Genomic DNA, 72,089 nt, shown 5'->3' on the forward strand with positions numbered 1-72,089 from the left:
GTACGCCTTCACAAATTATAATTTTTTTAAAGATCTCTTTTACTTCCTAGAATTTGAATCCAAAACCTTTAGGTAATTAAAAGACTTTGTTGATCTTTACCGTTAAGCCATCGAGTACACAAGGACTTACACAAATAATAATTGCATTAATGTTGTTTAACACTATTTGATTTCAACAAATTATATATATATATTTAAAAAGCAAGTTGGGTTACTCTCACATAAAACACTGTAGCTAATTGTACAGACCATCAAGCACACTGTACGAGTATTTGATACGTCTTTAACATCCACGTTGCATCTAGGTTTTAACCCACGCGTTCATGTCGTGGCCTTCTTTTTTTCGTATTCGAAGCATCGAGAGATTGAGAGGCGTGTACTGTATTGTGTAGAGTTAGAGAGAAGGGAGATCTTTTCTTTCTCTGTCGCTCGAAATCAATAACTGAGTTGAAGAGAACGGCGGAAATCGGTTCTGGTCACGACTTCCTGTGATGGTGAACAATCGCCTGTCAATCGGACGCATGGACTGAGGCCACGACGTCTGTGATAGGAGATATGCAGCGGATTAGTGCCTAATTTGAAGGTGGAAACAACTATTCTCTGTAATTTATTTTGGTTTTCTTCATCTTTATCGCTCTTATAATTATGTTTCTTTGGTATCTTTTAGCCTAATTTTGGGTATAATTTGTTGCATGTCGTTTGAAACCAGAAATTAAATTAAGAATTAAGAATTTACTTGATTTGGTTTTCACCTAGGGATGAGTAAAGTCGGCCGGTACAGGTCCCTAATTTTACCTTCAATATACGAATATTTCGGTACCAGTACCAGTACCAAGAATTTGTTATTTTCGAGATCGGGATTTTCGGTACCGGTGTCGGTCGGTACCAAGAATTTGTGATTTTTAGAATCAGGATTTACGGTACCGATCTCAATTCACTCATCTGCGGTAGTTACAATTCTAATGCTTTTGCTGTATACTTGAAGTTAGTAATGAAGGTGCTCGATTTGTCTTAACTAATATATATGTTGTTTTTATTTGTTGAATTGCATTATATATTTGCTATATCTCGGAGGAGATTATATTAAGGTAACATGTTTATACACAATCATGCAGATTTCTTCACTTACTATCAGATGCATTAACATGTTTGGCTCTGCTTGAGTGATATATTTTTTGTTCTTTTTTGTCAGTTTGCAGTGGCTAGGAGTGACTTATACTAAGGTAAGGATACCTGTATCTTAGGAGGATACTATATCCTGGAGTTATCCTGAACATATCGTTTGCTTAGTGTAGGGGTATGGTACTAAAACCCGGTTCTACGACCCTAATATCCCATAATATCCCATCTGGCTACGCGCCAAACTGCAAGGTTGGGAATCCTTCTAATATCCCATATGGCTACGCGCCAAACTGCAAGGTTGGGAATCCTCCTAATATCCCATATGGCTACGCGCCAAGGTTGGGAATCCTAATATCCCATATGGCTACGCGCCAAGGTTGGGAATCCTCATAATATCCCATATGGCTACGCGCCAAGGATGGGAATCCTCATAATATCCCATATGGCTACGCGCCAAACTTCAAGGTTGGGAATCCACATAATATCCCATATGGCTACGCGCCAAGGATGGGAATCCTCATAATATCCCATATGGCTACGCGCCAACTTCAAGGTTGGGAATCCTCATAATATCCCATATGGCTACGCGCCAAGGTTGGGAATCCTCCTAATATCCCATATGGCTACGCGCCGAACTTCAAGGTTGGGAATCCCCATAATATCCCATATGGCTACGCGCCAAACTTAGGGGTTGGGAATCCTCATACCATATGTTCACGCATCACATATGCTCACGCATATTACACATGCCTACGCATCACATGCTTACGCATCACATGCTCGCACATGTCACAGTCTACACGCACGCGCACGCAACATCTGCGCGTGGCGCATAACACAAAACCAAAGTCTACGCGCACGTGCATGCAACATCTGCACGTGGCGCGTGACATAAAGTAGCTCGTAAGCCGCCTCACGCGCAAGCTCCACTATTATTACAGCTCATAAGACGCCTCGCGCGCAAGCTGTTATTATTCTTACAGCCCGTAAGCCGCCTCACGCGCAGGCTTTATTATTCACACTGCTCATAAGACGCCTCGCGCGCAAGCTGTTATTATTCTTACAGCCCGTAAGTCGCCTCACGCGCAGGCTTTTATTATTCACACAGCTCATAAGACGCCTCGCGCGCAAGCTGTTATTATTCTTACGGCCCGTAAGTCGCCTCACGCGCATGCCTTTATTATTCACAGCTCCTAAGACGCCTCGCGCGCAAGCTGTTATTATTCTTACAGCCCGTAAGTCGCCTCACGCGCTGGCTTTATTATTCACAGCTCATAAGACGCCTCGCGCGCAGGCATTATTATTCTCAAAGCTCGTAAGACGCCTCTCGCGCGCAGGCTTTTATTATTCTCAGCTCGTAAGACGCATCTCGCGCGCAGGCTTTATTATTCTTAGCTCGTAAGTCGCCACTCGCGCAGGCTCTATTATTATAGCTCGTAAGTCGCCTTGCGCGCCAGCTTCATTATTCTACAAGCTCGTAAGCCGCCTCACGCGCCAGCTTCATTATTGTACAAGCTCGTAAGTCGCCTTGCCCGCCAGCTTCATTATTCTACAAGCTCGTAAGTCGCCTCGCGCGCCAGCTTCTTTATTATTTTACAGCTTGTAAGCCGCCTCACGCGCCAGCTTCATTATTCTACAAGCTCGTAAGTCGCCTCGCGCGCCAGCTTCTTTATTATTACAGCTCGTAAGTCGCCTCGCGCGCCAGCTTCTTTATTATTACAGCTCGTAAGTCGCCATGCGCGCAGGCTCTCATTATTCTACAGGCTCGTAAGTCGCCGCACGCGCCAGTTTTATTACTTTCACAGCTCGTAAGTCGCCTCACGCGCCAGCTCAATTATTATTCTTATAGCTCATAAGACGCCTCTCGCGCGCAAGCTTTATTACTTTCACAGCTCGTAAGTCGCCTCACGCGCCAGCTCAATTATTATTTTCAAAGCTCATAAGACGCCTCTCGCACGCAAGCTTTATTACTTTCACAGCTCGTAAGTCGCCTCACGCGCCAGCTCAATTATTATTCTCAAAGCTCATAAGACGCCTCTCGCGCGCAGGCTTTTATTATTCTTAGCTCGTAAGACGCCTCACGCGCAGGCTTTATTATGCTACAGCTCGTAAGACGCCTCTCGCGCGCAGGCATTATTATTATTTTAGCTCGTAAGTCGCTTCTCGCGCCAGCTTCATTATTATTATAACTCGTAAGTCGCTTCTCGCGCCAGCTCCATTATTATTATAGCTCGTAAGTCGCCTCACGCGCGAGCTTCATTATTATTATAGCTCGTAAGTCGCCTCGCGCGCAGGCTTTTATTACAACATGTCACCATCATGAAGAAAGCCTCTCAAAACTCAGACAATAAAGACAAGGCCAAAGAAAAGGGGAAAAAACCGCCTCACACCTTATAAAGTCCAGCGCTCCACCTAGACGCTTGCGCGCCCAGGAGCAACACTGGACTTGGGGGGGGGGGGGCTTGTAGGGGTATGGTACTAAAACCCGGTTCTACGACCCTAAATCTATTATGTTTGGCCTATTTTATCGCATGGACTAATACAATGTTATTGGGCCGAGGGGGTTTTGTGGAGGTAACCCTAACTGGGCTAGGCCCATTAGGGTACCATGATGGTGGCCATGAGACTCTATATAAGGAGGTCTCCACCTCCTTATCATGGGTCATGCTCAATAAGAGCCACCACCACTTTTTGTGTCTGTGAACAAGAAATCCTCAGGATATCTTAGCAGTCGCCTCCACACCCCCGAAACCATTGCAGGTCACAGGCGCAGCCGCTGAAGAAGAAGATCAAGACGTGGTTCGTTCATCTCGAAAATCCGTGGAAACATCGTCATGGATCAGGTAAGATTCATTTCGTGCTTCGACACTTAGGATACTGAAAATCCGAGCCCCAACACATATAAATTGTGTTTGCTCTCAAGTATCCACACAATGTTGATGTTTTGTACTGTTTTTGAGAATGGATAAATATGTCCATAAAAACCACAAGTTGGATAAATACGTGCGTAAAGAACATAAGGCGCCTCAACAATATTGCTTCCTTACAATGCAAATAATGTTATGAACATGTCTGTCTAATAAACTCAGAACATGGCACCAACTCTGCCCGCCGGCGCGGGTATGATACTAGTTAACTTGATTATTCAAGTAGTAAAAGTTTGAAGTTATCCGCGGTTCATCAAGCTTCGTTGCTGCAAGTGGGGGCGACAAGGGGCCCATACCTCACGACTTCACAAAAGTTTTTAAAACACCTTTGGCATTTGCTTAGGGATAGAGGTGCACAAATTAGTTAACCGTTAACCTATAACCGGTTAATTTCCTAATTGTTTTTTTTTGTGGGAAATAACCGGTTAGACCGGTTAATCGGGTCGGGTACTAACCGGTTTTGATAAATTAATAAAAAAATCAGTTAACTGGTCGGGTAATAACTGGTTAAAAACCGGTTTTTAATAAAATGATGATAAAAAAACCGGTTAACCGGTTAGTAACTGGTTTTAAAATCAATAATATAAACCGGTTACTAACCGGCGGTTAGGATCGGTTAGCAACCGGTTAGAATTGGACCGGTTACTAACCGGTTAGCATTTCAGTTAGAAACCGGTTAACCGGTTTCTGTGTGCACCTCTACTTAGGGGTACATCTATATATCTATATACACGGGCTTGTCAACATTAAAATTAATAAAATAAATATTTTGAAAAAAAAATTAAAAGTATAAAATAAGAACACTATACTCAAATATATATGTTGAGATATTTTACTCTCTTACCTGTTATGCATATTTGCATTTAAACCAAATCAATTATTAATTTTCAAATATTATTTCTAGTTTTTCTTTTTTTAATATGGAAAGTTGGTTCTTTTCTTCTCAATCAATGGATGGATTATGATTAGAGGTGGCAAATGGGTTGGGTTGGATTGAACGGGTCATGGGTCGAAATCGGTTTGGGTCAGAATGGGTTTTGTCAGAACGGGCCAACTAAAAAAGAGTTGTTTTGGTTTGGATCAGAATAGGTTAGGGTCGGAACAAGTCGGAATGGGTTTCGGTTTTTTATCTTTTTTTTTTGGAACGAGAATAGCGGCAGAAACATTTTAGTATTTTTAGATTTTTTATTTTTTATTTATATTTTGAGTTATCATTTTTTTATTATTTTTTTTAATTTTTTTTAAAGGGTTTTCTATTAAGATCAAAAACCCCTCAAAAAATATTTAAAAATAATAATAATAAAATCATAACTCAAAATATAAATAAAAAACAAAAAAACTCAAAATATAAATAAAAAACAAAAAAAATTAAAAAAATTAAAATGCTTTCTCCGTTGTCCTCGTTCCATAAAAAAAAAACCATCGAGAAATCGAACCGAAACAAAAAAGTCAACGAAAATGAAACAAAAAGCAAAACGAACCAAATCAATCGAAATAAAAAATCGATCAAAACGAAACTAAAAGGTTGAAATCGAACAAAAACGAAACTAAAAAAACAGACAAAAGCGAAACAAAAAACCAAAAACGAGTCTGGAATTGACCAAAAAGAAACCAAAACCCAGCCCGTTCGGTGTGAAAACTCGTGTTGGCTTGAAATCTGAACCGAACCCGTTCCAATCTCAAACCCGTTTCGTGCCGACTGTCTCGCGCGAAAACCCGTTCTGATCCGAAACCTGCCACATTTCCTTAGGACACTAAAGCACATCGACCCATTTCTTTGAATATGTTGTTAGTGCACGGATTTGGTGTCCGCAGCTGTTCGAATAGGATAGGGGTTGTTTAGTCTTTATATTAATGTATAAAGGCACATTCGCTAAGGATGTTTAGCGAATGAGCCTCATTCGTTAAAAAAACTAGAAATATTCGTTAATGTAAGAGCTCATTCGTTACTACTGTGTAACGAATGGAGGCTCATTCGTTAAAGTAATGCTCATTCGCTACGGGAAGCCTCATTCATTAGTGATGTTAACTAATGAGGAGGACTGCCTATAAATAGGCCTTCCCTAGTGAATGTGCATAGAGATCTGTGCCATATTTATGTTTCTGTACCGTTACCATGCCGGATTCTCTCTAGACTCACAATGTATCTTCATCATGTAATGTAATCATCCTTTAACGTATTGAACACGAGTTAACGTATCGATTTGCGACTAGATTCCTGGCTCGTAAACATTCGTATAACGTTTCTACAATTGGTATCAGAGCCGGCGGTTGCTCATGATACGTGTTCTTCGTGTTCATCGGGTTTTGATCTTATTTCGGATGATTTCGTTGATGAATCATGAAATTGATGATATATTCATGTTTCTGGATCAAATCCGAAGCTTCGTTATCAATCTGGTGTTTAATTCTGATGAAATGTTGAATCTGCCATTGATGACCTCGGATGGAGCTTTGATGTTGCAGATCAAAATTAACATGGATTCCGTGCTTAATTGATGAATTAGATGCTATATTCGTGTTCCTAATAAAATTCCGAGCATATGGATGTAATTTGGTGGTTATTTATGAAGGTTTGATGATTCTGCCATTGTTAGGGCTTGAAGATTTGAATTTTCCGGCGACCAACTTCCTATTCGTTAATTTAAAAGTCATTTGTTACGGAAGTTTAACGAATGAGTTATTCGTTACAGTGTTTAACGAATGAAAATCTCATAACGAATGAAACCTCTTTCGTGTACTGTTCATACGAATGAGGGTGATTAACGTATGGAAGACATTCGTTAAGGGTTTAACGAATGTGAGCTTAACGTATGTGGCTATTCGTTAATTGGTTAACGAATGAGACCCATTCGTTCAAGGGTAACGAATGTGGATGGATGTTTAACGTATGTGACACTGTTCTAGCGAAAGAGGAGATAACGAATGAGGATTGTAAAAAAAAGAAAAAAAAAAGAGTATTTTCGGAAAATTTTCTTAAACGAAATTTTTCGGGGATATTTTAAATATGCGGGATACTCTTCTAGCAAATTTTGGTGACATATTTTTCGGCCGACTTTTCACGTATATCGAGGGGCCGAGGGGGAGTAACCGACTAAGTTAACGAGAATTTTCTTGAATATTTTCGAAGAATTGTTCAAGACCTTGCCTAATTTGTGTGACAATCGTCAATTTCAGGTTAACTCCGTTAACTCAACTCCGTCAATTCAAACTTAAGATCACTAAATCTATAACGCACACTTCATTACATTTAAACTAGGGTTTAAATGACGCTTAACACTTACTACATGTGTAGTCTTTCGGGATTTGCACCGAAACGCAAACGAGTTGACGCAAACGATTGATGAATAAACGAAAAACGTCAAAACAATAATTATGTGATAATTATGTGTTAACATATGTGTTACTTGATTATATTGTGTGTAATGCTAGACAAGAAATAAGAACTAAGTTAGTTAAGTTAGAAAAACAACACTTGAAAGTAGAGGGACTTGAGTGTAACTTGTATATCTATAAATATATCATTAACTTAACCCTAACTATTATTATTATTATAAACCCAACCCCGATCGGAACCCTCCCACCCCAAAACCTTGGCTGCCGTCCACTTTGCACACACATACATCAAGAAATCAAGCTTGTGATTGAAGAACTAGGTGCTAGGAAGGTATAATTGATCATCCTTTACATTCTTGTTGATTGATTTTGATGTTTAATGGGTTAATTGAAAACCCTAGATGAGCCGATTTCATGTATGTATGAAGTTAACATGATTGTTGTTGATTGATGATGATTTGATAACTAGATTGAATCTTGTTGCATGTAAATTGTTGTGTCTTTGATTTGAGTTCAAACACAAACCCTAATCAAGTATGTAATATGTAATTGATGTGCATGGATGGTGTTTATGGAGTCTAGAGGGTCATATGAATGCATGATAGTTCATAGGTTGTTAATATATTGAGTTTGGATGCAAACAGTTTCTGGACAGAATGTGTATATGATGTTTAAGTGACTGTAACGAAGTGTAAACGTGAAAATTGGTTGAGATTATTGGTACTGCAGTAAACTAGGTTGAGTCTAGTTTCTATAAAGTATAAGTTTGTAATTTTTGGACAAGTAGAAGTTAACTTTTATGATTTTACAAAAACGTTGTGCAAAGCTGAGCTGTTAGACCTGCTGTTAGGTTATGTTGTAAATGTTATATCTCATGAACTACGAGACCAAATGGGTTGGTTCCACTTCTGGAAGTTGACTCATTGAGTTAGAAACCAAACCCAAGTGGTCTTGCATTTATTGGATTTTTCGTTTAACGGGAATTGCTAATAAAATTCTGTTGTGCATGAATCTGACTGTTATGAGTTTGCTGTAATGATTTGATGATTGTGAGAAAACTATGAGGAATAAAAATGTAATAAAATATGTTCTGGAAACATAAGACGTATGTGCTTCTGTGATGATTTTTAGTAAATTAATTGAGATGCTATGATCGGTGAAGTAGTACAATCTTTCTAGTAGGATTTCTGTCTCGGTGAAACTAGCTGCTGAGTTTTGTGAAAATGCATGAAATATGATACTTGCTAATTTATTATCGTGTTTTGACCAAATTGCCCTTGAGGGGAATGATTGCAAGATAATTGTCGTGCTTTGACTAAAATGCCCTTGCGGGGAATAACTGCTAATTGATTGTCATAATTTGACCAAAATGCCCTTATGGGGAATAATGGCTAGTTGATTGTTAATTGTTGACCAAAATGCCCTTACGGGGAAGAATTGCTAGTAATGTACGTTATGAATACATGACACGTATATGGTTGCTTACACATGTGATGTGTCACAAAAACACTTGTTAAAGTCACACACGATTCACGAACGAAACACGAAACATGTTATGTGCATAGGTATTATGTGCCGGGTCTAGAGACTCGATAATATTCCGACACTTAGAAAAATCTCTTTGTTGTTTTAGAACGTTAGAGAGAGTTTTTCGGTGACGCGCATCTTGGTGATTTATTTTGGGAAATTCTTCGCAAACAGTGAGTTTCACTTTCCCCTCTTTAAACTGTTTTCAAACGTTTTTCAATTGGGGGAGATAACATACTCCACAACGCATTTAAGATTTTGTTATAAATTATATATCACTTGTAAAGGCTAAGTGGCAAACGAAACATTTGAAGTCCTACACATCGAACCGGTTAATATTTAGAATAGCGAGTCACTGTTGAGTAGTACTACTGGGTTTGACAAACCCCACCCAACGCTAAACTCGACTGGAGGTCGAGCGGGTGTAATTTTGGCTAACACGTACCATGGTCTGGAGGACCTGGTGACAAGGCACTTACTAAACGATTCAGCTTCGGTGTCGAACACTTAGTAATACTTGTTGTATAGACTAGCTACCTATCGATATATAATTTGACATAACACTATCTGGTAACGCAAAACGCTTAACGCAAAACGCCGTAACGTGGTTACGCAAAACGCTTAACGCAAAACGCCGTAACGTGGTTACGCAAAACGCTTAACGTAAAACGCTGAACGCAAACGCTAAACGATTTATTTTATATAACTTGTGAACTCACCAACCTTGTGTTGACACTTTTAGTATGTTATTCTCAGGTAGCCGAGGCGGGCGCGCGGTTTAGGAACATGCATTGATTGAAAACGCTTTTGTCCTGCAAACTTATTTTTAACGATTATCTTTGGTTTTAAGTCGTCATGCGTGACGCAACTTTTGATTAAAGGTTTTTACGCTTCCGCATTTAAATTACTCGTAAACGTTTTCATGGTTTTGAAACTTTATTTTATGGTTTGATTATAACTGTTGATTCCGATCCTGCCAGTTCACACCTTCTGACGGTAAAACTCCGTTAGTGGATTTTGAGGGTGTGACAGATTGGTATCAGAGCCATTGGTTATAGCGAACTATAAGCTGCATGCATACTAGACTATAACCGCGACGACCCATTAGTTATAATGATACGCACTGCATAGGTTTGTGTAGTCTTGTAATCTTATCTCTTTACCTCTTTCACTCATACGCGCGCGCATACACGGCTTACCTGTAGGAATGTCGACGCCACCCTCATCATCATCCGATTCGATGACGCATGCTCACGGGAAGGAACCGCAGTTACCTACCGCCTCGCCACCCTGAGTAGTCCCGGAACTCGAAGCTCCCGCGCCGAAGAGGTACCGCCTATTCGGAGGCATTTACGAAAACGACGTTAGCTGGGATTGGTACCCTAACATGATCAGACGTATGGTCTATCGCGAACAAGTTTCCCCGTTGCCTCACCCGAACCACCCTGCTTATCCCAACACCCTACCACCCATAACCGAACCTGTAGAGAGAGTTCTCGCAGCTGTTGTTTCATGCTTGGAGCGTGACGTGGGTTACATGCGCTATACGAGGGAGAACGTTTCCAGAATGTTAAAAGACGGAACCGAGACTAAGGAGGAGATTTCCCGCATGGCAGCAGCAATGAAAGAAATGCAAGAGACTAGCGATCAACAGATGAAGGTTATGATGAAGATGCAAGCTGAGATGATAGACTTGAAAGAGCAACTCCAAGAAGCAAGGACCCGAACCGAGATAGCTCTAGAGCGTTGCGATGTCTTACAAATGCAACTTGCTCAGAACGCAGCCGAACCTGAGGCAGAGCCCGAGGCCGAGCCTGGGGCAGAGCCTGAAGTGGAACCTGAAGAAGATCCCGAAAAGGAGCCTGAGGAGGATCCCGAGGAAGATCCCGAGGAGGAACCCGAAGAAGAACCGGAGGAAGAACCGGCTGAGGAGGAGGCACACTCAGAGGTGTCCTCAGATGACGACATCTAGTAATGATGACACTTAGATGGAGGGGTTGTCTCCATCCGAACTATTATTTTTCTATGATTTTTAAGGATTGATTGGAAATACTTTGTAGCGAATACAATGGTTTTAATCATGAACTTTTATTTAGACTAATATGTGGTTGTGATGTGATGTTGTTTCTTATTTCTTTCTTACCTATCTTTTTATTACATGTATGGTGTGTTATATATGAAAGAAAAATTCATGTCTAACATTTTATACTGTGATTCTAGGAAATGGCTGGAAGAAACGCTGGACGAGGACGTGGTAACATCAGCTTGACTGCAGCTGAACTCCAAACTCTGCTGAACGACCATGTTGCGGCCGCTTTAGCCGCACACGTTCAGAATCAAGCTGGAGGTCCGAGTGGAACGTGTACCTTCAAGAACTACCTTGACTGCAAGCCCAGTACGTTTAAGGGCACTGAGGGAGCTATAGGCTTCCTGTGTTGGGCTGAGAAGGCTGAGTCGGCCTTTGATATGTGTAATTGTCCCCCTGCCAGTAGGGTCAAATTCGCTGCTGGAACACTTGAGGATTCCGCCCTCACTTGGTGGAATTCGAACGTCCAGATCCTTGGATTGGAACTGGAAAATGCGATGAACTGGGAGGAGTTCAAGAATATGATGCGAGAGGAGTACTGTCCGAGAGAGGAGATTTCGAAGTTAGAGTCGGAATTTTGGTCACTGAAGATGGTGGGTTCGGAAATCGAAGCCTACACTACTCGTTCTCACGAGTTGGCTGTGATGTGTCCGCGGATGGTGGATCCGCCGAGCAAGAGGATAGAAATGTACATTGATGGATTAGCACCGCAGATTCAGGGCATGGTGACGTCTTCCAGACCAGCCACGATCCAACAAGCGATCCGTTTAGCTCACAAACTGACGGATCAGGCTGTGACCCAAGGTGCGTTACCACCTAGGGGTTCGACCGTTAAAGCCCGTGACAACCAGAGTAACGACAATAACAGCAACAGCAACCCGAACAGCGGGAAGAGGAAGTTTGACAACACCAGATCTTCATCCTCGAACCTCCCACCGCAACAACACTACCGTAAGCCCGAATTCACTCGGAGCTTTAACACTCAGAATCACAACAACAACAACGGTAGCGGGCAGGTTTCGAGCGGATATGCTGGGAAATATCCAAAGTGCAACAGGTGCAACTATCATCATGTTGGCCAGTGTGACCGTGCCAAGTGTCATAGATGCGGAAAGATGGGTCACCAAGCGAAAGAATGTAGAGGAGACCTTGCGGCAAAGGGTGCTCCTAAGCCACCTATGACGACGAAGGGATGCTTTGAATGTGGGCAGAAAGGTCATTTCAGAAAAGATTGCCCCAAGCTGAAGCAGAATGACAACAATGGGGGTAATGGAAGTGGCAGTAATGGTGGAAGCAATGGCAAGGGAAGAGCGTTTGTGATTGAGTCGGGTCAAGCCCGCAATGATCCGCACGTGGTGACTGGTAAGTTCCCTGTAAACGATTGTTTTGCTTCTGTATTGTTTGACACTGGAGCTGATAGGAGTTTTGTGTCGAACGCCTTTAGTCAACTCTTGGACGTAACTCCAATTCCGTTAGATGCTAAGTTTCCTGTTGAATTAGCTGACGGTAAGACCATAGTAACGACTCATGTACTTGCGGGATGTAAGTTAAAACTGTCAGGTCATATCTTTGATATCGACCTTATTCCTTTTACGCTTAGTAGTTTCGATGTCGTTGTCGGCATGGACTGGTTATCCGAGAACCGAGCGGAGATTATATGCCACGATAAGATATTCCATATTACCACCCCTTCCGGCGAGATCATTTCGGTCCGAGGCGAGAGAAGCGGCATGACCACCAGCGTCATTACCCTTATGAAGGCGCAGAAGTATCTACGAAAGGGTCATCCGGCAATTTTGGCGCAGATTGTTGAGAAACCCGCGGAGGAGAAACGAATTGAAGATATACCTGTTGTGCGAGACTTTCCGGAAGTTTTCCCGGAGGATTTGCCCGGACTCCCTCCTATTCGTCAAGTCGAATTTCAAATCGAGTTGACACCCGGTGCAGCACCCATAGCACGAGCCCCGTATCGGCTCGCACCGGCGGAACTTCAGGAGTTGTCCACTCAGTTGCAAGATTTGTTGGATAAGGGTTTTATCCGACCTAGCTCATCGCCGTGGGGAGCCCCTGTCTTGTTTGTCCGAAAGAAAGACGGGACTTTCCGAATGTGCATCGACTACCGGGAGTTGAACAAGGTGACGATCAAGAACCGTTATCCTTTACCCCGAATTGATGATTTGTTTGACCAGCTTCAAGGATCGAGTTACTACTCGAAGATCGATCTGCGATCTGGTTACCACCAGCTGAGAGTGCGCGAGGAAGATATTTCAAAGACGGCTTTCAGAACACGGTATGGTCACTATGAGTTTTCGGTTATGCCTTTTGGCCTAACCAACGCACCAGCCGTATTTATGGATCTCATGAATCGAGTATGCAAGGCGTACCTCGACAAGTTTGTGATTGTGTTCATTGACGATATTCTCGTCTACTCCAAGAACGAAGCTGACCATGAAGAACACTTAAGGGTAATTCTGGAACTATTGAAGATGGAACAACTGTATGCTAAACTCTCGAAATATGAATTTTGGCTTCGCGAGGTTCACTTTTTAGGACATGTGATCAACGAGAATGGTATCCATGTCGATCCCGGTAAGGTAGAGGCCATCAAAAACTGGGAAACACCTAAGACTCCGACTGAGGTGCGACAATTCCTAGGACTGGCCGGCTACTACCGGCGTTTCATCGAGGGATTTTCAAAGATTGCTCAACCCCTCACCGCTTTGACTCACAAGGGCACTAAGTACAATTGGGGTGACGCGCAAGAATCCGCTTTTCAACTGTTGAAAACCAAGCTTTGTAGCGCCCCTATTTTAGCCCTCCCCGAGGGAACGGAAAATTTTGAGGTACAATGTGACGCATCTATACAAGGTCTCGGTTGTGTGCTGATGCAACTCGAGAAGGTTATAGCCTACGCCTCTCGACAACTACGGGTTCACGAGAAGAACTACACGACCCACGATTTGGAACTCGGAGCTGTGGTGTTTGCTCTTAAGATATGGAGGCATTACTAGTACGGTACCAAGTTTACCATTTACACCGACCACAAGAGTCTCCAACATATCTACGATCAGAAGGAGCTGAACATGCGACAGCGTCGTTGGGTCGAGCTGCTCAAAGATTATGATTGTGCCATCAACTACCACCCTGGCAAGGCCAATGTGGTGGCCGACGCCCTCAGCAGAAAAGAAACAGATAAACCCAGACGGGTGAGAGCATTGCAACTCACGATTCATGCCAGCTTACCCGATCAGATTCGCGATGCGCAACTGGAAGCTTTGAAAGATGATAATCTTCCATCGGAACTCATGCGGGGCATGAACAAGCAACTTGAAACCAGATCGGACGGGGTCCGATATTTTGAGAACCGGATTTGGGTTCCACGATACGGAGAGTTGAGAACTCTAGTGATGGACGAAGCTCACAAGTCCCGATATTCTATCCACCCTGGCTCAGATAAAATGTATCATGATTTAAAGGCACTTTACTGGTGGCCGAACATGAAAGCCGACATTGCCACCTACGTGAGCAAATGCTTGACTTGTGCCAGAGTCAAGATAGAATACCAGAAACCATCTGGTCTACTGCAACAACCGGAACTCCCAATGTGGAAATGGGAACACATCTCAATGGATTTTATTACGGGTTTACCTAAGACACCGACGGGATGCGATACCATCTGGGTGATCGTTGACCGGTTGACTAAATCGGCACACTTCCTAGCGATTAAAGAAACGGACAAAATGGAAAGACTGACTCGTGTTTACATGAAGGAAGTAGTGTCGAGACACGGAGTGCCTGTCTCGATCATTGCCGATCGAGATTCTCGTTTCACTCCGCACTTTTGGAAGTCGCTGCAAAGCGCACTAGGCACCCGTCTCGATATGAGTACAGCATACCATCCTCAGACGGATGGGCAAAGTGAACGAACTATTCAGACCCTGGAGGATATGTTGCGTGCATGCGTTTTGGATTTCGGAAAAAGTTGGGAAACCCCCTTACCCTTGGTAGAGTTTTCGTACAATAACAGCTACCACGCAAGTATTAAGGCAGCGCCGTTTGAAGCGCTGTACGGACGGAAGTGTCGATCACCACTCTGCTGGGCAGAGGTGGGTGACAGCCAAATCACTGGTCCAGAACTGGTACTCGAAACTTCGGAAAAGATTGTTCAAATCCGAAATCGCATGGCAGCAGCACGAGACCGCCAAAAGAGTTACGCCGACAAGCGCCGAAAACCTCTCGAATTTCAAGTGAACGATCGGGTGTTACTCAAAGTCTCACCTTGGAAAGGTGTGGTTCGCTTTGGGAAGCGAAACAAACTCAATCCATGGTATGTTGGTCCGTACCGGATAACTGAGCGCATTGGTCCGGTGGCGTACCGACTGGACCTACCAACAGAACTCAGTGGCGTACACAATGTATTCCACGTGTCAAAATTGAAGAAATGCCTGTCTGATGAAACCCATGTAGTCTCTTTCGAGGAACTACAAGTTGATGAACAGTTACGTTTCATTGAGGAACCAGTCGAGGTTTTGGATTGGGAAACCAAAACGCTCAAGCACAGCAAAATTCCAATCGTTAAGGTTCGTTGGAACTCGAGACGTGGACCGGAGTTCACGTGGGAACGCGAGGATCAAATGATGAAAAAGTATCCTCACCTTTTTGAAAGGCTAACCAAACACAGAAAACCGCGAAACTCGGCAAACCGTCAGACATCACCGGAGGTATGAATTAAATTTCGGTACGAAATTTCTTTCTACTAGGGGATGATATGACAAACTGAAATTTTTTTTCTTACTCTTTCAGACACTCATCACGACTTGACTCAAATTTTCGGGACGAAAATTCTTTAACATGGGAATGATGTGACAATCGTCAATTTCAGGTTAACTCCGTTAACTCAACTCCGTCAATTCAAACTTAAGATCACTAAATCTATAACGCACACTTCATTACATTTAAACTAGGGTTTAAATGACGCTTAACACTTACTACATGTGTAGTCTTTCGGGATTTGCACCGAAACGCAAACGAGTTGACGCAAACGATTGATGAATAAACGAAAAACGTCAAAACAATAATTATGTGATAATTATGTGTTAACATATGTGTTACTTGATTATATTGTGTGTAATGCTAGACAAGAAATAAGAACTAAGTTAGTTAAGTTAGAAAAACAACACTTGAAAGTAGAGGGACTTGAGTGTAACTTGTATATCTATAAATATATCATTAACTTAACCCTAACTATTATTATTATTATAAACCCAACCCCGATCGGAACCCTCCCACCCCAAAACCTTGGCTGCCGTCCACTTTGCACACACATACATCAAGAAATCAAGCTTGTGATTGAAGAACTAGGTGCTAGGAAGGTATAATTGATCATCCTTTACATTCTTGTTGATTGATTTTGATGTTTAATGGGTTAATTGAAAACCCTAGATGAGCCGATTTCATGTATGTATGAAGTTAACATGATTGTTGTTGATTGATGATGATTTGATAACTAGATTGAATCTTGTTGCATGTAAATTGTTGTGTCTTTGATTTGAGTTCAAACACAAACCCTAATCAAGTATGTAATATGTAATTGATGTGCATGGATGGTGTTTATGGAGTCTAGAGGGTCATATGAATGCATGATAGTTCATAGGTTGTTAATATATTGAGTTTGGATGCAAACAGTTTCTGGACAGAATGTGTATATGATGTTTAAGTGACTGTAACGAAGTGTAAACGTGAAAATTGGTTGAGATTATTGGTACTGCAGTAAACTAGGTTGAGTCTAGTTTCTATAAAGTATAAGTTTGTAATTTTTGGACAAGTAGAAGTTAACTTTTATGATTTTACAAAAACGTTGTGCAAAGCTGAGCTGTTAGACCTGCTGTTAGGTTATGTTGTAAATGTTATATCTCATGAACTACGAGACCAAATGGGTTGGTTCCACTTCTGGAAGTTGACTCATTGAGTTAGAAACCAAACCCAAGTGGTCTTGCATTTATTGGATTTTTCGTTTAACGGGAATTGCTAATAAAATTCTGTTGTGCATGAATCTGACTGTTATGAGTTTGCTGTAATGATTTGATGATTGTGAGAAAACTATGAGGAATAAAAATGTAATAAAATATGTTCTGGAAACATAAGACGTATGTGCTTCTGTGATGATTTTTAGTAAATTAATTGAGATGCTATGATCGGTGAAGTAGTACAATCTTTCTAGTAGGATTTCTGTCTCGGTGAAACTAGCTGCTGAGTTTTGTGAAAATGCATGAAATATGATACTTGCTAATTTATTATCGTGTTTTGACCAAATTGCCCTTGAGGGGAATGATTGCAAGATAATTGTCGTGCTTTGACTAAAATGCCCTTGCGGGGAATAACTGCTAATTGATTGTCATAATTTGACCAAAATGCCCTTATGGGGAATAATGGCTAGTTGATTGTTAATTGTTGACCAAAATGCCCTTACGGGGAAGAATTGCTAGTAATGTACGTTATGAATACATGACACGTATATGGTTGCTTACACATGTGATGTGTCACAAAAACACTTGTTAAAGTCACACACGATTCACGAACGAAACACGAAACATGTTATGTGCATAGGTATTATGTGCCGGGTCTAGAGACTCGATAATATTCCGACACTTAGAAAAATCTCTTTGTTGTTTTAGAACGTTAGAGAGTTTTTCGGTGACGCGCATCTTGGTGATTTATTTTGGGAAATTCTTCGCAAACAGTGAGTTTCACTTTCCCCTCTTTAAACTGTTTTCAAACGTTTTTCAATTGGGGGAGATAACATACTCCACAACGCATTTAAGATTTTGTTATAAATTATATATCACTTGTAAAGGCTAAGTGGCAAACGAAACATTTGAAGTCCTACACATCGAACCGGTTAATATTTAGAATAGCGAGTCACTGTTGAGTAGTACTACTGGGTTTGACAAACCCCACCCAACGCTAAACTCGACTGGAGGTCGAGCGGGTGTAATTTTGGCTAACACGTACCATGGTCTGGAGGACCTGGTGACAAGGCACTTACTAAACGAGTCAGCTTCGGTGTCGAACACTTAGTAATACTTGTTGTATAGACTAGCTACCTATCGATATATAATTTGACATAACACTATCTGGTAACGCAAAACGCTTAACGCAAAACGCCGTAACGTGGTTACGCAAAACGCTTAACGCAAAACGCCGTAACGTGGTTACGTGAAACGCTTAACGTAAAACGCTGAACGCAAACGCTAAACGATTTATTTTATATAACCTGTGAACTCACCAACCTTGTGTTGACACTTTTAGTATGTTATTCTCATGTAGCCGAGGCGGGCGCGCGGTTTAGGAACATGCATTGATTGAAAACGCTTTTGTCCTGCAAACTTATTTTTAACGATTATCTTTGGTTTTAAGTCGTCCTGCGTGACGCAACTTTTGATTAAAGGTTTTTACGCTTCCGCATTTAAATTACTTGTAAACGTTTTCATGGTTTTGAAACTTTATTTTATGGTTTGAATATAACTGATGATTCCGATCCTGCCAGTTCACACCCTCTGACGGTAAAACTCCGTTAGTGGATTTTGAGGGTGTGACAATTTGTCAAGAAAAGGGGGAGATAAAAACTTTCAAAGAGCATATTCGATCGTTATCTTCCTACCTTCGCAAGGATTTCTTGAAAAATTACTGTAATTCGGGTGGTAATTCATGTTTGCAAAGCTATGTTTGACCGAGTTCAAGACTGTGTTTGTTCTTCGATTGGTGATTGATTTGTTCATGATTGAAACCTGACTATGTGGGATACGAGTGTCTGTCCGTTTACTTCTTTCTGAGGGATTTTGATCCTGACTATGTTGGCTACGAGTATTCGGCGGATTGCTTTTGTTGAAGGGGACATTCTTGAATGGATTGATGTGGTTGAGGAATATACGGGTCTTGTTATTGGATTTAAGAATCTGATCGTTCGGGATTGATTAACGAAGGTTGGAACTCTGAATCATATGCCCAAAGCATTAGCGCATCCAAGCGTATTGGTTGCCGAAGACCTTCAAAGGGTTATATTTTGGGATAGACGTTATCAAGAGAGTGAAGACCGTTGTGAAAGATGTGGAATGATCGGGTTGTTCATGAAGATGTGTGACGAGGTTAAACGTAAAGACATTTGTACTTTACCGGTGCGACAGATAGTCGATGACTTGCTGCTAATTGATTCGTTTGATTGAACTATATCATATGCCAGCTGGATGATCGAAATGATCACCTGGACATGCTTGTTTGAGGGGGAGATCTATACGAGTCGCTCAAGTTGTTGGTTTGCTTACAAAGAGTTATATTTTGTCTGTTTGCTCAAGCCCGAGAATCATCAACCAAGGGGAGGTTGGTTGTACGGCTGATGATATGCAGTTAAAGTATTCACGGTTAAAGTATTGAACTTTAACGTATTCGACGTTAATGTATTGGTCGTTAACGTATTCGTCGCTAAAGTATTGAAGGTTAACGTATTCGACGTTAAAGTATTGGATGCTAAAGTATTGGAAAGCATTCGACAACTACGGTCAAGGGGGAGTTTGTTAGTGCACGGATTTGGTGTCCGAAGCTGTTCGAATATGATAGGGGTTGTTTAGTCTTTATATTAATGTATAAAGGCACATTCGCTAAGGATGTTTAGCGAATGGGCCACATTCGTTAAAGACTAGACATATTCGTTAATGTAAGAGCTCATTCGTTACTACTGTGTAACGAATGGAGGCTCATTTGTTAAAGTAATGCTCATTCGCTAAGGATGTTTAGCGAATGGGAGGTCATTCGCTATGGGAAGCCTTATTCGTTAGTGATGTTAACAAATGAGGAGGACTGCCTATAAATAGGCCTTCCCTAGTAAATGTGCATAGAGATCTGTGCCATATTTATGTTTCTGTACCGTTACCATGCCGGATTCTCTCTAGACTCATAATGTATCTTCATCATGTAATGTAATCATCCTTTAACGTATTGAACACGAGTTAACGTATCGATTTGCGACTAGATTCCTGGTTCGTAAACGTTCGTATAACGTTTCTACATATGTCGACCCATTTTGACCCGAAAATAACAAGATGAAATTTCAAATGACCTATTTTGACTCATTTAGTTAAAATCTCTAACCCAAACCAACCAATTTAATTTTAAAATAACTCAAATTGATCCATTTGAAATGGTTTGGGTCAAGATTGCCACCCCTAATTATGATAATAACTAATTAAATAAAATCCTAGAATCAAAGATCCTGTTAGTTTTAATGGGTCATAAACTAAACCCATGGACCATGGATACCTTGGATTAATGAGAATGAAGATTAGAAATAAAAATGGATATAGTTATGACACAATTTTTGTTTATTACTAAAGTAAGATAAGATAAGATATGAATATTGGTTTTAAATAATCCAAACTATGCCCTATTGGTAAATAGTAGTCCCAACTTTAAAGTTGGCTGGTGGCAGTACCAACTAAATAGGTATTTGTTTTAAACGGGCCGCGACTAACGGATGTTAACTCCGTTAGTGATTTGCTGACGTGCACTAACAGTCCCAACTTTAAAGTTGACTGGTGGCAGTACCAACAAATACCTATTTAGTCGGTACCTAAATATTACGTGCCCCGGCCGATGGTCCGACCGGCACTACTCTCTAGCCAGCCTTGAAAGAAGGTCATGCTTTTCAAGAAAGATTTTGGCAGGCTTTCAGCTCGGTAAACTGGAGCTAGTCAGTCCAACTCGGTAAAATTGGATTTTCATTGTTCCTCACGTATTTTTCGTTATTTCTCATGTAGATAATTTGGAAGACGAGAATTAAATGATAAATATTCTATAATATTAAAATTTGAATATGAATTTGTGAAATACTTTAGTATATGAACATGTATTTTTTATTTATATGGATATGCACATAGGTTTTTTTTCTATAATTTTAATATACTTATAATATATATAATTTCCTAAAAATGAATTTCGATATAATTTACCATGTCCAAGTACTTCCCGCCTAGTCAGGTCAAGTACTCGTAACCTCCCACTCAACTGTCAAGTCAGTACCTCATGAATTCTGCAACCTTGCCGGATAGTATTCAAATTAGTGAAGAACCTCCATCTCCACTTTTAAATAGAGCTAGACTAAAGCCTTCCAAAGTTACAATACCCGTGATCTCGCAATATTTTCCCTCATTGGAAGCCCCAAAGAAGTAAATAGACACTTATCCAACTTACAACCAGAGATCTTAGCACAATCGGCCACCTCGTCATCTCCCACACCCGCCAACCCCATACAAACTAGATTGATACTATTTAATTTTCATCACTTGAGACGTCATTATAAAGGGTTGACTTCTTCATCTTGACAAGAGGTTAATACCTACGAATAATACTACAAACGCCTCTTTAACAAGTTTGCCAATAACAGCACGTTAACTACGTACCCTTAAATTTTTGTGGATGTTTCCACTACTTCCGATCAAGACATGTAGTTCTTCATGGATCATGCGGAGTTTGTTGGCTCGATAGGCCCTCAAACGTGTCACAAACCATTAACCTCACGATCCACACGTAAGAACAAAAATGTTGGTTTACTCAAACAATGTGTCATTGTGATACTAATGAGCTGAGGACGGGGCACCATCATGGATAGAGTGTATGGCTTTCAAATCACATGACAACACCAGCCCACTCCATGTGGGTAAGATGAATGACTTCATTCTATGGCAAAGGTTTGCCACACAAAATTGATTTATTGTTGACCATTGAAAAATTAAAATGAGTTAATAAAGTTTTAGGGTACTTGTGGGTAGGTGTTGATAGTAACTTTGTTAGGTAATTAAGTGTAGAAATGAGGTGTCAGTACATGATTGACCGGTACATGGGTAACACCCATAAGTGCTCCTTCCCCTCTTATATCAACAGACGCATAGTGAAGTAGCAAATAATAAGTGAATATTAATTAATATTCTTCAATATAAAAAAACTGGCACAGTTATAAATGAAAAAAAACCAACACATCAAGGTCCCATTTACAAGAAAATTCAAGCATTTTGTCATCAAAGTAGCAAAAACAAGATTCATTACAAAAGTAAATTTAACAACTAGTAAATTGCATGAATTGGTGATACTCATGATTTGCTTATTAAACTAAAAGGCAAGAAAAGTCTTTAATTCAAATTCAAACCAAGCAAAAAGTTGTGTTCGTTTTAAGTTGGACTCTTTTCATGTATCATAACTAATATAAAGTTTTAGTTGATGTGTTGTCTAGTTTAACCACATCCGTAAATCTCTTTAGTTATGACTACTTTAAGTATACGTTATGGTTCTTCCTCAATTGAAAAGAGCTCGTTTTGGAGGAGTAGAACGTTTTAGTGGATGCGTTGTTCAGTTTCACCACCTTAGTAAATCCCTTTAACTATGCTCACTATTAAGTTGGACCCTTTTCACTCTTCGATCTTCCGCATTCTAAATGGTCCATATATACATATATATATATATATATGGTTTTGATCAAATACAAATAAAATTAACGTGTTAATTATAAAAATCAAGTAGAGTAATTATATATAAAAATAGAGTAAATATGTAATTACATAATAAAGTAACTATGTAATCACATTAACATTTTAGTAAAAGAGAGTCACAAATAAGTGAAAATTGCAAATTTAAAAATCCACAGCAGAACTAGAAGAAAATTAATGGTAGATGTTCATTTGGGACCAAGTGATAAATTAAAGTCTTTCTTTGAAGTGTTCCATACGGTTAAACCCAAATTCGCTTAACCATATATAACATACGTACGTAGAGTCGGTCATTGCAAAAAATAGTTTGAAAAATGAAAAGTATTTCACTGACCGGTCTGGACGGGTTAACTTGATTAGTTTTCCTTTAGACTTTAAACATTTAATTTCCAAACTTTCACGTTATATGACTTTTGGTGTTGCAGTTAACGTACACTACCTTGAAGGCATCCTATAAATTGATATATATTCCCTTAATTGTAAACGAAAACACACACAAAAATATAAAAAGAAAGGAGAAACATGCAGCTTCATATAATTATTTTCCTCTCTCTTCTTGCAATGGCCTTGGGAACCCTTCAAGGTTCCACCATTAACAATATATCAAAGCCAAACTGTCCAACCCACTGCGGGAATGTGATGGTTCCATACCCTTTCGGTATTGGTAATGACACAGGTTGTGCGCTTGACAACTCGTTCTACGTGACTTGTAACAAGTCCTACGAACCTCCGAAGTTGTTCCTTCTTTCTGGCAATATAGAAATATACAACATTTCAGATACGGAGTTCCGCGTTGGCACTGCCGTTGCGTATAGGTGCTACCACAAAAATGGAACCATACGAAGTTATTTTGATTGGTGGATGCGGGTTGGTGAATTCAGCTTCTCTCAAAAGAACAGGTTCACAGTCCTCGGGTGTGATGATCTTTCTACGATCAGAGGGACCAATGGTGCAGACTTTTCAAGTGGCTGTTTGGGACTATGTAGCAAAGCACAAGATTTATCTGATAACGGAACGTGCTTAGGAATTGGCTGTTGTCAGACATCTATACTGAATGGCCTACAATACTTGAATGTTACACTTAGTTCCTTTCAAAACCACACAGATGTTTGGTCCTTCAACCGCTGTGGCTATGCGTTTCTTGGCGAGGAAGGCAGTTTCTCGTTTCAGGGCGTCCGTGATTTATATCCAGATTTGGGTATTGTGAAGAGGGTAGAGTCCAATGTCACTATTGTTGTAGATTGGGTGATTGCGCATTCCACTCGTGGTTGCTCTGAGTCTACCGCATGCAAAGAAAATAGTTCCTGCTATGAGATAGACACTGGTGGGTATCGTTGTAGATGCAACGATGGTTATGAGGGTAACCCATATCTTGATCCAGGCTGCCAAGGTCAGTTTCCGGTATATATCAAAATATATCTCAACATGCATAGGAAGTATTATATATTAATAGTTTACTTAAAGTAATGTTCTACATAAATCTTTAATAATTTTGATTATATGACTTTTGATTGAAGTTTCAGTGTGTAGCTCTTCAACTTTGTATCAACACAATTTCTTTTTCCTATTTTAAAAAACAACTTAAAATAGGATATGTTCTGTTTTCTTTAATATGTCTGCTATGTTTCCTTTTTATAGACATCAACGAGTGCGAGGATCTAGGTTCCAACCCTTGTTTTGGTGATTGCATAAATACTCCAGGGAGTTACAATTGTACATGCCCACCGGGATCGTTTGGTGATGCAAATACAGAAAATGGTTGTCGAAAGACTCAAAAGCCCAAAGATTTGAGGTTTTCTTCAACCGCTTTCATTATAGGTATTTCTTTCTTGAATATGTTAGGATTAAACGCACACACGAAACTGAACACACACACGAAAGCAGTAAACGAACACGAGGATTTAACGTGGTTCGGTCTAAACTGACCTACGTCCACGGGTGGCAACTAGGTATATCTTTATTGAGTGACAAATATTACAAGTACATAATGTTGTTTATATAGAGACTGAACTAGGGTTAGTAAATTATTATGCAAGAAATCTAAACCGGGCCGGGCTTGGGCCCGACCGCCCACAACCGTCTCCTCTTTTGACTTTATATAATAAACCGGGCCAACAAGGCCTACGAACCCAACAATCTCCTACTCGGAGGCCTTGAGTACTCTCGTCTGCACTCCTGATTGTACTTCTGTAATCTGAACATTAAACTTCTTCTAGTTGCCACCGCCTTCTCATCAATTAACCTGAAGGCCCGTTGAAGCTCCCCGGAGCTCCAACACGTCAGTCATGGCTGAAACTGCCCCTGACCCGTTCTCTGTCCCTACCGGCTCCCACTGTAACGAACTACCGGATCCTGAGATAACCTGAGAACAAACACTCTCCATATTCAGCAAATAATTCATTGGAGAGACTTTTACAGCTGGAATACTGGTTTTCTTAATCCACTGTCGACCTGGAACTGTAACTGAAACATGACCTGTGCTCCCACTGTCACGATGTCCCCCAACTGATTTAACCTTCCTAGCTCGTTCATCCTGAATCTTCACTTTGGCTCTGGGTTTGTTACTTGCAAAACGAACCTTCTTCTGCCCACGAGATTCTGTGAACCGGATTTTGTCTTTCACCAAAACTGGATCCACTCCTTTCGATGACATATCGACCATATACAACGAACCCATTTTCTTGCCACGAGCAACAACGAGATTCCCTTTGACTACTTTCCACTGCCCATTCCCGAACTTAACATCGTGCCCCTGGTCATCCAACTGCCCAACTGAAATCAAACGTTTCTTCAAACTTGGAATAACCCTCACGTCTTTCAAAGTCCAAGAAGTACCGGCTGAAGTTATCAAATCAACGTCTCCCATACCCGTAACCTCTAAAATATCATCATTCGCTAGTCGAACCTTTCCAAAATCCCCAAATTTAAGATTCTTCATCGTTTCACTACAGTGAGTGGCATGAAACGATGCACCAGAATCCATCACCCAAGCATCAACGCTACTCTCAACACTACAAACCAAAGCCTCATCACTACTGACCCCGTCATCTGTGTCGTCTTCTTTAACGTTCACCTCTTTCTTACCATTCGGACACTGATTCTTGAAGTGTCCTTTCTCTTTACAACCCCAACATTCAATATCCTTACGAGTCTTAGACTGACTCCTCTTCCTGCTCCCACTGCCTCGCTGTTTTCCCCTACCTCTACCTTCTGTGACTAGCATATTGCCTGATGATTCACCTGAACTTCTGCGTCTTGAATCTTCTCCCAGAATCAGATCTCGAATCCCATCGAAAGTAATATTTGTAGACGAACTACAAACTGCAGTCACTGTTTGCGACCAACTGTCGGGCAAAGAGGATAATAACAAGAGGCCTTGAACTTCATCATCAAACTTAATGTCAACTGACACTAAGCGGGACAAGATCGAATTAAGATTATTGATATGAGTTGTAACTGACCCACCCTCTTTCATTCTTGTTGTCACTAGCTCTCGGATAAGATAGACTTTATTCGTTGCCGAAGGCTTCTCATACATGTTGGATAGTGCGTCCATCATACCACGGGCTGTGGTTTCTTTCATGACGTTAAACGCCACATCTTCCGACAACGACAATGTAATACAAGCCCTAGCTTTCTTGTCTAACTTCTTCCAATCTGCTTCTGACAACTTTTCTGGTTTTTCATCCTCAAACACTACATCCAAGTCTTTCTGACAAAGTAGTGCCTCAATCTGCATCTTCCACCAACCAAACTTCTGTCCGTCAAACTTCTGTATCGAAACCTTTCCGTCTTCTGCCATAACAATGACTAAAACGAAAAACTGGATAAAAACAGAGACAGACACAACAATGGCACGAGCCTAAACTTAACGGCTGTTCAACTGAACTCTGTTAAACAATCAACCTATTTAACGCAGCGGAATATTGAACTGAAAATCAGAAACTGAAACTTTAAACTGAAACAATAAACCTGACAAACGCGGTTGGCACTGGTTTTGGTTTCTTTAACGCTTCTTCTAATTGACAACGGTTCTTCAACTAAAACAGGATCTTGATTGAACTGTTATTGGCTCGTTCTTTGCAACTATGATCTTGACCCAAATAATTTCTTTACGGGCTAAACTGCCCAAACTTTGGCCCACACAATCAAATTTGAGCTTACTGCTTCTTTGTTTCTCACGTGGCCAAAAAAAAAACAAAAACCAACTACCAAATCTATTTTAGTGGGCCCAAACAAACTAGGTCAAAGTCTCCTGCCTCTCTCCAAGACAATATCTTCCCTGCTCCAAGAAAGAATTGTTGCTCTTTTTATGGCACGAACTCCAACTCCAAGAAAAAATAAATAATACTAACTTTTCTTGATTCAAGTCAATCGCAAAATGCCAAAAAAAAAGAGAATAAATAACACGTCAACCGATCGAGACGGAGCCGCAGGTACACGGTGGTGATGCGTGAACGATTGCTTACGAAAATTAAACAGAACCTCAACTCAGATCGTCGGCACTGAAATAAGATCTCTAGCCGGCAATCCCGTTTCTCTTCTCGACGGCGGCGCAGAAAACCCAACCGGGCGGCGGCGAAACCCAACCTCCGATCTCTGGTGTGGCAGCGACGAACGAAACTGGTTCAACGTGTTCTTCGCGTGATCTGAACCTAAGCTCTGATACCACTTGTTAGGATTAAACGCACACACGAAACTGAACACACACACGAAAGCAGTAAACGAACACGAGGATTTAACGTGGTTCGGTCAAAACTGACCTACGTCCACGGGTGGCAACTAGGTATATCTTTATTGAGTGACAAATATTACAAGTACATAATGTTGTTTATATAGAGACTGAACTAGGGTTAGTAAATTATTATGCAAGAAATCTAAACCGGGCCGGGCTTGGGCCCGACCGCCCACACCCGTCTCCTCTTTTGACTTCATATAATAAACCGGGCCAACAAGGCCAACGAACCCAACAGAATATATATAAAAAAATGTGTCAACGTACACTACTAGAAAATAAATCTTTTCTAAGATGGTAGTTTCCAAAAACGATGTTCTTCATTGCAACTGATCACAGCCACTAATTTGAAATGATTTTCATTTTCATTTCACCTGTAGCAATCGTGTTTGGGCTGTTAGCAATGCTATCCGGTCTAATTGGTATTTTATATGGAATAAGGAGGAGGAAGCTAATGAAGCTTCGAGAAAAGTTCTTCGAGCAAAATGGGGGAGTGTTACTGAAACAAAAAATCAGCTCGCATGGGTCTCATGAGGCAATGACATTGTTTAGCACATCACAACTTTGTAAAGCCACTCGCAATTATTCTAAAGATAATATTATTGGCCGAGGTGCCTATGGCGTAGTGTACAAGGGAGTTTTGTCTGATAAACGTGTTGTTGCAATAAAGAAGTCTAAAATAGTGGATGAGAGCCAGGCAGAGCAATTCATAAATGAAGTCTTGATCCTCACACAAGTCATCCATCGAAATGTGGTAAAGCTTTTAGGGTGCTGCTTAGAAGAGGAAGTCCCTGTATTGGTTTATGAATTCATCTCTAATAACACTCTTTTCTATCACATTCATTCTAGATTGGGTGGAATGAGTTGGTTATCATGGGAAAATCGATTGAGAGTAGCTATTGAAGCTGCAAGTGCACTTGCCTACCTTCATTCGGAAACTATCATGCCAATCATACACCGAGATATCAAGTCTACAAACATACTATTAGATGATAACTATACCGCAAAAATTTCAGATTTTGGTGCATCAAGATTAGTCCCATTAGATAACCAACATGTAACTACTCTTATTCAAGGCACACTAGGGTATTTGGATCCAGAGTACTTTAGCACAAGCCAACTAACAGAAAAAAGTGATGTATATAGCTTTGGAGTGGTCCTTGCAGAACTGATAACTGGGGAAAAAGCAATTGGTGTTGATAGGTCCGATGTTGACAAGAATTTATCAATATATTTTGTCAACTCTGTTACAAACAAATGCTTATACGAAATTGTTGAACCTCGAATATTACGTGAAGGGAGATTTGAGCAAATAGAAGCGGTAGCCGACCTGGTGAAAAGATGCCTTAATGCACTAGGCCAAGATAGACCGACAATGAAAGAGGCGGCTATGGAACTAGACAACTTGAGGAAATTCACAACTCATCCTTGGATTCAGCGACAAACTTTTCAAAACACCATAAGCTTAGTTCTTGAAGTTGAGCATCCGGATCTTTATGAGGTCCCACTAGTCTCATATGGTACTAATGATAAGGAATCTTAATCGAGTAGCACATATATTGCGTTTGAAGGTAACAAATCACGCAGATAAATTTTGTGAGCATCACCACCTCACCAAATATGGTTGGTATTCAAGATATTAGTTTGAGATTTATCATTAGTCAAAGTTTGTAATATAATAGTTGTTTTTGTTCACTAAATGAGCGGTTTTCTTTTTCTCTATATTCCCATTCCCATTGTATTTTATTTTTACTTTCTTGTCTCTATATTCTAGTTGTATTTTAGCACTGCATGCAACTCTATATTTGATAAGGCTTAGTGGTGTCCACCATTTATTAGGGTTGACACGAACTTTTCTGGCTCGCCTTTTTACTTTCTTCTGTCTTCACAAATGCCCGCATGCATGTACCATTCATCTCTAATACTTTTTATATGACCCTGCCGATGAATTCTGAATACCGAGGCTTGGTTTCATAATAATTTTTTGCTTCGTATTGGCACTGGCGTTGCTTACAACCAAAATGGAACTGTACACGATGATTTTGATTTTGATGTGTGGTTTAAGTTAAGTGAATTCACTTTCTCTCAAAAGCACAAGTTTACTGTCCTTGGGTGTGACGATTATTCTTTCATGAGAGGGACAAACGGTGTATGTAGCAAAGAAGAGGATGTGGCTAATTGTAACACCCTGGCTAAAGTGGAAACGCTTGAATGTGACGTACAGATTGTTCAAACACACGTGACACTATTAGGCGACCATAATAACATTATTTCATTTAAATCTTCGTGTAACACAAGTTTATCAAATAATACAAGTTGTAACAAATAAATAAACAAAATGGTAAGTTTTCTTTGAATATCCTATAAGCATGCTATGTGTCTTCTAACTTTCATCCTCGTTTCTCTACACCTGTAACATATGATAGCTGACTTTATTTTATACATATGTTATAGGTGTAGAGAAACGAGGATGAAAGTTAGAAGACACATGGCATGCTTATAGGGTATTCAAAGAAAACTTACCATTTTGTTTATTTATTTGTTACAACTTGTATTATTTGATAAACTTGTGTTACATGAAGATTTAAATGAAGTAATGTTATTATGGTCGCCTAATAATGTCACGTGTGTTTGAGCAATCTGTACGTCAAACTCAGGTGTTTCCGTTTTAGTCGGGGTGTTACACTAATAATAGGAACTGCTCTGGAATGGGCTGTTGTCAGCCATCTATACCCAAGGACCTAGACTGGGTAATTTACCCCACGCGGGTTGCTCTGAGTCCGATGTATGCAAAGAAAATGGTTAAGAGGGTAACCCCTATCTTGACCCGGGCTGCAAGGTTATATTATATTATATTATATTATAGTGTTTTATGTTTTCATGTTGTAGTAATTAATTCCCTTTAACAGTTTGTTAATTTCTAAAGTTCTATTCCATGAATACTTCTGAAAACTGAATGGAGCACCTTCTAGAATATTTTTCTTAACTTAAAGCTTCAGTTCGTTTTCTTTTTCTTTGGGATCAACAACAGCGTAAAAGAAGGTAATGTAAATTTGGATATATTGGGTCTGTTAAATATAGTGTCAATGGTTAATAATAAGTCAAAGTCAACTACTGGTTGCTTTGAAAGATGATAATCTTTCATCGGAACTCATGCGGGGCATGAACAAGCAACTTGAAACCAGATCGGACGGGGTCCGATATTTTGAGAACCGGATTTGGGTTCCACGATACGGAGAGTTGAGAACTCTAGTGATGGACGAAGCTCACAAGTCCCGATATTCTATCCACCCTGGCTCAGATAAAATGTATCATGATTTAAAGGCACTTTACTGGTGGCCGAACATGAAAGCCGACATTGCCACCTACGTGAGCAAATGCTTGACTTGTGCCAGAGTCAAGATAGAATACCAGAAACCATCTGGTCTACTGCAACAACCGGAACTCCCAATGTGGAAATGGGAACACATCTCAATGGATTTTATTACGGGTTTACCTAAGACACCGACGGGATGCGATACCATCTGGGTGATCGTTGACCGGTTGACTAAATCGGCACACTTCCTAGCGATTAAAGAAACGGACAAAATGGAAAGACTGACTCGTGTTTACATGAAGGAAGTAGTGTCGAGACACGGAGTGCCTGTCTCGATCATTTCCGATCGAGATTCTCGTTTCACTCCGCACTTTTGGAAGTCGCTGCAAAGCGCACTAGGCACCCGTCTCGATATGAGTACAGCATACCATCCTCAGACGGATGGGCAAAGTGAACGAACTATTCAGACCCTGGAGGATATGTTGCGTGCATGCGTTTTGGATTTCGGAAAAAGTTGGGAAACCCCCTTACCCTTGGTAGAGTTTTCGTACAATAACAGCTACCACGCAAGTATTAAGGCAGCGCCGTTTGAAGCGCTGTACGGACGGAAGTGTCGATCACCACTCTGCTGGGCAGAGGTGGGTGACAGCCAAATCACTGGTCCAGAACTGGTACTCGAAACTTCGGAAAAGATTGTTCAAATCCGAAATCGCATGGCAGCAGCACGAGACCGCCAAAAGAGTTACGCCGACAAGCGCCGAAAACCTCTCGAATTTCAAGTGAACGATCGGGTGTTACTCAAAGTCTCACCTTGGAAAGGTGTGGTTCGCTTTGGGAAGCGAAACAAACTCAACCCATGGTATGTTGGTCCGTACCGGATAACTGAGCGCATTGGTCCGGTGGCGTACCGACTGGACCTACCAACAGAACTCAGTGGCGTACACAATGTATTCCACGTGTCAAATTTGAAGAAATGCCTGTCTGATGAAACCCATGTAGTCTCTTTCGAGGAACTACAAGTTGATGAACAGTTACGTTTCATTGAGGAACCAGTCGAGGTTTTGGATTGGGAAACCAAAACGCTCAAGCACGGCAAAATTCCAATCGTTAAGGTTCGTTGGAACTCGAGACGTAGACCGGAGTTCACGTGGGAACGCGAGGATCAAATGATGAAAAAGTATCCTCACCTTTTTGAAGGGCTAACCAAACACAGAAAACCGCGAAACTCGGCAAACCGTCAGACATCACCGGAGGTATGAATTAAATTTCGGTACGAAATTTCTTTCTACTAGGGGATGATATGACAAACTGAAATTTTTTTTCTTACTCTTTCAGACACTCATCACGACTTGACTCAAATTTTCGGGACGAAAATTCTTTAACATGGGAATGATGTGACAATCGTCAATTTCAGGTTAACTCCGTTAACTCAACTCCGTCAATTCAAACTTAAGATCACTAAATCTATAACGCACACTTCATTACATTTAAACTAGGGTTTAAATGACGCTTAACACTTACTACATGTGTAGTCTTTCGGGATTTGCACCGAAACGCAAACGAGTTGACGCAAACGATTGATGAATAAATGAAAAACGTCAAAACAATAATTATGTGATAATTATGTGTTAACATATGTGTTACTTGATTATATTGTGTGTAATGCTAGACAAGAAATAAGAACTAAGTTAGTTAAGTTAGAAAAACAACACTTGAAAGTAGAGGGACTTGAGTGTAACTTGTATATCTATAAATATATCATTAACTTAACCCTAACTATTATTATTATTATAAACCCAACCCCGATCGGAACCCTCCCACCCCAAAACCTTGGCTGCCGTCCACTTTGCACACACATACATCAAGAAATCAAGCTTGTGATTGAAGAACTAGGTGCTAGGAAGGTATAATTGATCATCCTTTACATTCTTGTTGATTGATTTTGATGTTTAATGGGTTAATTGAAAACCCTAGATGAGCCGATTTCATGTATGTATGAAGTTAACATGATTGTTGTTGATTGATGATGATTTGATAACTAGATTGAATCTTGTTGCATGTAAATTGTTGTGTCTTTGATTTGAGTTCAAACACAAACCCTAATCAAGTATGTAATATGTAATTGATGTGCATGGATGGTGTTTATGGAGTCTAGAGGGTCATATGAATGCATGATAGTTCATAGGTTGTTAATATATTGAGTTTGGATGCAAACAGTTTCTGGACAGAATGTGTATATGATGTTTAAGTGACTGTAACGAAGTGTAAACGTGAAAATTGGTTGAGATTATTGGTACTGCAGTAAACTAGGTTGAGTCTAGTTTCTATAAAGTATAAGTTTGTAATTTTTGGACAAGTAGAAGTTAACTTTTATGATTTTACAAAAACGTTGTGCAAAGCTGAGCTGTTAGACCTGCTGTTAGGTTATGTTGTAAATGTTATATCTCATGAACTACGAGACCAATTGGGTTGGTTCCACTTCTGGAAGTTGACTCATTGAGTTAGGAACCAAACCCAAGTGGTCTTGCATTTATTGGATTTTTCGTTTAACGGGAATTGCAAATAACATCCTGTTGTGCATGAATCTGACTGTTATGAGTTTGCTGTAATGATTTGATGATTGTGAGAAAACTATGAGGAATAAAAATGTAATAAAATATGTTCTGGAAACCTAAGACGTATGTGCTTCTGTGATGATTTTTGGTAAATTAATTGAGATGCTATGATCGGTGAAGTAGTACAATCTTTCTAGTAGGATTTCTGTCTCGGTGAAACTAGCTGCTGAGTTTTGTGAAAATGCATGAAATATGATACTTGCTAATTTATTATCGTGTTTTGACCAAATTGCCCTTGAGGGGAATGATTGCAAGATAATTGTCGTGCTTTGACTAAAATGCCATTGCGGGGAATAACTGCTAATTGATTGTCATAATTTGACCAAAATGCCCTTATGGGGAATAATGGCTAGTTGATTGTTAATTGTTGACCAAAATGCCCTTACGGGGAAGAATTGCTAGTAATGTACGTTATGAATACATGACACGTATATGGTTGCTTACACATGTGATGTGTCACAAAAACACTTGTTAAAGTCACACACGATTCACGAACGAAACACGAAACATGTTATGTGCATAGGTATTATGTGCCGGGTCTAGAGACTCGATAATATTCCGACACTTAGAAAAATCTCTTTGTTGTTTTAGAACGTTAGAGAGTTTTTCGGTGACGCGCATCTTGGTGATTTATTTTGGGAAATTCTTCGCAAACAGTGAGTTTCACTTTCCCCTCTTTAAACTGTTTTCAAACGTTTTTCAATTGGGGGAGATAACATACTCCACAACGCATTTAAGATTTTGTTATAAATTATATATCACTTGTAAAGGCTAAGTGGCAAACGAAACATTTGAAGTCCTACACATCGAACCGGTTAATATTTAGAATAGCGAGTCACTGTTGAGTAGTACTACTGGGTTTGACAAACCCCACCCAACGCTAAACTCGACTGGAGGTCGAGCGGGTGTAATTTTGGCTAACACGTACCATGGTCTGGAGGACCTGGTGACAAGGCACTTACTAAACGAGTCAGCTTCGGTGTCGAACACTTAGTAATACTTGTTGTATAGACTAGCTACCTATCGATATATAATTTGACATAACACTATCTGGTAACGCAAAACGCTTAACGCAAAACGCCGTAACGTGGTTACGCAAAACGCTTAACGCAAAACGCCGTAACGTGGTTACGTGAAACGCTTAACGTAAAACGCTGAACGCAAACGCTAAACGATTTATTTTATATAACTTGTGAACTCACCAACCTTGTGTTGACACTTTTAGTATGTTATTCTCATGTAGCCGAGGCGGGCGCGCGGTTTAGGAACATGCATTGATTGAAAACGCTTTTGTCCTGCAAACTTATTTTTAACGATTATCTTTGGTTTTAAGTCGTCCTGCGTGACGCAACTTTTGATTAAAGGTTTTTACGCTTCCGCATTTAAATTACTTGTAAACGTTTTCATGGTTTTGAAACTTTATTTTATGGTTTGAATATAACTGATGATTCCGATCCTGCCAGTTCACACCCTCTGACGGTAAAACTCCGTTAGTGGATTTTGAGGGTGTGACAATTTGTCAAGAAAAGGGGGAGATAAAAACTTTCAAAGAGCATATTCGATCGTTATCTTCCTACCTTCGCAAGGATTTCTTGAAAAATTACTGTAATTCGGGTGGTAATTCATGTTTGCAAAGCTATGTTTGACCGAGTTCAAGACTGTGTTTGTTCTTCGATTGGTGATTGATTTGTTCATGATTGAAACCTGACTATGTGGGATACGAGTGTCTGTCCGTTTACTTCTTTCTGAGGGATTTTGATCCTGACTATGTTGGCTACGAGTATTCGGCGGATTGCTTTTGTTGAAGGGGACATTCTTGAATGGATTGATGTGGTTGAGGAATATACGGGTCTTGTTATTGGATTTAAGAATCTGATCGTTCGGGATTGATTAACGAAGGTTGGAACTCTGAATCATATGCCCAAAGCATTAGCGCATCCAAGCGTATTGGTTGCCGAAGACCTTCAAAGGGTTATATTTTGGGATAGACGTTATCAAGAGAGTGAAGACCGTTGTGAAAGATGTGGAATGATCGGGTTGTTCATGAAGATGTGTGACGAGGTTAAACGTAAAGACATTTGTACTTTACCGGTGCGACAGATAGTCGATGACTTGCTGCTAATTGATTCGTTTGATTGAACTATATCATATGCCAGCTGGATGATCGAAATGATCACCTGGACATGCTTGTTTGAGGGGGAGATCTATACGAGTCGCTCAAGTTGTTGGTTTGCTTACAAAGAGTTATATTTTGTCTGTTTGCTCAAGCCCGAGAATCATCAACCAAGGGGAGGTTGGTTGTACGGCTGATGATATGCAGTTAAAGTATTCACGGTTAAAGTATTGAACTTTAACGTATTCGACGTTAATGTATTGGTCGTTAACGTATTCGTCGCTAAAGTATTGAAGGTTAACGTATTCGACGTTAAAGTATTGGATGCTAAAGTATTGGAAAGCATTCGACAGCTACGGTCAAGGGGGAGTTTGTTAGTGCACGGATTTGGTGTCCGAAGCTGTTCGAATATGATAGGGGTTGTTTAGTCTTTATATTAATGTATAAAGGCACATTCGCTAAGGATGTTTAGCGAATGGGCCACATTCGTTAAAGACTAGACATATTCGTTAATGTAAGAGCTCATTCGTTACTACTGTGTAACGAATGGAGGCTCATTTGTTAAAGTAATGCTCATTCGCTAAGGATGTTTAGCGAATGGGAGGTCATTCGCTATGGGAAGCCTTATTCGTTAGTGATGTTAACGAATGAGGAGGACTGCCTATAAATAGGCCTTCCCTAGTAAATGTGCATAGAGATCTGTGCCATATTTATGTTTCTGTACCGTTACCATGCCGGATTCTCTCTAGACTCATAATGTATCTTCATCATGTAATGTAATCATCCTTTAACGTATTGAACACGAGTTAACGTATCGATTTGCGACTAGATTCCTGGTTCGTAAACGTTCGTATAACGTTTCTACATATGTCGACCCATTTTGACCCGAAAATAACAAGATGAAATTTCAAATGACCTATTTTGACTCATTTAGTTAAAATCTCTAACCCAAACCAACCAATTTAATTTTAAAATAACTCAAATTGATCCATTTGAAATGGTTTGGGTCAAGATTGCCACCCCTAATTATGATAATAACTAATTAAATAAAATCCTAGAATCAAAGATCCTGTTAGTTTTAATGGGTCATAAACTAAACCCATGGACCATGGATACCTTGGATTAATGAGAATGAAGATTAGAAATAAAAATGGATATAGTTATGACACAATTTTTGTTTATTACTAAAGTAAGATAAGATAAGATATGAATATTGGTTTTAAATAATCCAAACTATGCCCTATTGGTAAATAGTAGTCCCAACTTTAAAGTTGGCTGGTGGCAGTACCAACTAAATAGGTATTTGTTTTAAACGGGCCGCGACTAACGGATGTTAACTCCGTTAGTGATTTGCTGACGTGCACTAACAGTCCCAACTTTAAAGTTGACTGGTGGCAGTACCAACAAATACCTATTTAGTCGGTACCTAAATATTACGTGCCCCGGCCGATGGTCCGACCGGCACTACTCTCTAGCCAGCCTTGAAAGAAGGTCATGCTTTTCAAGAAAGATTTTGGCAGGCTTTCAGCTCGGTAAACTGGAGCTAGTCAGTCCAACTCGGTAAAATTGGATTTTCATTGTTCCTCACGTATTTTTCGTTATTTCTCATGTAGATAATTTGGAAGACGAGAATTAAATGATAAATATTCTATAATATTAAAATTTGAATATGAATTTGTGAAATACTTTAGTATATGAACATGTATTTTTTATTTATATGGATATGCACATAGGTTTTTTTTCTATAAATTTAATATACTTATAATATATATAATTTCCTAAAAATGAATTTCGATATAATTTACCATGTCCAAGTACTTCCCGCCTAGTCAGGTCAAGTACTCGTAACCTCCCACTCAACTGTCAAGTCAGTGCCTCATGAATTCTGCAACCTTGCCGGATAGTATTCAAATTAGTGAAGAACCTCCATCTCCACTTTTAAATAGAGCTAGACTAAAGCCTTCCAAAGTTACAATACCCGTGATCTCGCAATATTTTCCCTCATTGGAAGCCCCAAAGAAGTAAATAGACACTTATCCAACTTACAACCAGAGATCTTAGCACAATCGGCCACCTCGTCATCTCCCACACCCGCCAACCCCATACAAACTAGATTGATACTATTTAATTTTCATCACTTGAGACGTCATTATAAAGGGTTGACTTCTTCATCTTGACAAGAGGTTAATACCTACGAATAATACTACAAACGCCTCTTTAACAAGTTTGCCAATAACAGCACGTTAGCTACGTACCCTTAAATTTTTGTGGATGTTTCCACTACTTCCGATCAAGACATGTAGTTCTTCATGGATCATGCGGAGTTTGTTGGCTCGATAGGCCCTCAAACGTGTCACAAACCATTAACCTCACGATCCACACGTAAGAACAAAAATGTTGGTTTACTCAAACAATGTGTCATTGTGATACTAATGAGCTGAGGACGGGGCACCATCATGGATAGAGTGTATGGCTTTCAAATCACATGACAACACCAGCCCACTCCATGTGGGTAAGATGAATGACTTCATTCTATGGCAAAGGTTTGCCACACAAAATTGATTTATTGTTGACCATTGAAAAATTAAAATGAGTTAATAAAGTTTTAGGGTACTTGTGGGTAGGTGTTGATAGTAACTTTGTTATGTAATTAAGTGTAGAAATGAGGTGTCAGTACATGATTGACCGGTACATGGGTAACACCCATAAGTGCTCCTTCCCCTCTTATATCAATAGACGCATAGTGAAGTAGCAAATAATAAGTGAATATTAATTAATATTCTTCAATATAAAAAAACTGGCACAGTTATAAATGAAAAAAAACCAACACATCAAGGTCCCATTTACAAGAAAATTCAAGCATTTTGTCATCAAAGTAGCAAAAACAAGATTCATTACAAAAGTAAATTTAACAACTAGTAAATTGCATGAATTGGGGATACTCATGATTTGCTTATTAAACTAAAAGGCAAGAAAAGTCTTTAATTCAAATTCAAACCAAGCAAAAAGTTGTGTTCGTTTTAAGTTGGACTCTTTTCATGTATCATAACTAATATAAAGTTTTAGTTGATGTGTTGTCTAGTTTAACCACATCCGTAAATCTCTTTAGTTATGACTACTTTAAGTATACGTTATGGTTCTTCCTCAATTGAAAAGAGCTCGTTTTGGAGGAGTAGAACGTTTTAGTGGATGCGTTGTTCAGTTTCACCACCTTAGTAAATCCCTTTAACTATGCTCACTATTAAGTTGGACCCTTTTCACTCTTCGATCTTCCGCATTCTAAATGGTCCATATATACATATATATATATATATATATATATGGTTTTGATCAAATACAAATAAAATTAACGTGTTAATTATAAAAATCAAGTAGAGTAATTATATATAAAAATAGAGTAAATATGTAATTACATAATAAAGTAACTATGTAATCACATTAACATTTTAGTAAAAGAGAGTCACAAATAAGTGAAAATTGCAAATTTAAAAATCCACAGCAGAACTAGAAGAAAATTAATGGTAGATGTTCATTTGGGACCAAGTGATAAATTAAAGTCTTTCTTTGAAGTGTTCCATACGGTTAAACCCAAATTCACTTAACCATATATAACATACGTACGTAGAGTCGGTCATTGCAAAAAATAGTTTGAAAAATGAAAAGTATTTCACTGACCGGTCTGGACGGGTTAACTTGATTAGTTTTCCTTTAGACTTTAAACATTTAATTTCCAAACTTTCACGTTATATGACTTTTGGTGTTGCAGTTAACGTACACTACCTTGAAGGCATCCTATAAATTGATATATATTCCCTTAATTGTAAACGAAAACACACACAAAAATATAAAAAGAAAGGAGAAACATGCAGCTTCATATAATTATTTTCCTCTCTCTTCTTGCAATGGCCTTGGGAACCCTTCAAGGTTCCACCATTAACAATATATCAAAGCCAAACTGTCCAACCCACTGCGGGAATGTGATGGTTCCATACCCTTTCGGTATTGGTAATGACACAGGTTGTGCGCTTGACAACTCGTTCTACGTGACTTGTAACAAGTCCTACGAACCTCCGAAGTTGTTCCTTCTTTCTGGCAATATAGAAATATACAACATTTCAGATACGGAGTTCCGCGTTGGCACTGCCGTTGCGTATAGGTGCTACCACAAAAATGGAACCATACGAAGTTATTTTGATTGGTGGATGCGGGTTGGTGAATTCAGCTTCTCTCAAAAGAACAGGTTCACAGTCCTCGGGTGTGATGATCTTTCTACGATCAGAGGGACCAATGGTGCAGACTTTTCAAGTGGCTGTTTGGGACTATGTAGCAAAGCACAAGATTTATCTGATAACGGAACGTGCTTAGGAATTGGCTGTTGTCAGACATCTATACTGAATGGCCTACAATACTTGAATGTTACACTTAGTTCCTTTCAAAACCACACAGATGTTTGGTCCTTCAACCGCTGTGGCTATGCGTTTCTTGGCGAGGAAGGCAGTTTCTCGTTTCAGGGCGTCCGTGATTTATATCCAGATTTGGGTATTGTGAAGAGGGTAGAGTCCAATGTCACTATTGTTGTAGATTGGGTGATTGCGCATTCCACTCGTGGTTGCTCTGAGTCTACCGCATGCAAAGAAAATAGTTCCTGCTATGAGATAGACACTGGTGGGTATCGTTGTAGATGCAACGATGGTTATGAGGGTAACCCATATCTTGATCCAGGCTGCCAAGGTCAGTTTCCGGTATATATCAAAATATATCTCAACATGCATAGGAAGTATTATATATTAATAGTTTACTTAAAGTAATGTTCTACATAAATCTTTAATAATTTTGATTATATGACTTTTGATTGAAGTTTCAGTGTGTAGCTCTTCAACTTTGTATCAACACAATTTCTTTTTCCTATTTTAAAAAACAACTTAAAATAGGATATGTTCTGTTTTCTTTAATATGTCTGCTATGTTTCCTTTTTATAGACATCAACGAGTGCGAGGATCTAGGTTCCAACCCTTGTTTTGGTGATTGCATAAATACTCCAGGGAGTTACAATTGTACATGCCCACCGGGATCGTTTGGTGATGCAAATACAGAAAATGGTTGTCGAAAGACTCAAAAGCCCAAAGATTTGAGGTTTTCTTCAACCGCTTTCATTATAGGTATTTCTTTCTTGAATATATATAAAAAAATGTGTCAACGTACACTACTAGAAAATAAATCTTTTCTAAGATGGTAGTTTCCAAAAACGATGTTCTTCATTGCAACTGATCACAGCCACTAATTTGAAATGATTTTCATTTTCATTTCACCTGTAGCAATCGTGTTTGGGCTGTTAGCAATGCTATCCGGTCTAATTGGTATTTTATATGGAATAAGGAGGAGGAAGCTAATGAAGCTTCGAGAAAAGTTCTTCGAGCAAAATGGGGGAGTGTTACTGAAACAAAAAATCAGCTCGCATGGGTCTCATGAGGCAATGACATTGTTTAGCACATCACAACTTTGTAAAGCCACTCGCAATTATTCTAAAGATAATATTATTGGCCGAGGTGCCTATGGCGTAGTGTACAAGGGAGTTTTGTCTGATAAACGTGTTGTTGCAATAAAGAAGTCTAAAATAGTGGATGAGAGCCAGGCAGAGCAATTCATAAATGAAGTCTTGATCCTCACACAAGTCATCCATCGAAATGTGGTAAAGCTTTTAGGGTGCTGCTTAGAAGAGGAAGTCCCTGTATTGGTTTATGAATTCATCTCTAATAACACTCTTTTCTATCACATTCATTCTAGATTGGGTGGAATGAGTTGGTTATCATGGGAAAATCGATTGAGAGTAGCTATTGAAGCTGCAAGTGCACTTGCATACCTTCATTCGGAAACTATCATGCCAATCATACACCGAGATATCAAGTCTACAAACATACTATTAGATGATAACTATACCGCAAAAATTTCAGATTTTGGTGCATCAAGATTAGTCCCATTAGATAACCAACATGTAACTACTCTTATTCAAGGCACACTAGGGTATTTGGATCCAGAGTACTTTAGCACATGCCAACTAACAGAAAAAAGTGATGTATATAGCTTTGGAGTGGTCCTTGCAGAACTGATAACTGGGGAAAAAGCAATTGGTGTTGATAGGTCCGATGTTGACAAGAATTTATCAATATATTTTGTCAACTCTGTTACAAACAAATGCTTATACGAAATTGTTGAACCTCGAATATTACGTGAAGGGAGATTTGAGCAAATAGAAGCGGTAGCCGACCTGGTGAAAAGATGCCTTAATGCACTAGGCCAAGATAGACCGACAATGAAAGAGGTGGCTATGGAACTAGACAACTTGAGGAAATTCACAACTCAACCTTGGATTCAGCGACAAACTTTTCAAAACACCATAAGCTTAGTTCTTGAAGTTGAGCATCCGGATCTTTATGAGGTCCCACTAGTCTCATATGGTACTAATGATAAGGAATCTTAATCGAGTAGCACATATATTGCGTTTGAAGGTAACAAATCACGCAGATAAATTTTGTGAGCATCACCACCTCACCAAATATGGTTGGTATTCAAGATATTAGTTTGAGATTTATCATTAGTCAAAGTTTGTAATATAATAGTTGTTTTTGTTCACTAAATGAGCGGTTTTCTTTTTCTCTATATTCCCATTCCCATTGTATTTTATTTTTACTTTCTTGTCTCTATATTCCAGTTGTATTTTAGCACTGCATGCAACTCTATATTTGATAAGGCTTAGTGGTGTCCACCATTTATTAGGGTTGACACGAACTTTTCTGGCTCGCCTTTTTACTTTCTTCTGTCTTCACAAATGCCCGCATGCATGTACCATTCATCTCTAATACTTTTTATATGACCCTGCCGATGAATTCTGAATACCGAGGCTTGGTTTCATAATAATTTTTTGCTTCGTATTGGCACTGGCGTTGCTTACAACCAAAATGGAACTGTACACGATGATTTTGATTTTGATGTGTGGTTTAAGTTAAGTGAATTCACTTTCTCTCAAAAGCACAAGTTTACTGTCCTTGGGTGTGACGATTATTCTTTCATGAGAGGGACAAACGGTGTATGTAGCAAAGAAGAGGATGTGGCTAATTGTAACACCCCGGCTAAAGTGGAAACGCTTGAGTGTGACGTACAGATTGTTCAAACACACGTGACACTATTAGGCGACCATAATAACATTATTTCATTTAAATCTTCGTGTAACACAAGTTTATCAAATAATACAAGTTGTAACAAATAAATAAACAAAATGGTAAGTTTTCTTTGAATATCTTATAAGCATGCAATGTGTCTTCTAACTTTCATCCTCGTTTCTCTACACCTGTAACATATGATAGCTGACTTTATTTTATACATATGTTATAGGTGTAGAGAAACGAGGATGAAAGTTAGAAGACACATGGCATGCTTATAGGGTATTCAAAGAAAACTTACCATTTTGTTTATTTATTTGTTACAACTTGTATTATTTGATAAACTTGTATTACATGAAGATTTAAATGAAGTAATGTTATTATGGTCGCCTAATAATGTCACGTGTGTTTGAGCAATCTGTACGTCAAACTCAGGTGTTTCCGTTTTAGTCGGGGTGTTACACTAATAATAGGAACTGCTCTGGAATGGGCTGTTGTCAGACATCTATACCCAAGGACCTAGACTGGGTAATTTACCCCACGCGGGTTGCTCTGAGTCCGATGTATGCAAAGAAAATGGTTAAGAGGGTAACCCCTATCTTGACCCGGGCTGCAAGGTTATATTATATTATATTATAGTCTTTTATGTTTTCATGTTGTAGTAATTAATTCCCTTTAACTGTTTGTTAATTTCTAAAGTTCTATTCCATGAATAGTTCTGAAAACTGAATGGAGCACCTTCTAGAATATTTTTCTTAACTTAAAGCTTCAGTTCGTTTTCTTTTTCTTTGGGATCAACAACAGAGTAAAAGAAGGTAATGTAAATTTGGATATATTGGGTCTGTTAAATATAGTGTCAATGGTTAATAATAAGTCAAAGTCAACTACTGGTTGCTGGTTATAAATTTAGAGGGTATAAACTATTAATACTTCATTCTTTGAAGTTTGGGCTGAAGTAACAAAGTACTAAAGACTTGAGGGACTAAAATAAAAATAAGTTTGTTACATGACTTTTAGTTACGTTTGGGGATAAATGACTTAGTAATTAGGGTTTTGTTTTTAGTTTTCAATTTTGCTTCATTCATTACTTGTAATTATGTATATACGTTTCAGTTCAATAATAATCATTCGATTTTCGTTTCTAATTGTTCTTGATTCAATCATCTTTAACAATTGGAGAAGTTTGCCAACGTGATATCCTTTAGTAGGCCAAAGCATGCTATTCCAAACGTCATATGTAAATCCAAAGTATTTTCATAAAACGACTATAACTATACTAAGGTTAGGTCAGACCTAAGAGTCCGCTGATCAGACCTCGAGTCTGCTGAACTGAATCAGACTTCAAGTCTGCTGATCAGACCTTGAGTCTGCTAAACTGAAACAGACTTAAAGTCTGCTGAATAATATTAACTAGGTACTTATGCATACCTATTATGAATATAGGTGAATAGCATACTGAAGTTAAGGAGTCTGATATTACCTACTGATTATACAAGGTGAACACATTAACCTTTTATGGTCTGAACTGATTTTACTCTTGTAATAGACTGGTTGTTTATTACAAAGAGTCTGATAAATGTTTGCATGAGATATAATCTCTAAAATCGTTACAATACAAAATAGATAATAAAAAGCAACTCAGACCGAATACACATGTGTCTGGATCCAAACATAACTGATAATTGGCAGACAAAACCAAGTCAGTCATAACCGGTTCTCCAACAAGGTTATATAGCCTAGGGGAAGGTTGTCTCCGAACATCCGAACAGGGGCTATATACTCGGAGAACCTTTGAATTGCGTGTGTAGGGCAGTGGTACAAATCCCGGGAATGGACAGGCGTTCCTGCTGAGTTTGTGAAACAGAAAACTATGTTTGTATTTAACGACTGTTGTAAAAGTTTTATCGAGACAACGTTTCACCAGCATATAGCTGACGTGTTTTTCCCATCTATGCAAGTAACTAGATGACTATAGATGTAAGGCCCCGAACCCCGGGAACCCCACAGTTGATAATCATTCAAAACACTCGTAAAAATAATTAAACTTAAAAACAATTCTCTTCATTAAAATAACATCACAGAGTATAATTCGGCGGAAAACGTAAATAAATGAATGAGTTCCCAAAATCCGGGGATTTAACCCCAAAACGAAAATTAAGTATAACTTTTATAAGTCTTTTGAAATAAAATGTTCATAAACAATTCTTCTATCCAGTATGCCCTTCACCATCCAAGTAGCTCCGTACACGTCCAAGCGATAAGGCATCCTCTTCCTAACCTGAAATCTCGATTACGAAGGTGATTCAATTAATCCGTGAGATTGAAGAACAAGATTGTCACACCCCGACTTAGGGCCTAGGTGTGTGACTATCAGTTGGTACATGTTTTGTAAATATATCAGAGTAGCGGGTTCATTTTAGCGGAAGTATTTAAATATTAAAATATTAATTTATATTATCAAAATGACTCGGGAATTAAACACCCGAGTTTCAGTTTTAAAAAAAGTGATATTAATAATACAAGGATTTATAAGTATTCAAAATGAGCCATCTCGAGCAATATTCTATGACTCCAATCCTTGTATACCATCTAATTACCTGCAAGGGTGGGAAAAACACGTTAGCTATGTGCCGGTGAAAACGTTGACTTGATAAAACAGTTTATAACAGTCGTTAAATCAAAATAGTATTCTGTTCACAATCTCAGCAGGAACGCCTGTCCATTCCCGGGATTTGTACCACTGTCCTACACACAATTCAAAGGTTCCCCGAGTACATAGCCCCTGTTCGGAGACAACCTTCCCCTAGGCTATGTAACCCTGTTGGAGAACCGGTTATGACTGACTTAGTTTTGTATGCCAATTATCAGTTATGTTTGGATCCAGACAAATGTGTATTCGGTCTGAGTTGCTTTTTATTATCTATTTTGTATTATAATGATTTTAGAGATTATATCTCATGCAAACATTTATCAGACTCTTTGTAATAAACAACCAGTCTATTACAAGAGTAAAATCAGTTCAGACCATAAAAGGTTAATGTGTTCACCTTGTATAATCAGTAGGTAATATCAGACTCCTTAACTTCAGTATGCTATTCACCTATATTCACAATAGGTATGCATAAGTACCTAGTTAATATTATTCAGCAGACTTTAAGTCTGTTTCAGTTCAGCAGACTCAAGGTCTGATCAGCAGACTTGAAGTCTGATTCAGTTCAGCAGACTCAAGGTCTGATCAGCAGACTTGAAGTCTGATTCAGTTCAGCAGACTCGAGGTCTGATCAGCGGACTCTTAGGTCTGACCTAACCTTAGTATAGTTATAGTCGTTTTATGAAAATACTTTGGATTTACATATGACGTTTGGAATAGCATGCTTTGGCCTAATAAAGTATATCACGTTGGCAAACTTCTCCAGGTAAGCAAACGGGTCCCGCGGTTGATTGGGATGTATACGAATTGCTTTCCTTAGACAAGAAGAGTCTACTAATGATATCCCCCTTCCAGTTACTACGTGACTGTTAAAATAATGGTTTTTATAACATTACTTCACGTGGAAGCAACATTCTTACTTTATAAAACATTACTTGGAAAACATTTACAGTTTAACGACTATAACCTTAACTAGGTTCTAATAATTATATAATAAAGTAACTGTAACGCCCGTAAATTTCGTTAATTGGCTCGATCGTTTATAAATGTTGGTCAAAAAGCCGGGGTTTCATCTTTCTAATTTAGAGCCTTGTAATACGTTTTAAAAGTCCGTTTGTCCATCCTTTTTTCCCAAAACATCTCCTCTTACGACTTAAAGTATTATACTAGTATGTAGCACCCGACATTTTCGTTTATCGGCATGCACGTTGTAGAGTTTGTATATTTATCGGGCTTGACCCGGCATTCTCCCGAGAGCTCCTTGCAAACCTCGTAAACGTTCTCACTTAACTTTCCACCCAAGTTGCTACATACTTCAATTTGGAGGGACTTGGATGTAACTATTTTATATCATAAAACAAAAGAAAACTCAAACCCTAAACCTATTTGCAGTCGTCGGACCTGGACCCCCCCTGCTCGTTTTTCTTCTGCCCAGCCAAGTTTCAGACGTGAAAACTTCAATTCAAGGTCGGTTTTATGATTCCCCATGTCTTTTACACCTTAATTGATCATATTAACGCGCTTATTGGTCGTTAAGATTGAGTTTTGATGATAACAGCTTGCTGACAGATTCGTATACGTTTATTGTAGGGTCTGTAACGCGATGTTAATCCACTGTTTTTGATCGATTCTTGATTCCATGATGTTCAACTTTGAGTCTAGTTTCCAGAAAGGTATAATACGTAATTTTTGGACGAGATTTGAATAGTTTTTATGAATTTATAAAATCGAGTGTCAAAGCTGATGCGGGATGACGGATTCTGGTCTGTCTTCCGGACGTCATAACCTTTTTTCGACAAGTCCAAATTGGTTGGTTCCACTTCTGGGAGTTAGTGTTTTGAGTTAGGAACCAAAACCAATTGGAATCGTTTAATTTGGTTTGGTAATGAATTTTATAAAAATAAAACCATTTTGTTGCGCGCTGAAATAGCTGCACATACCTTTCTGTATTGGAAGAATTTTTATGATTTTTGGGTCTAATAGAAAAATATAATAAAAATATTTTTATAAACCTAAGACATTTATTAAAGTCTGGTAAAAATTTAATAATTTAATTCAAAGGTTATCCTATGTAATTAAATGCATCTTCGCATGCTAAAATCTGCACGTTTTACTCTTTATTAATCAACAAGTTCGTTTTAGGCTTAATCGGTGGTTTTGGTTAGTTGAAAGGTTTTAGGGGCCTCGGGCCAAGTGGTTGGGCCTTGGGCCAAGTTTTGGGCCTTAGGCCAAGTGGTTGGGCCTCGGGCCAAGTGTTGGGCCATGCGCCAAGTGGTTGGGCCTCGGGCCAAGTTGTTGGGCCTTGGGCCAAAGTGTTGGGCTTGGGCGGCCCATTAGGCAAGTGTGTCCTTGCGGTCTAGATTAGTAACGCGTTGTGTATAATTTACAGGCCCTTACTTGTGAGTGTGCACTTAGGGATTTCCTAGCTCGTTACAGGTGTTCGATCGATTCCAGGTGAGTTCATGATGCCCTTTTTACTCTTTTACGTTTTGGGCTAGCATACACACCGAAATACAATTTTAAACGATTTTACTCGTTACAATGATTTGAATAGTTTTACATGGTCTCACTCGTGATGGTGCATTTTGAAAGCTATATTTGAATTATTTTATATGCCTTAGGATATTTTAGACTCGTTCATGGTCTTGTGTCCTTAAGGTTACATACACTATTGATGGTCTAGACTCGAGGACGTTAGCATACTTGGTAGTAATTGAATATGAGTAGACCTATCTACTTCTCGTATGGGATGATATATATATATATATATATATATATATATATATATATATATATATTTATGTAGGAATATATATATGTATGTATATATGGAGGTATGTATGTACGTATGAGGATGTGTACCTTATAGCCTACGATTGTGTAATGATATTTAGTTTCTCGTGACTAAGAATGATGTATGTAGGCTTATTGTTGTGTGTGTGCATGGTGATTCACGGCCGGGTCAAATATATTACTCGGGTTGTACCCGTGGTGAAGAGGCCCGTGTGACGTGATCATCATTTTGGCGGGTCAAATATATTATTCGGGTTTTAAAATCCCGTGGTGAAGAGGCCCGTTGGATGTTGAGCCGTGATTGGGTCAAATATATTACTCGGGTTGTACCCGTGGTGAAGAGGCCCGTATTACGTGCTTGGATGTATGAGCCGGGATCGGGTCAAATATATTACTCGGGTTGCACCCGTGGTGAAGAGGCCCGTACCCCGTGCTTGGATGTATGAGCCGAGATCGGGTCAAATATATTACTCGGGTTGTACCCGTGGTGGAGAGGCCCGTATCTCGTGCTCGGATGTATAAGCTGTGACCGAGTCAAATATATTACTCGGGTTTGACTCGTGGTGGAGAGGCTCGTGTCACATGCTTAGGTCTTACCGCGTCCGGGTCAAATATATTACTCGAGTCTTGACTCGTGGTGGAGAGGCCCGTGTACGTGTGTTCGACGATGATTGTATTACTTGGTGAATTATATATAATTTATTTTATTTATACATTCTCTATTGTTTATAACTATAGCTTTGAAATAAAGTATGAATTATTGTTTATGAAAACTTGAACTCACTCAGCTCAAGCTGACTTTGTGTGTATGTTAGATTGACTTTCAGGTTGAGGATTAGAGATTTCCGCTTGGACGTGCTAGAGACTACTCGGACGGTTGAAGGCACATCTAGTCGAAGAATTAATAACGCAAACTGTTTATTTTAAATTATTACCATAAGTATTTAAATTTTAATTTTGGTCACTTCCCTGGTTTTGGGAATTTTGATGTTATCTATTCCGCTGTTTACTACTCTGAAACGATTTTAATGAGATGAAGATTTCAAATAAAACGAATATTTTATTTACATTTGATTTTTGCACACTTGCACCCGTTTTTGGGATTTTTAATACTTAAACTTTTCCGCTGTTATTTACTCTGAACTTGTTTTAAATAAAACGAATCGATTGGTTTTAAATTTTTGTGAATTTGGGGAGGTGATTACCAACTGTAGGATTCCTGGGATTTGGGGTCTTACATTAACTTAACCTTAACCCTACCTTATCGGCTAGTTGGAAGTAAAAACTAAGAGAAATCGGTAGCAGTTCGGCTCGTGCTTCGATTACGGAATCAGCAGCTCGTTAAACATCGTAACGACACCTTGTTTCTTTGCGAAAACAACCCTCGGCACCTCGGAACGTCCTTGGCACAATTTCCTAGGTTATGTGTGTGAAATGAAGGTGAAAATGGGATGAAATGGCTTGAACCCGTAGCTGCCCTTTTATATGCGAGTTTTGCAGGCCGTCGCGTAGCGCGATGGGATTTCTCCCATAGCCATCGCGTAGCGCGACGCCGCAATTTATCAGAAGCTGCCACGTGTTGCCACGTGTCCCGGGTTACTTAACCTGGTTATCGCGTAGCGCGATGGACCAGTTAGGTTGGCTGTCGCATAGCGCGGCGCCCCCCTTTTTCTTGAAATGCTAAATACTCTATCGCGTTGCGCGATGGAGCTTATCATGTGACCATCGCGTAGCGCGATGTGTCCAAAAACTCAGATTTCTCATTTTAGTCCCTCAACTTTCAGAATGTACGTTTTTAGGCCAAATTTAGATGGGTATATTCACGGTGTTACATCCTCCCCACCTTGAGAAAAATCTCGTCCTCGAGATTCATGTAAAGAGATGTGGATATTTTCGTTTCATCTCGGTGTCAAGTTCCCAAGTAAATTCTGGACCTCGTCGGGAATTCCATCTAACCATTACTAACTTCAATCTTTTCCGTTTAAGGAACTTGGTTTGACTGTCTTCTATTCGTATTGGTTCTTCCACGAATTTCAGCATTTCATTTACTTGTACATCTTTTAGAGGCATAGCGAGTGTTTCATCAGCTAAGCATTTATGTAAGTTTGATACATGAAACACATCGTGGATCCCTTGCATCTCTTCAGGTAACTCTAATCGATAGGCTACAGGACCTATTCTTTCAATAATCTTGAATGGTCCAACGAATCTCGGACTCAACTTTCCTTTCTTCCCAAATCGGACAACACCTTTCCAAGGTGATACTTTAAGCAACCCTCTATCTTCTTCTTTGAATTCTAACAGTTTTCGTCTTACATCGACATAACTCTTTGTCTATCACGTGCTGCTTTTAGTCTTTCCTGGATTTGAATTACTTGGTATGTTGTTCTTTGAATAATTTCGGGTCCTGACAACTGATTATCACCAATTTCAGACCAGCATACGGGCGCTTTACACTTTCGTCCGTATAATGCTTCGTAAGGTGCCATCTGTATACTTATGTGATAACTATTATTGTATGAAAATTCCATCAAAGGCAGGTGAGTATCCCAACTACCGCCTAAGTCTATAACACAAGCGCGAAGCATATCTTCCAATGTTTGAATCGTCCTTTCGCTTTGTCCATCGGTCTGAGGGTGATTAGCAGTACTTACATTAAAGCGAGTACCCATTTCCTTTTGAAAACTTCTCCAAAAATTGGAGGTAAAACAACTGTCTCGATTAGAGATAATAGATAATGGTACGTCATGCAATGATACAATATTTTCCACATACAACTGTGCCAATCTGTCCATACTAAACGTTTCTTGGATAGGAATAAAATGAGCAGATTTTGTCAATCTATCAACAATGACCCAAATAGCATCATTTTGTCGAGTCGTCCTAGGTAACTTCATTATGAAATCCATGGTAATCATGTCCCATTTCCAAATTGGGATTTCAGGTTGTGTCAACAAACCCAATGGCTTTTGATGCTCGGCCTTGATTTTTGAACATGTTAAACATTTTGCCACATACAGAGCAATCTCTTTCTTTATTCCGATCCACTAATAATCATCTTTAAGATTATAATACATCTTATCACAACACGGATGCATCATATATTTGGATTTGTGAGCTTCTTCTAAGATTTTCTCCCGTAAATTTCCAACCATCGGCACCCATATTCTTTTCCCTAATCTGAGTATTTCATCATCGCCTTTTACCAGCTGATCTATCGTACCATTCTCTTTCTTAGCCTTTATATATTCTTGTTATAGTGCCAACTTCTGAGCTTCCTTAATTTCTGTTAATAGATCAATTTTGTGTTCTAACCTCAAAGCTCGTACTCTCTTTGGCTTTTCATGCTCTTTTCTACTTAAAGCGTCAGCCACCACGTTAGCTTTACCTTCATGATAAACAATTTCACAATCATAATCGTTAAGCGTTTCATCCATCGCCTCTGTCTCATATTTAATTCTTTCTGATTAAATATATGCTTCAAACTCTTATGATCAGTGTAAACAGTGAACTTTACACCATATAAATAATGTCGCCATAATTTTAACGCGAAAATTATAGCTCCAAGTTCAAGATCATGTGTGGTGTAATTCTTTTCATGAATTTTTAACTGTCTTGACGCATAAGCAACTACCTTCTTCTCTTGCATCAACACACACCCCATTCCTATATGCGAAGCATCACAATATACAATGAAGTTATCTTGCCCTTCAGGTAAGGCTAAGACTGGTGCATTTGTTAATTTCTGTTTAAGAGTTTCGAATGCCTCTTCTTGCTTCGGTCCCATTCAAATTTAATGGATTTTCGAGTTAATGAAGTCAATGGAACCGCTATTCTAGAAAAGTTTTGTATGAATCTTCGGTAATACCCAGCTAACCCCAGAAAACTTCGAACTTGCGTCGGGGTCTTGGGTTTCTCCCATTTCATAATGGCTTCTATTTTTGCCAGATCCACTTGAATACCTTTTTCATTAACAATATGTCCGAAAAATTGTACTTCGGACAACCAGAACTCACATTTAGAGAATTTCGCATAAAGCTTTACTTTCCTCAATGTTTCAAGTATGATCCTAAGATGAGCTTGATGATCTTCTTTTGTCTTTGAATAGATAAGTATGTCATCAATGAAGACAATAACAAACTTATCCAAATATGGCTTACAGATTCGGTTTATCATATCCATAAACGCTGCAGGAGCATTAGTGTGTCCAAAAGGCATAAAGGTGAACTCATAATGTCCGTATCTGGTTCTAAATGTTGTCTTGGATATATCTTATTCTTGAAGTTTCAGTTGATGATACCCGGATCTTAGATCAATTTTGGAAAAACAACTAGCCCCTTGTAACTGATCGAAGAGATCATCTAATCTTGGAAGTGGGTATCGATTCCTGATCGTTACTTTATTCAATTCTCGGTAATCGATACACATTCTCATGGATCCGTCTTTCTTCTTTACAAACAGAATCAGAGCTCCCCAAGGTGAAGAACTTGGTCGAATAAATCCTTTCTCCAATAATTCATCCAATTGCTTCTTCAATTCTTTCATTTCAGTTGGTGCTAATCTATAAGGAGATTTAGCAATTGGAGCCGTTCCCAGAAGTAAATCTATCTTGAACTCACCTTCTCGATCAGATGGAATTCCAGGAAATTCTTCAGGAAATACATCCTTGAACTCAGAGACAAGTGGAACCTCTTCTATTTTCTTAGACTCGGGTTCCTTGGTTACATAAGACATAAATGCTAAGCAACCTTTACCCAAACAGTGACTTGCTTTTATTTTTGAAATAATTCCAATTATACCAGAATCCTTATCACCAGCTATTCGAATAATTTTCCTATTTGGAGTTAAGATTTCAATAGCCTTCTCATTACATAATATCCGGGCTTGGTTGACAGCTACCCAATCCATCCCTAATATGATATCAAATCCAGCTAACTCCATAGGTAATAGTTGAACTGGCATCTCATGTCCGGCTAAGGAAATATAACTACTTAATACTTCAGATATTTTGATTAAGGATCCATTAGCCGTTTCTCTTCATATTGATTATTTAACTTAGCTAGAGGTTCATTTAATATATCACAGAATTTATAATCTATAAAACTTTTATTGGCTCCTGAATCAAATAATACTCTAGCATAAACGTTATTGATAAGGAACGTACCAGTAATCACGTCTGGTAATTCTCCTGCTTTCTGAGTATTTAGCATGAATGCACGTGCATTCCCTTTCTTTCCATCATTTCTGGCACCACTACCACTGGCGCCTCCAACCACTGGTTTCTTCTTAGTGCATTCCGTACTGAAATGTCCTTTCTCACCGCATTCAAAACAAATGATGTGCGTCGGATAACCCTGTAATAATGACCCTCATAACTAAGCTTTAAATATAAAACGAAAATCCTAAAACCACACACAACCGGCAAGTGTACCGATCGCAAGTAGTATATAGACCTAGGAAGTCCGAGTATCGAAGACATGGACACGTAAGACGCTAAACGATTACTAACCCTAGACAAGACCTACCTTAGAATAATATTTAATTGATTTTTGATTTTTAATTTTTAATTACTTAACTTAACTAACCCAACTGACTGACAAAACTTACCAAAAATAGAAAACTTAACGGGAAACTAACTGTGTTGACTTAGGATGGAGAAAAACGTCTACCTAGGTCTGAATCAAATTGTAGGCCTAACAAGCTAATGGATTGGATGATATCTAGACACCGGTCCCTAAAGATGACATGACTAAGAATCGCTCGGGCTCACTGGATTACCTCTCAGTCTCACTCAATAAACCCTAACTACTCAAAATCGGCTAAAACGATCAAACCGGGAAACAATTGCTAACGTGTTCTAATGTTTGATCTCCTCTCGGTCTCACCAACACTCGACCCTAATGGCAATGAATACTACACAACCAAGGATAGAGGAACAACTCAACTTAAACTAAAATAGATCAACTAGTCGCTCAAAACACCTAAACCTGACAAGAAACAGACTTGCTCTCGCGCAATTTTTATTCTAGCATGCAAAGGCAATGAGACAACCCTAACTTCCTATCACCTCTCGGTCTCAAAGAAGGTGCCTAACCGCTATACTTTAACCTCAAATTCACGCAACAAAACCCTACGGTGGTACCTACCGCAAACAAACCCTAAACACCAAGTCCAGAATCAAACAATGCACCGATCAATCAATACAAAACTAATCAATCAACACACGGGGTTTATGCAATGAATTGATATAATTTCCAGCCCTTAAACACAACCTATTTCATGTCTAAATCAAACTTTACAATGACAATTAAAGTCTATCAATCAAACAATCCATAAAACCTAACAATTAACATCATCCCTAGGTAGAACTAACAAGTTTAGCCTCTAATCATATTTGGACAGCAGCAAATACTCATTAAAATCACCATAAAACTCATACCAATCATCTCAAAAATCATTCAACAATCAATACTAATCAATAACAAGTCAATCCTTAAAGCAATTGTAAAACTAGTTAACAATTCCACAAGTATAAGAAAGATTGATGAACAATAGTTTAAAGAAAGGATATGAGATGGTTTTCCGGGCTGTTCTTGGCTGCTACAACTGATGATAGACGTCCACGTGGCTTGGTTCTTGTGTCTTCTTCTTTCCCTAGCCGTCACACGATCAAACCCTAAGCCGAACAACACTTTTTTCTTTCTTTTCCCTCTTCTTCTCACTGCTGCCGATCGCAGCTCCTTATGGCTGTTAGGTTTTTACTTTTTTTTATATTATGATATAAAGGTAAGACTTAGGCCTCCATGATGCATTTGGGTCGGGCTTTGAGCTTTGTATTGAACTTGTATTCGTAAAAGGCTCGTAAGCTCCTCGAAAAGTCCCGGTTTCTCTCTTTTTTTCACCCAAAACCTACATGATTATTAAACTATGTAAAACCTATATAAATCAAGTAAAAACACATAAAATATAATATAATACGTAGATAAAAGGCGCGAAAAATACGTGTGTTTTGCAACACATCAACAAACGATCAACTTCTTTCTACAATCTTCTTCCTTGTGTCCTGGTCTCTTACAAAAGTTGCAAGTTGAATATGGATCGAACTTGCGAACACCAACCTTGGGAGTAGGTTTCAAACATCTCCCATCATGTCGTTTTCCGTAATTTTTACACAACGGCCGATTAAACACATTCGACATTTCCTTTCCTTTTTCAAACCTTCTCTTCTCATCATTTCTCTCTTCTTTTCCACTACACTCTTCTTTTCTTCATCTCTATTTCTGATCCTGCTTTCCATTAGATACCCTGCTAGTTCGATAGCAGACTCAATGGTAGCAGGCATGTGTGATCTTACATGATCACGGATTTCCTTTGGCAAACCATAAATATATCTGGTTACTTTGTTACAGTCGAGAGTAACCAGATGTGTTACGAGTCTATAATATTCAAGGAATTTCGTATTGTATTCCTTGAAGTTTGTGCCGATGACCTTATAGTTCCATAACTTGGTTTGAATCTGATCAACTTCATGAATAGGACAGAACCTTTGCTTGATTAATTCCTTAAAAGTCTTTCATTCCAGATTATACAAATTACTTCTCCCTTTCACATCAATCAATATATTCCACCATTCCAGCGCCTCTCACTTTAACATCTGGGATGAGTACTGGATACTTTCTTCTTCAGTACATTTACTTATAATAATTATTGACTCCATCTCCTCGAGCCAACGGAGTGTTGTCATTGCCCCTTTATCCCCATAGAATTCCTTTGGTTTATACACTTGGAAATCTTTGAAGGTACATCCCGTGCTAGTTCTTACTCTTTTTATTTTACTTGGGGCGTGTTCCGCGGTGGAGCTTTCACATCCTTCCTCTTTCCTTTCCTTATCATCTTTTGTCTTTTTAGTTTTTTTTTCTTTTTGAGTGTACAGATACACTATGGCTTGGCTGTGTTTGTTTAATTGATTTTGATTTGGCCAAACTTTTTGAATTTGTTGTATGGTCTTGCACCATTTTTATTAAAGGAGTTACAGCTTCTTTGATTAGCAGGGAAACCGTTTCCTTTATCATATCACGAATGCCTCCAATATATTCTTCCAGAATTGAATTATTATTATTTTCAGGGGTCTTCACTTTGTCAGCTTGACTCCCTCGACTTACTCGGGTTCCTTGTTGTTCAGACATTCTGTGAATCACATAAATACATGGATTTAAAACATAAAACACAGGCTTTTATTCATAACAGTACAGAAGGATAGAAAAATACAACATGTTTAAACAACAAAATTTATATAATCCTAATCCTTGGCCCATTTCTTAACTAGGCTCTTCATTTTGTCACATTTCTTGATGATTTGTTGCTTATCTTTTTCTTTTTAACCCTCTCGTTTCTTAGTTTGGCCATCACCGAGTTAGGTGGGTTAGGATATCCTACTGGTGCGGATGCTGAAGGAAAAAGATAAGCTGTTTCCCTTGGATACAGGTGAGGATTTGTTACATAAGCATGCATTTCCTCATCGGGAATATTCGTTGTATAGAATTCCTCGATGAGACGGGCCTCCTCTCGTATTTCGTTTGCTTGCTCAGCCTCAGTCGGCATATGACCTTGGTATGGTGGAAAACCAGGAACCTCAGATTGGTCTTGCTAGAATTTGGGCACATGGTGGTAGTGATCCAAAATGCCACAGACTCTGGTTGGAATGACAATTCATCCAGCTAGAGGATTCAGTACTTGTCTTCTGTTTAACCCTACTCTGAACTTCCATATCATATGGATGGTAGTTTGGGGTAACAGTCAGGGGGCACTTTCTGAAGTGTCACTTGATATTTCAATTGGCATTTCAGGGCTTCCCGAAGCATATACTGGTTGGCTTCCGTAAGCCAGGTAGGGATCGATTTGATCGATAGGGTATTGGTTCATCTGATTCATTGGATTTGGATTAATCGAGTTATTAAAGTTATTCAGATCAGCTGGATTTGTGTACACCGGTTCAGTCGGGTTCACCGATACAGTTGGCCATTTAGGCCCAAAATTTGTGCTAGATCTATCATACGGCTCGGCATCGGGGGCAGGATTTGACCTCCTTGCAACCCGACGTTTTTGTCCGTAATAATTTGTATACGACATATGCATATATATAAACTTAGGGATAGGTAGACTACCAATCATAACTTATCCCTACTTATTAGATAAATGGTTAAAGCTTAGGTACTAATTTATATTAATACCTAATTAGCTGAAACCGATGGCTCTGATACCAACCTGTCACACCTCGACTTAGGGCCTAGGTGTGTGACTATCAGTTGGTACCACGTTTTGTAAATATATCAGAGTAGCGGGGTTCATTTTAGCGGAAGTCTTTAAATATTAAAATATTAATTTATATTATCAAAATGACTCAGGAATTAAACACCCGAGTTTCACTTTTACAAAACAGTGATACTAATAATACAAGGATTTATAAGTATTCAAAATGAGCCATCTCGAGCGATCTCGAGTCTCTAAAGAACAGACGACTGCAAGGGTTTGGTTGAAACTGGGAGGTTTGTACATGAACAAATCCTTAGCAAATCATTTGTATCTCAAGAAGAGGCCGTACTCATTCCAAATGGCTTCTAGAAAGATGTTAGATGATCATACGGATGAGTTTAACAAGTTGGTGTTAGATCTTGAGAATATAGATGTCAAAATTGATGAAGAAGATCAAGCAATTTTGTTTATGTCATCACTTCTACATTCTTATGAACATTTTGTTGACACACTAATGTTTGGTAGGGATACTTTGTCAATGGATGAAGTTATGGATGCAATTAACTCCAAAGAATTGCAAAAGAAGAATGAAGGCAATGATAATTATGCAAATGGTCTGTAAGTTAGAGGAAGGACAGATCAAAAAAACTCTAAACCCAAGATGTCTAACAAATCCAAGTCACAAACTAAAAGAAAGTGCTATGTATGTAAGTCTGATAAGCACTTAAATAGAGATTGTCCAAAAAGAAGAAAGAAGAAAGGTGAAAATAGTGGTAATGGGAATTCAAATCCATTTCTTGATGGCTCTCAAGAAGGTTATGATAGTGCAGATGTCATGATGGTGTTCAATGGATATATTAAAGGAGAATGGATTATGGATTATGGGTGTTCATACCACATGACACCAAATAACTATTTCTTTGATAAGTTGATACTTGAAGATCTTGGTTCTGTACAATTAGGCGATGATAGACCGCGTAAGATTTAGGGACATGGCAATGTTTCTTTGAAATTAGAAGGTGGAGCCATGTTTACATTGACAAATGTGAGGTATATTCCTAAACTTACAAGAAATCTTATTTCTCTCAGTACTTTTGAAAGGAATGGATATGGGGTTAGTCTAAGAAATGGTAAGGTTAAAGTGGTAAATGGTTCTTTGATTGTTATGTCCGGTACCAGGAAAAGGAACAATATCTATGTGTTAGATGGTTGTGTAGAACAAGGGTTAGTTTCTATTGCAGATGACAAGAAGGGTAATTGATGTGTGGGTGAAATAATGTGTGTTAAGTAAGTTATATCATGTATTTTATGTGTTTATATGTCTTGGACACGATTACTTTGAGTGGTTTTACGTTTATAGGTGAGCGAAGCTTAAAGGAGCTAAATTGGCGAATATGAGATGGAGTGGAAATAGAGATTTTATTGCATGGAATGATAGATAATTTGAAGACGAAGACGTGGCCGAAAACGGTGCGTAAAATGGAGCTATAACGAAGAAGTTATGGGCAAAACAGTGCAAGGGGGATGTCACCATAAAGCAGTGGCTGATGACCGTAGGCTACGGTCCCACCGTAACTTACGGTGGGGAGACCGTAGGCTACGGTGGCCCGGGCGGAAAAACACGATTTTTAGGTTTTTGTTGACTATTTTAAGCCCGGTTCAACCCTAGGCCGCCTATCTTCCATATCACAACATACTTGGACGTTTTTGGAGCATCTTTCCACCATTCTAACACATCCTAATCACCCGAATCATCCATGGTATCATCTATTCTAGAATCAAAGAAGCCACTGAAGATGCATATGCTAGGCTAATCTCCTCGTGACTATCTCCGGGTGTAGGGTTGAGTTGTTCATTGGATTGTTGGTACTCTAAACCTTATTTTTGGATTTTGTTTGTGTGCTTGAACATACTTTTGGGTAATCAATGAGATTTAAAGTTTATCAGTTAATGATTTTGGTCATCAACAATTAGGATTGAGTTCTTAATGTCATTGGCCTAGTTATCTTTAACCATATTACTGAATTGATTCATCATTGCCTAAGATTAACAATCAAGTAGATTATTGTTTAGCCGTGTCAATCAATTGGATTAAGTTCTAACGATCAACATAGCCACACATCTAGTGTCTTGGTTTAGTAATTCAAACAAAGGTTATAAATTCAATAGGTTTAATCATCAATCTAATTTACTTCAAAACCTGAAACCTGGAGATTGGTTACCCTTTTCATAATTGTTTACAAATCAAATTAGTAATCATTTTGTTTAAACCAAATCTTTAAAACAGCTTGACATCGTTTGTCCGCCTAGTATAACTAGTTATTACAAATTGAACTTGATTAGCATTTTTCACTGATTCCCTGTGGATTCGACACCTTACTTGCCCTTGCTAGTAAAGGTATTTTATAAATATTTTTGATTGACCTTTCGACATTGATCAAAATGGCGCCATTGCCGAGGAATCAAGGCACAAAGTGCTAGTTTAGTGTTTTGTTCTAGTTTTAGTTTTTATTTGTTTGATTTTACGCTGGGTATCTTTGTGTTTCATGTGTGTAGGTAACTCACAATGACAGGGAGTTGGTTTTATGACCCACATGAGGGATATAAGTTCGTGGAAGATGCAGATCCATACCATTCAATCCCCTACTATGAACCACCTTCGTACAACCCTCAAAGCTACTATGAGTGAAGTGAATATGATAGTGATGGACCTGAGACGCCAACTTTTATAAGTTACCGAGAGGAGGAAGACTATTATTATGATGAGTACCCCAAACCGATATACGAAGAAGTCCCTCAATTTTATAATAATGGTGGTACTTATCAACGGAATTATCAGCAAGATCAAAAGGATTCCTCGGGTAACAAGAAGAATCTATGAATGCAACGCCCGTTAATTTTCGGTTCAATGATTTAAAGCTTGTAAAGTATGTATATTTCTCGGGAATTGAACCGACACTCCTTGGAAACCTTCTCATCATCCCGGTACGTTAATTTATTTAACTTTTCAACCAAGATGTCAATCCTTTATAATTGGAGGGGCTTGAGGGTAAGATTTTTATAACAAAATAAACAAACCCTAACCCCCCCCCCCCCCCCATTCCCTTGTCCGATCGGCAGCCTACTCCAGCCTCCCCACCCTCGTTTTTCTTTTGTGCAGCCATGATTAAGGTCTAAAACTTCAATTGAAGGTTAGTTCTATGTTTCCCCAAGTCTCTTACACCTTAATTGATCATATTAACGCGCTTATTGGTCGTTAGGGTTGAGTTTTGGTTATAACGATTTCTGAAAGATTCGTACTCGTTTATTGTCCGGTCTGTAACTCGATGAAAATGTATTTTTTTTGAACGATTCTTGATTCTATGATGTTCTACTTTGAGTCTAGTTTCCAGAAAGGTATAATATGTAATTTTTGGACGAGATTTGAATGGTTTTTATGATTTTATAAGATCGAGTGTCAAAGCTGATTCGGGATGACGGATTTTGGTCTATCTTCCCGACATCATAACTCTTTTTCGACATGTCCAAATTGGTTGGTTTGACTACTGGAAGTTAGTATTTTGAGTTAGGAACCAAACCCAATTGGAATCGTTTAATTTGGCTGGGTAATGATTTTTATAAAAATAAAACCATTTTGTAGCGCACTGAAATAGCTGCACATACCTTTCTGTGTTGGAGGAATTTTCATGATTTTCGTGTCCACTATAAAAATATAATAAAAATATTTTTATAAACCTAAGACATTTATTAAAGTCTGGTAAAAATTTAATAATTTATTTCAAAGTTTATACTATGTAATTAAATGCGTCTTTGCATGCTAAAATCTGCACGTTATATTTGTTATTGATCGATAGGTTCGTTTTAGGCTTACCGGTGGATGTTCAATTGTGTTCTTGTCGGGGCTGTTTGAAGTGAGTTTTTGTACCAACATCTTCCTAGCTATGTCTAGTATTACATACTTTAAAATCATGTCCTTTGGTGTTTGTTTGTTTGGTCAACTAGTTGTTGTTTGAAAGATAGTTTTCTGTTGACTAGAATGGTAGATTGTCGCGTTTAACGCGAGAGATGAAGTAAGTGATGTCCATTTCAGTTTGGATAGCTTCGGTTTAATGTACGGGCTATTGGAAAATGATTTTTAGAACTCTTGGGGCTGAATTGGTTGTCGGTTACTCAAACGGGTCGGTGCAACGCGCATTTGCGTTTATTGAATAGTCAGTGCGTTGTACTTGCGAGTTACCGACCCATTTGACTCGTGTAGCGTCGTGTGGACTTATGGGCTGTGAATTTATCAAATTGGATCCACACGGGGCTGATTTTGATGTTAAGTGCCTAAGCAACTCTTAATCGCGCATATTCGTCTTCCCTAGCACTTTCGGGGGTAATTTGGGAATTCTTTATTCCTAAGAGTATCTAAGGGTCGTGTTGGTAAATATAAGACCCCGGGGGCTATTATAATTGAAAGTGGTAAGGAAGGGGCTTAGGTAACTCAAACCATGTTAGAACACCTCGTAGGATAAACGAGTCGGTACGGTTTAGTTAGTAATCTTTGTGTGCAATCCGACAGGTTGTGAATTGCGGATTTGATTAGAGGTTTTCTAGCTTGTGGTGAAATCGTACCTTGTGTCAGGTGAGTTCATGATGCCCCTTTTTAACTTATTTTACGTTTTGGGCTGGCATACACACTCAATTACAGTTTTACCCGATTTTACTCGTTAAAATAATTTGAAGGTCATTGTATTGTTAATGTTTGTGCAATTATGAAAATCCAATGTGAGTTACATTATGTGCCTTAGGATATTTTAGACTCGTTTGGTCATACATTCCTGAAGGTTATATACCTGATTATGGTCTAGACTCGATGATGTTAATTGGCTTGGTAGTAATTGAATACGAGTAGACCTATTTACTTAGTTCATGTGTTGGACTGATTATTATATATTACCTTATGGCCCATAGGCTTACTTGTAATATGATATGTTTTGGGATGATACATATACATATATATATGTATGTATGTATGTATGTATGTATGTATGTATGTATGTATGTATGTATGTATGTATGTATGTATGTATGTATGTATGTACGTGCATGTGTTATCCGATGGCCTATGATTAGGGATGTTAGTTAGCCATTCGTGACTAAGGATGGCTTACTTACGATATGGTATATTTTGGGATTATATATATATATATGTATGAGTATGTGTTACCTTATAGCCTACGGTTGTATGATGACATTTAGTTCCTTGTGACTAAGAATGATGTGAGTAGGCTTATTGATGTATGTGTGCATGGTGATTATGGCCGGGTCAAATATATTACTCGGGTTTTCCCGTGATGGAGAGGCCCGTGTGGCGTGATCATCATTTTGGCGGGTCAAATATATTACTCGGGTTTTCAAATCCCGTGGTGAAGAGGCTCGTTGTATGTTAAACCGTGATCGGGTCAAATATTTTACTCGGGTTGTACTCGTGGTGGAGAGGCCCGTATCACGTGTTTGGATGTGTAAGCTGTGACCGAGTTAAATATATTACTCGGGTTTGACTCGTGGTGGAGAGGCTCGTGTCACGTGCTTAGGTCTTACCGCGTTCGGGTCAAATATATTGCTCGAGTCTTGACTCGTGGTGGAGAGGCCCGTGTACGTGTGTTCGACGATGTATGTATTATTTGGTGAACTAAATTTATGTATTTTATTATTATCCTCTCTTCTGTTTCGAGCTATAACTTTGAAATAAAGTATGAATATTGTTTATGAAAACTTGAACTCACTCAGCTCTAGCTGACTTTGTGTGTATGTTAGATTGACTTTCAGGTTAAGGAGTGGATGTTACCGCTTGAACGTGCTGGATGCTACTTGGAGTTGAAGGCATTTCTAGACGAAGACTTTAAAATAAAACAAACACTTCACTTTATATTCAGTTTTGGGATTCTAGATACTTAACTTTTCCCACTGTTTATTATTTGATATTTTACCGGTTTTGGGAATTTTTTTGATGCTTATGAATTTCCGCTGTTAAATTACTCTGAACTGGTGTTAAATAAAATGAAACATTTGGTTTTAAATTTTTGGTGAAATTGTGGACGTGATTATCAACTGTAGGATTCCCGGGGTTCGGGGTCTTACAATGAAAGATGTTATGGATTTTTTGAAGGAGATGAAGAGAGATCAAGAAGCTCAGAATAAGGCTATAAATCAAAGGTTAGAGCTTCAAGAAACGTCGAATGCTGCCTAAGATGAACTGATGAGTCAACTATTAGAAGAAGTAGCCCAAATTAAACGAGAATGAGAGAAGTTGGCTATTGGTGTCGTGGCTGATGATGAGGTGATAGATAAGGATACTATTGATCTTTTAGAGAACGAAGTTGAAGAGGATGCTGTGGAGACTCATACAACACCGACTCTATTAATTACTGAAGAGCCATTGAGTGTAGTGGTTGAGTTTGATGATTATGGTGATGTAGAGGGAGATGGTTCAGATATTTTGGGGGATGAAGTTGAAAGTTTAAACCTGATTGAAGGCATATCGACCTTTGAAGAGCATGTGATTGAAGTAGCTCAGGTGAATCCCAATTGTTATCTTATAATAATCACACCAATAAACAAAGTTGGGGGAAATGGTTCAAGTTCAAGGAAAAGGAAAGTGAGTTTGGAAGACATTGAACAGAACATGGTGAAATGGGCCTATATTGTTTCTATTGACATGCCAACCATAATGAAGAAGGGGATCACACAGCACCTCAACTACCGAGCATACTCCGGGAACTCAGCGGGTAAATGTTCAGCTTTCTTTCGATCAAAGTTGGGTTGTTCAGAAAAAAGCAAAAGTGGATGGGCTCGACTTGTTAACCACCGGGCGTATGTAAGAAATACAAAGGGTAAAAGTGCATTCACACCCGCCTGTATGGGTTCATCAAACATACTTAACATGAAGAAAGAAGAGGAGCTGATGCATATCAACTACCGTGCTTTTAGAGGAAACTCGGCAGGAAAGTGTCCACTTAGACCACCGTAAACGCTAAATGAGGTAACGGTCTGGCTGAAGACCTTAACAAAAACTTAGCGCTGACCGGGAGGCAACCCGACCTTTTATTTTATTTTGTTTTGTTTTTTTTTTTGCGTGTTACTTTTCGCTTGTGTCTTGCAGTCATACTAAACCCTAAGTGTGGGGAAGTTCATGGTGGTCTAGTCAAGATTCGGTGGAGCATATAGTGCAACATCAAAGTTTAAGGAACGTGGGCCAAGGTTGCAAAAGTACTTATCAGCAGGACCTGTTTGACAAGAGAGATTCTAATCGGGTGCATGTGTCTCTTTCCTTTACTTTAGTTGTTAAAATGTTTAAGTTCCCATGTATCACACTCGAAATTTAAATGAAAAATTACAGTGGGGACAATGTAATGTTTAAGTGTGGGGATGCCGGGATTGGAGTTGAAAGGTGGAAAATGTTAAGAATGTCCCGAGTTTAAAATTTTTATACTCAATGAAAAATGATAGAAAAACTGGAATTGTTAAAAAATAATAATTAAAAAAAATAAAAAAAATTATAAATAAATAAGTAAATATTAAATAGTATTAATAATAATAATAAATAAATAAATAATAATAGTAACAGAACAATAACACACTTAATTTGGGATGTGTCGGTAGGCTCAACCTTAAGAATGAAAGGGCGGTTTGGTTATTGACAAATTGAACCTCTAATTGTTTGATTTTAGTGGGAAACATTTTCGGGTTTTGGTTGTTTAGCTAAGCCTGTGTAAGGACTAGGATGAAAGGTCGGGCCATACTCAAGCCTTTTTGTTATATTTGATCACCAAAAGAAAATTTTTAAAATATGAATAGACTACTGAATGATGCTTAGATAGGCTTAACGTTAGAGTATGCTAGATGGCTTGTGATATAAACATAACGAAAATGCTTCTAGTTTAAGTAGTTAACGCTTCATAGGTATAAGGTTTTATAACCTTAAATCCTGTATTGATGGGATGCTCAAGGGTTCGTAGACCATGAGTCTTTATGCGGTATATCATCTTGGTATTCATATCTCCTAAGTTGATTTATGAATATTAAAAGAGCTCAAAGAGCAAACCCGCAGTTTATCTGCCAAATATAAGTCATTAAACATGATCATTACGTGCTTTTAAAGTACAATTACAATACTGACTTGATCATCCACGCTATTAGTCATATGGGGTCCCCGTGCTCGCGTCTCATTACCATTAAGAAACGGACCACACGGGACATGTCATATGTAAGCCCTACAGATGAATTCGTGCATACTCACCCATGGAGATGGACTTTGGAGTGTTGCTTGATAACGGGGGTATACCATGTAGTGGGGACTATTTGCTAGTTAGTTACATAATTGTACCTTAATCGTATCTAATGGCCATTCTGGTAGACTTTGATGCTTAAGTTTAGGTTTTGGTTTGATAAAATATCCATGATTGTTTTAGCTATTACATATGGGCTTAAAATGGTACACATGGTTGTGCATAGTTTTGATCATCTAACTCTAAGGTTTAAGTCAAGTTGGGGTGGTCTGGCTCGGTAAAACCATAATGAATCATGGTAAGGCGGCTTCAGGGCCTTGATGTGTGGGTTCCATTTAATCATATAAACTAATGAAATTGACACGCCTTATTTGTCTCGGTAAGTGTTAGGGCATGGGTTTAAGTGGATAGCAATATCGGTAATCGCGGTTTTCGTGTTATATATTAATAATAAAAATAAATTGAGTATTCAGTAAAAACAGTTTCCGGTTCTGATTTCATTGCACATCTTTTTCGGGACGAAAAAGGATAAGTGTGGGAATGTGATGTGTGGGTGAAATAATGTGTGTTAAGTAAGTTATATCGTGTATTTTATGTGTTTATATGTCTTAGCCGTGTCAATCAATTGGATTAAATTGGACACGTCAATCAATAGGATTACTTTGAGTGGTTTTACGTTTACAGGTGAGCGGAGCTTAGGAGCTAAATTGGCGCATATGAGATGGAGTGGAAATAGAGATTTTATTGCATGGAATGATAGATAATTTGAAGACGAAGACGTGGCCGAAAACGGTGCGTAAAACGGAGCTATAACGAAGAAGTTATGGGCAAAACAGTGCAAGGGGGATGTCACCGTAAAGCAGTGGCTGATGACCGTAGGTTTTTGTGGGGAGACCGTAGGCTATGGTGGCCTGGGCGGAAAAAACACGATTTTTAGGTTTTTGTTGACTATTTTAAGCCCGGTTCAACCCTAGGCCGCCTATCTTCGATATCACAACATACTTGGACGTTTTTGGAGCATCTTTCCACCATTCTAACACATCCTAATCACCCGAATCATCCATGGTATCATCTATTCAAGAATCAAAGAAGCCATTGAAGATGCATATGCTAGGCTAATCTCCTCGTGACTATCTCCGGGTGTAGGGTTGAGTTGTTCATTGGATTGTTGGTACTCTAAACCTTATTTTTGGATTTTGTTTGTGTGCTTGAACATACTTTTGGGTAATCAATGAGATTTAAAGTTTATCAGTTAATGATTTTGGTTATCATCAATTAGGATTGAGTTCTTAGTGTCATTGGCCTAGTTATCTTTAACCGTATTACTGAATTGATTCATCATTGCCTAAGATTAACAATCAAATAGATTATTCTTTAGCCGCCCTTTCATTCTTAAGGTTGAGCCTACCGACATCTCAAATTAAGTGTGTTATTGTTCTATTATTATTATTATTATTTATTTATTATTATTATTAATAATATTTAATATTTAGTTATTTATTTATAATTTTTTTTTATTTTTTTAGTTATTATTTTTTAGCAGTTCCAGTTTTTCTATCATTTTTCATTGTGTATAAAAATTTTAAACTCGGGACATTCTTAACATTTTCCACCTTTCAACTCCAATCCCGCATCCATTTTGATCGATGTCGAAAGGTCAATAAAAAATATTTATAAAATACCTTTACTAGCAAGGGCAAGTAAGGTGTCGAATCCACAGGGAATCAGTGGAAAGTGCTAATCAAGTTCAATTTGTAATAACTAGTTATACTAGGCGGACAAACGATGTCAAGCGGTTTTAAAGATTTGTTTTAAACGAAACGATTACTAATTTGATTTGTAAACAATTATGAAAAGGGTAACCAATCTCCAGGTTTCAGGTTTTGAAGTAAATTAGATTGATGATTAAACCTATTGAATTTATAACCTTTGTTTGAATTACTAAACCAAGACACTAGATGTGTGGCTATGTTGATCGTTAGAACTTAATCCAATTGATTGCACGGCTAAACAATAAACTACTTGATTGTTAATCTTAGGCAATGATGAATCAATTCAGTAATATGGTTAAAGATAACTAGGCCAATCACACTAAGAACTCAATCCTAATTGTTCATGACCAAACTCATTAACTGATAAACTTTAAATCTCATTGATTACCCAAAAGTATGTTCAAGCACACAAACAAAATCCAAAAATAAGGTTTAGAGTACCAACAATCCAATGAACAACTCAACCCTACACCCGGAGATAGTTACGAGGAGATTAGCCTAGCATATGCATCTTCAATGGCTTCTTTGATTCTTGAATAGATGATACCATGGATGATTCGGGTGATTAGGATGTGTTAGAATGGTGGAAAGATGCTCCAAAAACATCCAAGTATGTTGTGATATCGAAGATAGGCGGCCTAGGGTTGAACCGGGCTTAAAATAGTCAACAAAAACCTAAAAATCGTGTTTTTCCGCCCAGGCCACCGTAGCCTACGGTCTCCCCACTGTAAGCTATGGTGGGACCGTAGCCTACGGTCATCAGCCACTGCTTTACGGTGACATCCCCCTTGCACTGTTTTACCCATAACTTCTTCGTTATAGCTCCGTTTATCACACCCCAAACCAGGTCCTAGGAGTGTGACCATCAGTTGGTACCTGTTTTGAAAATATATCAGAGTAGCGGGTTCATTTTAGCGGAAGACTTTAAATATTAAAATATTATTAATTTACATTATCAAAATTTCTCGGGAATTAAACACCCAAGTTTCAGTCTTACAAAATCATAATATTAATTATACAAGGATTTATATTTATCAAAAACGACCCATCTGTAGCGATCTTCTAATGACTCCCATCCTTGTATATCATCTATTGTAACGCCCGTTTATTCTGGTTTCAAGAACTAAAGCTTGTAGAGTATGTATAATTCTCAGGATTTATCCGACGTTTCTCGGAAGCCTTTACGTCATCCCGGTACGTCTAATCGCTTAACATTTCTTCCAAGTTGCATTATTATTAAATTCTGGGGGCTAGAATGAAAATGTTTTATAATATAACAATAGACAAAAAAATAAACCCTAGCCCTAGCTGCTGCTGCGATCGGCCGAGTACAGCCCTCCCCCCTTCATTGCTTCGACTTTTTGATCAATTCCAAGCTCCTAGAAGTAGTTCAAGGTATGTACTACAATCCCCAACACTCTTTTTGTTCACCCCTAATCGTTTTGATGCTTAATTTTGCCGATACTTCTCGTTAGACAGATTTTCGGCCAAGGTGTAATTGACCCACTTCCCGTGGATAAAAATTAGAGTTTCCGGTGTAGAAAGATTCCCAGGTATGGCATTTACATCATATTAAAATTTCGTAGCCATTGGAGGTGTTTAGGTTGGTCAATCGATTTTAGTTCGAAAACTAGGGTTTATCGGGTGTAGAATTGCAAATTGTTGAGTTTGATGCGTTAATCGGTTGGATGACCAACCAAATCAGTTTGTACGGCCCTAGGGGAGTCTAAGGGCTGTGGGAAAATTATTTTTTTGATGCTCGGGGCTGTTTTGGTTGGTGCTTGGTCAATCAAGTCGGCGGTGCGCGAATTTTCGTTAAATGTTAAATTGAGAGTTGTAAAAAGGAACCGTCAGCCCTATCAACTCGGGTGACTTAATTATGATGAATGAAAGGATTAAAATGGGAATTTGGCCCATTTGGGGCTGATTCGTTTAACAATTTGTTTTATGGTTCATTACGCGCATATTCGACTCGATTTGATTGCCGACGGGCGAGTGGTGCATCATGGTTAGCCCCGACTTTAATCGTAGGGTGGATTTGGTTAATTGAAAGTTGTTGGGCCTTGGGCCGAATTGTTGGGCCTTGGGCCGAGTTGTTGGGCCTTGGGCCAAGTGTTGGGCCTTGGGCCAAGTTGTTGGGCTTGAATGGCCCATTAGATAAGAGTGTTCTTACAGTCTAGCTTAGTAATACGTTGTGTATACTTTACAGGCCCTTGCTTGTGATTGTGCACTTAGGGATTTCCTAGCTCGTTGCAGGTGTTCGATTGATTTCATGTGAGTTCATGATGCCCCTTTTTACTCTTTTTAAGTTTTGGGCTAGCATGCACACCTAAGTGTTTTCTCACTTGATGAAATGTTTTAAATGGTTTTACATAGGCTTGCTAGTATTGGTAGGCCTTGGAATGTTATAGAATGTGTGTATGTATATACATATATATATATATATATATATATATTTAGAATGACCAATATTTGGCGAATGTTGTAGTCGTCTCGACTACTGAATGTTGCGTATGCCTACTTTGTGTTTGCATGCGCCGAATGTTACGTGTTTGGGTTGTACGTTTTCTCGGCCCTGAATGTTATTGAATGTTATATGTGTATATTATTGAATGTTATATGTGTATATATATATATATTGATATATATATATATATATATATATGAATACACGTATAGAGATGTTCATACGTAAGAATGACTATTTATTGAATGTGGTGACCTAACCGATGTACTTCCGTTTGCTGTTTTAAAACCGTTGGAATGATTATTAAGACTTTTGCTACTTATTTAAAACTTGAACTCACTCAGCTTAAGTTGACTTTGTGTGCATGTTAGTGTGAGATTTCAGGTTAGGAAGAGGATGCCTTGTCGCTTGGACATGCACGGAGCTACTTGGATGGTGAAGGGCATACTGGAATGAAGAATTGTTTATGAACATTTTATTTCAAAAGACTTATAAAAGTTATACTTAATTTTGGTTTTGGGGTTAAATCCCTGGGTTTTGGGAACTCATTCATTTATTTACGTTTTCCGCCGAATTATACTCTGTGATGTTATTTTAATGAAAAGAATTGTTTTTAAGTTTAATTATTTTTACGAGTGTTTTGAATGATTATCAACTGTGGGGTTCCCAGGGTTCGGGACCTTACATCTATAGTCATCTAGTTACCTGCATAGGTGGGAAAAACACGTCAGCTATATGCTGGTGAAAAGTTGACTCGATAAAACTTTTACAACAGTCGTCAAATACAAACATAGTTTTCTGTTTCACAAACTCAGCAGGAACGCCTGTCCATTCCCGGGATTTGTACCACTGCCCTACACACACAATTCAAAGGTTCCCCGAGTATATAGGCCCTGTTCGGAGACAACCTTCCCCTAGGCTATATAACCTTGTTGGAGAACCGGTTATGACTGACTTGGTTTTGTCTGCCAATTATCAGTTATGTTTGTATCCAGACACATGTATATTCGGTCTGAGTTGCTTTTTATTATCTATTTTGTATTATAACGATTTTAGAGATTTTATCTCATGCAAACATTTATCAGACTCTTTGTAATAAACAACCTGTCTATTACAAGAGTAAAATCAGTTCAGACAGTAAAAGGTTAACGTGTTCACCTTATATTATCAGTAGGAAATCTCAACCTCCTTGACTTCAGTATGCTATTAACCTATATTCATAATAGGTATGCATAAGTACCTAGTTGGTATAATTCAACAGACTTTAAGTCTGTTACAATTTCAGCAGACTCGAGGTCTGATCAGCAGACTTAATGTCTGATTCAGTTCAGCAGACTTGAGGTCTGATCAGCAGACTTAATGTCTGACCTAACCTTAGTATAGTTATAGTCGTTTTATGAAAATACTTTGAATGTACATATGACGTTTGGAATAGCACGCTTTGGCCTAATAGAGGATATCACGTTGGCAAACTTCTCCAGGTAAGCAAACGGGTCCCTCGGTTGATTGGGATTTGTACGAATTGCTTTCCTTAGGCAAGAAGAGTCTACTAATGATACCCCCCTTCCAGTTACTACATGCCCGTCAAAATAATAGTTTTGATAACATTACTTCACGTGAAAGCAACGTCTTTGCTTTATAAAACATTACTTGAAAAATAATTACAGTTTAACGACTATACCCTTAATTAAGCTATCTCTTATGTATTTAAAGTAACTAGTAAAGTAACTTAACCTTAATCCAACCTTAATCGGCTCGACGAAACTTAAGAACTAAAGAAATCTGCAGCACTTCGACTTGCACTTCGTTTTCAAGATTAATAGCTCGTTCGGCAGCGTAACAACACCCGATTCTTTGCTAGAACAACCTCGGAACCACCAGAACTCTCTTGGCACGAATCCCTAGGTTATGTGTGTGAAAATGGGATGAATGGGCTGTGTTCGTGGCTGCCCTATTTATAGCCGTTTTTGTGCATCTTCGCGATACGCGAAGATGCTTGACTGAGCATCTTCGCGATACACGAAGTTGCTTAAGTCGGTGCCGCAATTCTGCATGTCAACTCCAAGCTGCCACGTGTCACCACGTCACTGGATAACGTTGAAATGTGTGCCAGCATCTTCGCGATACGTGAAGATATCCTTCTTTGCATTTTCTCGATACGCGAAGGTGCAAAATTTCATTTTCAGTCCTTCTAATTCTGGATTTGACATTTTTAGCCCTTTAACTTCTAATCTTGACATTTTTGGCCCAAAACTAGATGGGGTATTTTCACGGTGTTACACCGTTTTACGCACCGTTTTCAGCCACGTCTTCGTCTTCAAATTATCTATCATTCCATGCAATAAAATCTCTATTTCCATTCCATCTCATATGTGCCAATTTAGCTCCTTTAAGCTCCGCTCACCTGTAAACGTAAA

The 72,089-nt window shown here is 38.8% G+C and overlaps 2 protein-coding genes across 2 annotated transcripts; both read left to right on the plus strand.

The window, feature by feature from the left end:
• Nucleotides 1–23,051: 23,051 nt before the first annotated feature.
• Nucleotides 23,052–28,807, plus strand: LOC143548270 (wall-associated receptor kinase 2-like). The gene is made up of 3 exons (XM_077039483.1): nucleotides 23,052–23,919; nucleotides 24,168–24,347; nucleotides 27,645–28,807. Exons 1-3 carry the CDS (start codon nucleotides 23,052–23,054, stop codon nucleotides 28,805–28,807), a joined length of 2,211 nt encoding a protein of 736 aa, XP_076895598.1.
• A 10,364-nt stretch (nucleotides 28,808–39,171) lies between these two features.
• Nucleotides 39,172–41,786, plus strand: LOC143548271 (wall-associated receptor kinase 2-like). The gene is made up of 3 exons (XM_077039484.1): nucleotides 39,172–40,039; nucleotides 40,288–40,467; nucleotides 40,624–41,786. Exons 1-3 carry the CDS (start codon nucleotides 39,172–39,174, stop codon nucleotides 41,784–41,786), a joined length of 2,211 nt encoding a protein of 736 aa, XP_076895599.1.
• The last annotated feature ends 30,303 nt before the right edge of the window (nucleotides 41,787–72,089 follow it).

Source organism: Bidens hawaiensis, unplaced genomic scaffold (genome assembly GCF_021521415.1).
Source record: "Bidens hawaiensis isolate Kalapana, Puna unplaced genomic scaffold, B.hawaiensis_p1.1 tig00014983_1, whole genome shotgun sequence".
Taxonomy (NCBI): Eukaryota; Viridiplantae; Streptophyta; class Magnoliopsida; order Asterales; family Asteraceae; genus Bidens; species Bidens hawaiensis.

Coding starts and splice junctions, on each gene's coding strand:
- LOC143548271 (XM_077039484.1), top strand. CDS start 39,172: ATGCAGCTTCATATAATTATTTTCCTCTCTCTTCTTGCAATGGCCTTG. Junction 40,040..40,287: donor TCTTGATCCAGGCTGCCAAG/GTCAGTTTCCGG, acceptor TCCTTTTTATAG/ACATCAACGAGTGCGAGGAT. Junction 40,468..40,623: donor TTCAACCGCTTTCATTATAG/GTATTTCTTTCT, acceptor TTTCACCTGTAG/CAATCGTGTTTGGGCTGTTA.
- LOC143548270 (XM_077039483.1), top strand. CDS start 23,052: ATGCAGCTTCATATAATTATTTTCCTCTCTCTTCTTGCAATGGCCTTG. Junction 23,920..24,167: donor TCTTGATCCAGGCTGCCAAG/GTCAGTTTCCGG, acceptor TCCTTTTTATAG/ACATCAACGAGTGCGAGGAT. Junction 24,348..27,644: donor TTCAACCGCTTTCATTATAG/GTATTTCTTTCT, acceptor TTTCACCTGTAG/CAATCGTGTTTGGGCTGTTA.